The following is a 60,948-nucleotide window of genomic DNA, read 5'->3' as shown; positions in this document are numbered from 1 at the left end:
TTAAGTATGAAAACCCTTCTTAGATTTTATGTCAACATTGAATGTCATAAAGTCACAGGGCTTTCGGCCATGTTTAGAGGCCCTTTCAAATTCAAGGTTCCGGCTTTCGTCACGGAGAGTATGATACAACGTTCTACTCCAGTGATTCAGCGCGAGGTAAATGGAGAACCCCCGAAAGCTATCAATGCATTTCTTGAGAGTGAGTTTACAGGGAAACAATATATCCTCTTCCAACAAGAAGGAAAATTAGGGAACAGTAGCACCACCCAAGTAGTTTCTGGGCAAGGAGCGAGAGTCATTGTTAATACTGATGCACAATTTCATGGCAACGGTAATGGCTCTAAATACAAAAATTGCAGTATTGTTATGAATTACAAAGCTGCTAAAGGCACCAATTAAAACGTGCATGCATCATGCATGGAGACCTGCTGTGCTTTGCTAAGAATTAATAGTTCTATCTAGGTTGCACCGTAGATCGAATTATTGTTGTAACTCCTGTTCAAATTTGAAGGGAATGATAATCTGGGTGGGTGCATATTTGATAATGGAATGCTAATTAGGGTCAGACCTATTGTAATATTAATTTCACTTATAGTTTTTTTTAGAGGAACAAACATATATTATTTCCTTTAAAATCTTATCAATAACACAGGATGAGAAACTATCGAAGTGATGGAGACCAACATAAGAATTTAATTGCTCCTCTAGCTAAGTTATCAGCGATAGAGTTCGTTTGTCCCCTCACAAAACAAACGTTGAAGTTTGATAAATTATTATCTCTTTCGTATATATACTCCTTCCTATCCCCTTACAAGATTTGATTAATTAATTATAAAGATTAATAAAAAAAGTTAATTTAGTTAGTAATATTAAATTTATTTTAAATTTATATGTTTTAAAATTATTCTTAATATTAATTTCCAAAGTTTATTTGTTTATTTAAACAGCAAAGCTAAAATTAAAAAGAAGTATGGTACTATAACTAAGTCATCCCCACAGTTAAGCCAGCAGACTTTTACATCTAAGCAATTGCAATACAGGCAAAAAGATCAATACACCAATAAAAATAAATAACACAAAGCAGTCCCCTCATATTTCTTCCATAAACCAATGCCAACAAGAACAAACTTTATGTATTGCCAAGAAGAATATGTTATCGATCTGATATCTTAAACTAATGAAGAATCTGAATATTATTCTACACTTAAATATTTTATAACATTTTCTTTTTCGGATACTGATTTATTTAGGACTAGGCCAATATTCTTAAGATCACCACGAGATAAGACGAGCAATAGAATTGAAGGAGGAATTCTTTGTGACTTTTTCACTGACTATATCTTATTGTTTTTCTTTATTAATATATCAATTTTTTATTTTCAATAAATTTTAATTAACTAAGAAGAAATATATATATATATATATATATATATATATATATATATATATATATATATATTTATAAGGGTTGAGTGTGTCCCTAACATTTTTTATCCTTTATATCATTGACGATAAAAATTAAAAATAAAATTATCAATAATAGAGATTAAAAGATTAAAGTCATCGACGGTTGAAAATTTATAAAAAAAAATGAAATGATTACAAGTAGTTAAAATTTGTACTCTATAAATATTTAACTTGTATTTTATAATAAGGGTTGAAACTTCTAAACATTTACATATCTAAGTCTATGCTATGCTCTTGAATCGACCAATTAATACAATGTTTTCAATCATTTTTTTTTTGTCATATAAGAATCTTTCAATTACTTCTTGTTATTTTGATTACTCATTTTCCTTTCGATGACATCTTTTTCTTATAACACCTTCTTCTATGTCTCTTTCTTCTTTCTATAACATAATTTTTTATTTAATATATATTATTAGTTTGTTGGACTATACTTATAATTATATATTTTAGATCAAATTAAACATTAAAAATTTAACATATTGACCATGATAAAAAAAACCTATATATCAAGAAAATACAAGGCCTCCAAATAAATAATTCAAATTTCTATGAAATTATATTTATTGACGAAAATAAATATAAAATTTAGTCAACATCAACAGGATTTTATCACCCATCAATGTAGATACCAACATGGGTAATATATTTGAGCGGACGTGAAGAAAGGCTCAGGATTGAGCTTTACAAATGGTCAAAAGTGCATTATTTCCTCAGGAGTACGGTCTCATACACCCACCCCCACTGATAAATCCAAGTTTAGCGTTTTTCGTTTGAGCGTCAAAGCCAGAAATAGTGCTACTGAGACTTGCAGACACTACGTGCGAACATGTGTTGTACCTTAGAATGACTGTAGTACAAATCTCTAACTCCCAATTAAAGCTGAAGGGATTTGTAATTTGGGTGGGATGGCATATGGCTTTTATCTAGGTTGCAAAGTAGAATTATTGTAATATTAACTCCCGATGAAAGTTGAAGGGAATGATAATTTGGTGGCCGGGTTGTAGGATATTGTTTTATTAATTGTATAGACAAAAAGATCAATACATTAAAAGAAACAAAAAACAAAAAAATAGTCCCCTCATCATATAGTAGAAACTAAAAACTGAGTTGAAGGCGATACATCGTTTGAGTGAGCTAGATGGCATGGTTTTGCATATTTGCATAGTTAGTCGATGCAAGGGTGTAAGACCTCTCAATGTTAAATCTGTATTACAGCTAGCACTAGCAGTATATGTATCCAAGTTTCTTGCTTTAGTGGACAATTATCGGCAACCATGCCATGTAAAAGGTAATATTTGTGTTGCAATTCAAGCCGTACAAATTCAAGACGTACCATACATAATACATATTGTATATCAATGCATCAATAAAACTTTTAAAAAAATAAAATTATAGGTCGTAAACCAAGATTTAATAAATATATATGGATAAGAATATGTTGTATGGGAGCTAGCTGATTTCTCAAGCTAACAAAGAATACGATCATTGTAAGAAAATTCCATTCTTTTTCCCTCCATCCGTTTCTAAAGTAGTTATTCTTTTGTACCAAGACACTACAGAGAATTCGAGATGCCTTCTTGATATTAGTCAGGAAGAAATCACTTACAAATTCCCAGTAAGATGATGTTGGTTTCACTTTGTAATACTTTTCACAATGGATATCTTCACCCTTAATCCTTTCTTTCTGACTATCAAATTAAATCAACCTTATATCTCTTGATCGATTAGTAATAAATATTCTCTTACAACCAACAAGCTAGCTAGCTATATTTACACCCCTTTGTCCCTCTTATCATGTATCCGTGAGTGTAGCAATCGTACATACACACGAGCAACCAACATGAGCGGTACATACAGTGATCTTGTGATTGAGCTTTACAAATGGTCAAGTGCGGAATTTCCTGAAGAAACCGCTGTCATATGTACTTCCCTCACTGATAAATCAGAGTTCAGATTATAGAATAAGATTAAAGAAACTCACTTATATTCTATTTTCAATTTTTAGTTAAGATTATAAAATATAAGTAAAAAAATAAAGAATGCATTATAATTATAAAGTTTATAATGAGATACAGTTGTATAATGGAAGGTTAAACAATAATTTAAACACGGTCACAATTGTAATTTTAATTTTTTTTAAATATATTTATTTAATAAAATAGTGTATTTAACTATAAAAGTCTAACTCAGTTGGTTAATTAGAATGTAAGTTATTGTAAATCTTCTGTTTAATTCTTACAAATAAAAAATTAATAATAATGATGATATTTTAGCTAAAACAATATTATAATTAAATGAATCTCCTTTATTATAGTACAAATATATAATACAAATAAATTGAAACCTAAAACTGTGTCTTTGAGATACTTATTGTGTACAAATGATTTTTAAAAAAAATATTATATATATATATATATATATATATATATATATATAAATTTAGGTTCAAATGATTTTTTATCTCTAAAAGATATTTTTTATTTGTTTTCAAAGTCAAAACTTAAGTTTAATATTAGACCACAATAACATATGCAAAGAGATATTAGAGGAAAAAAGAATATAACGATTTTTATTTATCATGATTTGTAGTATATTATAACAATACTAAAATACATGTATTACTTTATTCTTCATTACCAAAATAAATAAAATACATACTCATATTACTACATTATTTGTTACTAAAAGTACTATCCTTTTTCCTAATTAATTATTAATTTATATTAATTATAAATAGCCTCATCAATATAACACAAACATGATTAAAGGTGAGATTAATTTTATTGGTATGTTATGTCGTCTTGATCTACTCTAAATTGGCTGAAAATATTACATAATTTTAATCCGTAAACATGAATATTTAGAGTCAACAAGGTTTGTCTCTCCTACTATAATACAAATATAAAAATATATGGTATCACTCAAGATGACACTCTGTGCATGACAAAAATTATTAAATTTGATAAATAGTTTCTTAACCAAACTTATTATGATAATTAGTTTTAATTTTAACCCATTATGGTAAATCACCCGAATTCTTTGTCTTCTTCGCTAACTATATCTTATTTTTTTTATTAATATATCAATTTGTTATAAAAATTATTGTTAAAAATATTTTCAGTAAAATTGATTAAAGGGGATCATAAATTATTATGACTCGAACCGTCTTTTTATTATATTCTAAAAACCATTTCCCTTACTAATTTCTGAAGAACTCTGGATGAGTATTCTCTTACAAGCAACAACAAGCTAGCTATATTTATACCCCCCTGATCGTACGTGCATATCCATGAGTGTAGCTAGCAACCGAGACACAAATACAAACGAGATCGAACTACCTACCAACATGGGTAATACTTACAGTGCAAATCTCAGAATTGAGCTTTACAAATGGTCAAGTGTGGAATTTCCCCAAGAGCATGCTCTCATATACACATCCCTCACTGATAAATCAAATTTTAGCATTTTTCGTCTGAGCGTGAAACCAGAAAAGGTGCTATTCAGATTCGCAGACTCTTTGTGCGATAATCATCCAGTGCGACTTCACACGGAGGTCACTGCTGAAAGAAATAACTACGGATCTTTCAACTTTCGGGTAGTTAGAATTGTTGAAGCTGGCACTAACAATCAAGCCAAAACACCCCTTTTCGACGAGGCATGTTTCGATTATCACTGTGAAAGGAAAGTTTGTAGTTTTCATGTGGGGCGTCGCACTGGAATGCTTGGTTCTTGGAAGGTTGATCACTGGTATAAGGTAGATTTTAAAACCTATTTTACATTTAAGGTGAACATAGTGTGTGATAAAGTGACGGGACTTTCCGCAAAGTTTAAAGGCCCTTTCAGAAGCGAGTTCGGCCAGTTTGATGAAGAATCTGGTTCACTGATTCAGTGCCAAGTAAATGGAGAGCCACCAAAACATATTAATTCAATTGTTCAGAGCATGTTTACAGGAAATCAATATATCCTCTTCAAGCAAGGGAAAGGGAACACTCTCATCGATGATGATGATGAGGAAAGTAAGATGGTTGTCATTAATAACTCAGGAACTTTTTATGGTAATCATAATGGTTGTTTCAATTAACACCAAATTACTGCAGTCTGTTTATAAAATTACCAAACTAGTCTAGTTTTTATAAAGAAAAAACTTTATCAGTACTGTGAAATTAAACTGATGATATTAATAACTCCCAGAGTTGAAGCTAATTAAGAGTGTGATTGTGACTTTGTTTTTTTTTATGGTCTTAGGTAATTGTATTTCAACTTTGGTTTCAAACTTAGTCAAATGGCATCGTTAATATATAGTATATTTGTTACAAGTGAATTTTATTATTTTAATCGTTGATTTATGATAGGACCACAGTAGAACACGTTTGGAGTGTCGTTCGTTATGCGACACTGTACGTTTTCATACGGATCCAACAGCCATTTGCAAAAAACATCTCCGAGGTCCTTTTCAAATCCCAATTTTGAGGACTCCAATGACAACTCAAGCATCCGCAAAATATATGTGATCATTACAAGTAATATATAATACTATTTTATGCGGTTAATATATACATAATTTTTTTTTCATAATTAAAATGGTAGGAAGGATACTTAATATCGTTTTCAAGCATCAATGATCAATATAATCAAATCACAAAGCCAGCAACTAACAGTAACCGACATATAGGGATATGGATTCGGCTGATGAATATATATATATGGCAATAATCTAAATAAAAAAAATATTTTGGGATTTATCAAACATCAAAGAAAAACATTAAGAACACAAAAAAAAAAAAAAAACGACATCAATTGATCAAAGCTTCAGGGTTAAATTAACTTCAGCATCGAGTTGGCACCCAGGTTAAATTTGGGTGCCAGACGATATATAACGGGTGCCCAATGCCTTGTTTGAGTGTTTGGCATGAAATCTTCATTTTATGAATCATCAATTTATGTCATAATATAAAATTTTATATAGTTTAAACATATGAAATATTAAGTTAAATGGAATGATTAGGTATCCATTAATTTATAAATTGTGTGAAATTTTGTAACCTTAGTCTTGTTAATGAAAACTTTAAATTCAAGAGTTGAATTAATACAAGTTTTTTTCGATAAAAAGTTATTAGATGTGTAGTTTTACTTAATTTTACACTTTATGTTTATATATAGACATACGGAGAGAGAGAACAACTCATTATAAAAATCTGTGAATTGTAAATCTAGGGGACTTAATAATTTATGAGTTGTCAACATTTAATCCTTAATCATATATATAACCACTTAAAAAATATCATGTACATTTATATTTTAATTTTAATCGTTAAAATATAACTTAACAGCAGTTTATATATATAATTTAAGTCAATGATTTTTATTTTTCAAGAAAATGGTATTTTAGTTGAATATCGAAGTGGAGATCGAACACATGATCAAGTTCCCCTTCATCCCCTGATCTAGAATCCATGAGCTAGTGTAGCAGCTACCAATCAAAAGCTTTATGAGAATTGTCAAAAATACTTAAATGAGACATGTGGATTTAGATAATTATCTCATATTTTTTCTTATTTAAGATTTTATTTATGTTTTTTTTATGTAAATTGTTAATATGTAATTTTGCTAGATTGTATATGCTTATTGATGGACTATTTGATAGTATATTGAATTGGATTGAATTGCATTGCATTTTTTAGAACAAGGTTTAATGAAAGCTTGAAGTGAAAATTTTAACTCAAATGTGCTTAAGTTGGGATTGAAGGGTCCAAATAGAAGTTCTTTTTTTTGGAGAAGATGAAAAACTAAGTTGTAACGGAGAGGAAAATTAGCTTCAACAAAACAAATTTTGGCTTAAGTTGAATTTGGATAGAGGTGCAGAACTACATAGTTGCAGTATCTGTTTAAGCTCAAAGTTTTTGGCTTGAGTAGACACTCACTTAACTGTAGACTTTTTAGGTCTGTATAAATAGATTCTCTAGTTTATTTTAGGAGGCACGCTTTCTCATTGTGTAAAAATACCTCATTTACTAAAGTTCTTATACTTCAACTCCCTCCTTTCATTGTTCTTGCTTTTGAATGCTATTCATGGAGATGGGTAGCTAAGTCCTCCGTTGTTGGGGTTAGATTAAATCTGAGTATTATGCTCTCATGTATTTCTTTTGAAATAGAGTTATATATTCATCTTGTTCTTTAATGTTAGCTTTTTACTTCTATGCTTCATGCTTGTTATGGATTGGCCACACATAGCTTGATTCTTAGATGAGATTGTTATTGGAAAATATTTTATTTATCTTGAACTATGGTAACACTTTGCAATTTAATTTCCAATGTACACTATTTTAGACTTTATGCTTTGATTCACACTCCTTTGCAAATGAACGTGGCTCTTTTTTTTTTTTAATTTAAAATATTATAAAATATAAATATTATATTATATAATTTTTTTAATTGGTTTTAAAATTACTTATTTATTAAATTAAATTTTATAATTTTGTTTTTTATTTTTTTTTAAAATCCATAGGATTTAGGGTTTACTTATTTTTTTAAAAATTACTTTTAAACTACTTTAGTCATTTTAAAAAGAGAATTAAAATTTTGCTTTTCAGACTTAAATTTAAAAATAAAATTTTGTAGATATGTTGAAGAGTTAAAATGGCCGTAAACCCTAAATCCTATGGATTTTAAATCAATTTTAAAACAACTTTAACCCATTTTTTAAAGCAAATAAAAAAAATCTTAATCCTAGTTTTATTAAATATTTAATACAAAGCAATATTGTTATGCTTTTGTATTTTCAATTTAATATATGTTCTATTTCTCAATGGAATTTTATTCTTTTAATAACTTAAAATCAATTTAACACTTAGTCTGAATGAAAAAGAAATAAAGAAAACTAAATAAATAAAAGAAAATAAGGAAGAAAAAAGTAAGGGAAAAATACAATACAAATATATTATTTTAATCAATAGAAAAAAAAATAAAAAAATCTATTTTTATTTGAATAAGTAGAAGAAATAGTGTATATTGATAACGTGTATAAATACAATATTTTTTTAATTATAATATGCTAAAATAAAAAGTAAAGGGGAGTGAGAGATGTATTTAAAATACCATATTTCTTTCCCTCATGGCTTCCGGCCGAGTCAGTAAAGGCTCAAAAGAAGTGATTTATTTTGGCAAGTTGTCTTTCTATTAAAAAATGATTTTGGTAAGTTATGTGTTTTTGTATTCACCCTAATTATAGTAAACTTTGCTATTTTTCTTTTAAATCATTATTTCTTATCTTGTTACTTACTTTAATTTTTTCTATTGGATGTAACTTACTTTAATAATTCACCCAAATTTATTCCTTGTAATATTTAATTTGTACTAATACGTCTGATATATTTATTGTTATAGGTCGTGGGAATGATGATAATGATGATTAATTTATTAAAAAAATCAAGACAATGACAAAGAAATTAATTATGAATTGGAATATAATTGACTCATTTTAAATCTTGTTCAATCTGATAAAATATTGATTCTAATATTAAAAAGATTGATCACAAAAAAAAATCCTAACATAGATTTTTGGTACTTTCCCAATAAAAATCCAAACAGGCTGTTTTTTTTAAGGCAAACAGGATGTTAATTAATCTTTTTTTATCCGTAAACAGGCTGTTAATCTCTCAAATTATTCTCTGTTTCTATATATTTTTATTTTTATTAAATTTCCCATCGATTAATTATTTCCATATGCCCTTCCACTTACAATCCGTATTTAACGCTAAAGATTGAAACGAAAAGAGCCGTGACAAATCTTGTTTTTTTGCGGTACGGGTCAAATTTTGCAGTACACGCGCTTTTTCCTCCAGTTCAGTTGGAACTAGCAACATCTTCCAGCACGAAAAATTATTGTTAAAGGTTAAGTTGCATGTATATATTTAATGAGAAATAATAAAAAGAATAATTAATGCTACTAACACTTTTTTTAATATATTTTTTATTGATTAAAATTTATTAAAAAAAAGTAGTGTAAAATGTGTTGAAAATAACAAAATTTTAATTTATAGGTGTCACATTATTTAATAATTATCTTTTAATTTTATAATTTTAATAAATTTTAACAAATTAAATAAATGAGAGTACATTGGAATAACTGTGCAAATAATATGTTTATACTAATTTTCATAAAAAAATTATATTACCCTCCAATTATTAATTAAGAAACTTAAATATATGATTTTTATAATTAATTATCTTAAAATAGTTGATTGAATCAAATACATGAAATTTTTAAAATATTTAATACACTTTCTTCTATTCTTAGGAATTAAAAATAATAATTTATTATTATTAATATATATATATATATATATATATTATTTAATCTAATGAATTTCGTTTTCAAAAAGGAAAATTCCAATAATTTTATAATATATTGCTTGGCACTAGTTTTAAAAGAATTTAAAAAAGAAAGAAAGTAGAATTGAGATGGAAGATAGATGTGAATGTGATATGATCATATGATGATGATGATTACTCCAATAGCAATAGTCCAACGTAGTACAAAGCCTGTCTCTCTCACGTGTGTGTAGTACAAAACAAACTTCCAAACCTTAACTTATCTGGCTTAGTACCAAACACAACAACGGTCCCCTCCCAAACCCTCTCCCCCAAAAGAGTCAAAGACAATACATATTCGCTCTTCCTTCTTAGTTCTCACATTACCATTCGCCATTCCAATGTCACCTTCTTTTCGCACATCCCTCTTCCTCTTCACACTCTCCCTTCTCTTCTTCCTATTCTTCTCCCTCTCCGTCTCCGCCCACAGCGGCCACCACGACGACGGAGACGCCGACTCCGACGCCACCCCCGACCTCCGTGCTCGGCCCTTGATTCTGGCGAAGGTGTGGTGCCTGATCGTGATCTTCATCGCCACCTTCGTCTCGGGCGTTTCCCCCTACATTCTGAAATGGAACGAGGGGTTCTTGGTTCTGGGGACCCAGTTTGCTGGGGGAGTGTTTCTGGGAACTGCCATGATGCATTTTCTCAGCGACGCTAATGAGACCTTCGGGGACTTGACTCAAAAGGAGTACCCTTTCGCCTTCATGCTGGCGTGTGCAGGCTACTTGATGACCCTCCTCGCTGATGCCGTCATTTCCTCGCTTTTCAACAATATGGGGCGTCATGCCCAGGATGTCCAAGGTCAAGGTTGGTTCTTGTATCTTTTTTCACTCATTGCTTGCAATGCATTTCAGTTAGTACTTAGTGCCTTTTTTTTTTTTTTTTTTTAACAAATCAGTGGCTTGTATATTGGTTAAAGAATTAAAAGAATAAATATTTTTATTGAGATGTGTAAAATTATGCTGTTGATTTTTTTTTTTTTATGTTTTATTATGATTTAAATATTATTTTTTTAATTCCTTAACCTATATATATAAGAACACCGGTAAACAAGCTTTTTTTTTTTTTTTACGGTGTGAATCATGACTTTTTCAAAGAGTAATGATAAAGCCTTCTAATACTTTATGAAAAAAAAAGAAAGAAAAGTAAATGCATCTTCGATGGAGAATCCATTCGTGGATTCTTAATTTACTTTTAGCTGATCCTATGTAGGATTCAAGAATTTCAACTAGTTTTTACTCCAAGACTAGAATCCTTAACTAGTTAAAATGAGTCTCTAATTATTTTATGGTTAGTACTAGCAAGCAAAATAGTTTTTTAATGTTAAGAACTCGGTTCTTATACATAAGAACTACCATTGGGGATGAGTTTAAGTAGAAGGATTAGTGCTTTAGTAGGAAGATTTTACGAGAGGATTTGGAATTTTCTTTTTTTTAAGACAAAACTTAGATGCAGTTTGGTGCTTTTGGTGGTAATTTGCGTAATAAAATTTTGTGTTAACGATCAGTATCTATGACCTGGCTGAAATTTCGATCATGATAAAAGAACGAAGTAATAAGGGCTAAAGGCGCATTCAAGTTTTGTCCTAAATTTTCGTCCCCTGTTTTTTGAGCTGTGTTTTTGCATTACAATTTTGGTGGTGAATGAATTATGATTCAGCTGACGGACTTGGAGTTTTATTTAAGACTGTATTTAAATGGTGATTTTTATAGGTTGATTAGTTGCTGGGAGCATTGCCATGTCTTCTGATGATGCAATTCAATTTGATTCTGAAAATCTCTCTCCTTGTCTAGTCCTTTGAACTGTGTTGTTTCGTTTGGCATAAGATAACATGATTTAAATTTTGGTGGTGCATGATTACCATTGCATTACATAGTATCTTCTAGGGAGTGTATCTGAATTTATATCATCATATTAAGTACTTAAGCTAAAAATATTTGATTAACTTTATGGAAGTAGCCTAGGATCCTCCTAGACTCTTTTTAAGTTATTTATCAACCTTTTGCTATGTAAAAGGGTTCTCATTGAGATGGTTGAATACCATGAAGAAATTAAAATTAAAAATTAAGTCATAGTGTTGTGATTACAGTATTGCAGGCTCACCTCATCTTAAAGAACCATTTTCTATCATTCCTTTTGGTTTACAGGGGCTGATGCGAACAAATTAAGTAGCAACGGCGTTACTTCTCAATCACAACACCGGGTTAGATATCCATGGTTTTATATCAGTTCAATGGATTCTTAAAAAAGTTTTTTTTTTTGGATAATTTCATTTTAGGCGTGCTATTACTTATTTGGTACTAATTCCATGTTATTCTGTGCTAACAGAGCCATGACGCTAATCACCATTTAGCAAGTCCTGCACTTGGATATGTCCATTCAGTTGGAGACACCGTTTTATTGATTGTTGCCCTTTGTGCACATTCTGTGTTTGAGGGCTTAGCAATTGGAGTTGCAGAGACCAAAGCAGATGCATGGAAAGCCTTGTGGACAATATGTCTGCACAAGATATTTGCAGCCATTGCCATGGGAATTGCTCTCCTAAGAATGATTCCTGACCGTCCCCTTGTGTCGTGTGCCGTCTATGCTTTCGCGTTTGCCATCTCCAGTCCAATTGGTGTGGCCATTGGAATCATATTGGATGCCACAACACAGGGTCATGTGGCGGATTGGATCTTTGCTATATCAATGGGTCTGGCTTGTGGAGTGTTTATCTATGTATCAGTAAACCATCTGTTGGCAAAAGGGTACATGCCCCACAGACCGACAAAGGTTGACTCGGCCTATTTCAAGTTTCTTGCTGTGTTCTTGGGTGTGGGAGTGATAGCGGTGGTAATGATTTGGGACACCTAAGTAGTTCCAAAAGTTGGAGGCATAGTGATAGCTTAGTTCCAAGATAACTTCTCTTTGCGGCATATGCAGAATCTTTTTTTACTTTTTTCTTTATCTTTGTGGTAATTCCTGTGGTAGAAAAGATGGCAGAAATTTGCCTCAAATGATAGAAAAGATGGGCATGTATTGAAAACTAAGAGGACGTATAGAAGTCTTGGTAAGAAGGGTAGTTCACACAGAGGGTAGCCAAAATCATTAGAGGCAAAGGGGAACGGAGAAGGAATATATACAAAGCTATATAGAAAGGATTTTATAGATCAATAATTTGTTTATAGACATGACTTATAATAGAAGTTATGCTGTTGTTTAATTCATATAGCCTATTGTGGGGAAAAAGGTAGGTTGTTGTTGGTGGTGTATACTTGATTGATTTAATAATTGTTATGAGTTTTGTAAGGCAGACAAATGGATTTGTTTATAAAAAAGAAAACAGGACAAAAAAAAAAAAAAAGTGGATATTGTCAACAGAAAAAGAAAACAGGACAAAAAAAAAAAAAAACTACAAAGTGTGCTCCATATTGCTGCTTTGTCTCTTCTCAATTTGAGCGATAACCAATTACCTGAATTTGGAAATAGAAATGAAGAGGTAGATGCAGAAGACAAGTTTTAATAATGCTTTTGCTTCTACATTATCATAATCTATGAGTTGCAACAAGCTTTTCTATCAAGTTTGGAAGTCCTTGCTCCACATTGTGTGCCATGTATGTTTTCTTCTATGTAACTGCATGATTTGGACTCTCGAAAAGTACATGACTAGCGGTTGGAAGTTTGAACTTGGAAAAGTGGAATTATAGTGAATGGCAGAATCACTATGGTAACTGTCTCTGTAATTAACAGATTTACACCCTTGAAGTACAGCTATTTTTCTTAGCATTTAAGGAATTTATACCTGTTGTATTATTACGAATGCAACTCATGCATAATGCATTCTTAAAAGTCAATTCGTAGTGTTTGCTCTTATCATGAGCTTGCCACTGCTGTCTGAGCATGTGAATGATCTTAACATGCCCCGAAGGACTTGAAACTTTGTTCTCAAGCAATATACCTAATACAAGCAAGAAAATACCCTTATCTAATAAAGTTAAATGGACTGCTATGTTTTTTTATGAATCTTTTTTCTTTAGTTGTTTGTTTGGCAATCCTGTGTCTATATGTTTTCTATACTAGTTTAGTTTGTCTTGTGGGGGCATCAATATGCTAGACAGGTTGCCATAGCCATCATAACTCCAAAACAGAACGCACTTCCCTAAAAGTCACAAGGTTGCGTATTTTTAACTTTTTTGTTTGTTTACATTATATGTAAACATTTATGTGTAGACTTGCTTGTCACAAACTTTTCCATCACTACATGTGAATCCAACAATGTGTAGAAAACATGCTCTATTAGTAATAGGTTGAGTTCTTGAGAAATTTCTTCAATTCATATACGTTATGACTTATTGAACTTTTAATTATTGAGGACACTATTAATTAGTTTCATTAAAAAAATTAAAGGAGTGAATTCTTAGGATTTCAAATGATTTTTAAATATTTTTTTTATAAAAAAACTTGAGATATTCAATTAAGATTTTTAAATAATAAAAATAAGTTTTGTAATATTTAATTAAGATTATTAGGATTTTTTAAGAAATTTAATAAAATTTATTCATATTTAATTAAGATTTTTTACAACTTTGATATTTAAAAGTATACTTTTGATGAATTTTGATGAATTCTTTTTTAGGATAAACTTTAATGGATTTTGAGACTTTTTAGAGAAAAAGATTTTTCTTTTTTAGGATAAACTTTAATGAATTCTTTTTGGTTATGGCTTCTCGCATGCTCTCATCATCTGTGCTCCGACCATTCCTCCGACGATCTCCACCGGAATTTCATGCTCTGACCCCTACCCGGCCATTCTCTGTCCCAAACTTTTCCATTCGCGTTTCTCCGATCGTCGAAAGCATTCATTCGCTTCATTCATTTCCTTACACTTTTTGGCACTCGATTTTGATCTTGTGTTGCTGCTAAATCATGTAACAAATAGAATCGCTGTGTTTATTTTTTCTTTCATTGATATTTTAGAGGAATTGTAGATTAAGATAGGCTTGGTTATCACATGTCAATCCCACGTGTCAATGTCTGAGTGGTTTCCTGTATCTCTTTTAAGCTTCTGAAACACTTAATCCGGTATGTAGAGTAGAATTATATTCCAGAAAAGACTATCTGGAATGCAAGAATTTATATTCCAAAAAGTCTTTGCGAAATATGATTTTACATTTTGAAACAGGTGAAGGAAGTAAATCTGGAGATGCAGGAATAATTTCCCCTATTTGAATACACTAGGCAAGGAGAAGTGGGCTGGAAGGCTTTCCTTTACTAGGCTGCATGTTTGCACTGAAGGGACCATTGCTTACTGCTTCTCTAAAATTACTACCTGCACCCCATATCATTTTAAAACAATTAAATTTCCAAAAGTACCCCGACGTGTCCTTCTACCTGCACCCATTCCCTGTCCCACGGATGCTGCTTGCCAAGACACTTGACAACAAATGCCAGTAGCATCCCAGCACATAGCAAATAGCACAAGGGATATTGCAAAACACAAAGTAAATACAAAAACAGTAAAAGACGGTAAATACTGCCTGTTCGTTATTTGGAATGATTGTTAAGTTTTTACCTATGAATGAGGCACAATAAATCTTTTGTTTTATAGGTGAATATTGAATCCAACCTTGTCAATTTGGTTTCATACTGTTGCAATTAAATGATATTTGGAATACAAAATGCTTTTTTCTTCATACAGAAAATCCAATCCGTAATAATAAAAAATCAAATATGAAATTCAAATTCCAGAAAAGATAAAACTGTCACCCAAATTTATTGAACAACAAATCTAAAAGTATGAAAATGTAATTCTGAAATAACTTTTGGGAAATGATGTTTTCGTACTTCTGGAATTGTTGTTCCATAATTCTGCAAATACAATTTCAGATTAAGTTTTATGGAAAGCAACATGAATTCTGGAAAACTTAATCCAGAATTATGTTTTCATATTTCTAGAACAGCAAATCTGGATGACCACAAAATTTTTGTTAATTACGAATTGTTCAGTCTTGAAGTCTAGGTAGAGCAAAAAATAAACCAAAAAATAAAAACCAGATATGAAGGTGCAACACATTGAAGGAGTAACTTGACTCGGAAAAAGAAGCCAGATATGGAGTGCAGGTATAAATGTGTAGAATACAGTAAGCAACGGCCCACTACCCACTCATCGACTGAAGAAATGTAATAAAACAAACGAGGTAAGAAGAAAAACAACAAAATCATTGAAGTAGATGAACAATATCTATTACAGGAAAAAAATTAAATGTAATAAATAAAATTTTTTAACCTTTCACTGAAATAAAACATACATTTTCGATAAAAAGAAATATTTGGATGAATTATATAGTTTCAAAAAATTAATAATTTTTCAAAAAAAAGGAATTAATAATTTAGGAATAAACCAAATAGCAATAATTGTATACAAATTTTCACAACAAACATACAACAAATATATAATATATACATAAATATACATGTGTTAATAACACAAACATACATGATCTAAATTCAGGTTGGGATCTAATTTTATACCGTGGTTTTTTTTCAAAAAAATTTGGAAAACCAAGTTAAGAATTCCTGTCCTTCCAACCCGAATTTTTAATTGTTTTTTTAAAAAGATAATAAAATAATTTAAGGAAATGGAATTAATTCAAAATAATAAAATCAGAGAATATAAATAATGACAAATTAATTCTAAGTAGTATTTTAACATGTGTATTTGCACATAATAATAAATAAATGTTTTATTTTTCTTTTATGCCATTTTAAAGATTTTTTATTAAAATGTATAATATAAAAAAAATTATAATTTAATATAAATTAATATTTATATTTGTTTAAGTTATCATACAATTCTTTGATTGTCAAAATGGCACTTAAATGACTTATAAAATTAATGCAAACTTTTATTTGTCCACACTTCCCGTCTCTCTCTCTCTCTCTCTGTTTTTTGTTTTTATTTTTTGTATAACTCAACACCTGCGGCTGCATTGGATGCACAATTCCTCAGCTCTGCAACTTCTTTCTCTCTCTTTCCATGTACATGGCAATTTCAAGGTACCTTTCTTCTTCTTCTACCGTTTCATCATCTCTGACCTCTCTCTCTTCTCTCCCACTTCGTTTCTTCCTCCGCAGTGTTCCCACCGACCCAACCTTTGCCCCAGTTCCTCTTTCTTGAATCACCCAGGATCAACATCAGCGTTTCTACTCATAATATGCTGTAAAGTTTCAATCTTTCTGTTGGAAACATCCTTTTCTTATCTCAACTGGGATACCATTTGACCTTTCGGCAGATTTTCACCTCTGGAGTAGTTAAAAGCCCAGTTTTTCTCTGCCTGTTGGATTTTCCAGCCTCTGGATCAGTTTTCCTGGAGAGTTTCTCTCTGATCTGTTTGGAGGCACAGATATTAGTTTGAGGTTTTTGTGGCTGTGGTCAACTTTGGAGGTTTTTCAGTTTCAGGAGATGATCATGCCTCTTTGGAGGCTTATGAGATTGAGAAAAAAGGGTCAATTTAGTGATCCTTAGATGATGTTTTTCCTCTGATTTCAAAGCCGTTCTTAATTTTGAAGGGATTTTGTCTGTTTTTGTTTGATGTAATTTTGAAGGGCATGGATGTTTAATTAGGGTTTCTGACTTTTTCCCCACATGAAAAAGTACTTGGCTTTTGAGGATTCTGGTTAGTTTTATGCAGTAGACATTTTTGTGTTAACCTGAGTAGGGTTCTTCTCAGGAGTGAGGAAACTGAGGTTGTTCAAAAGGGTTTTTGTTTGTTAGGATGATGATATGCTAGAAGGTTCTTGCTTTTATGACTATGGATTTGTCTGATTGTTCTTTTGGACTAGTGAATCCAAAGGGTCTGCACCCGTTGCCATTGCTTTGAAATCAAGTGCATATCTGCCGGTGTTCTGTTAACTCCTGTTGGTATTCTCTTTATGGCTGTAAACAATTGCTGTTTCGTGGAATGGAAAGAGCAGTTTGTTTCTCAGGAGCGCGGTAATCGTGTGGTTCACTATTACCTGAAGGATTCTGCTGGGGAATCCGTCCTTGCAGTTGTTGGCACTGAGAGGAGTGTTAGGCACATGTGCTATGTTGTTGCTGAGGAGTTTCTTGAAATTTGTGGGATGGAGGGTTCCATTCCAACCGGTTTCAAATGGAGATCTAGAAGAGAGGTGGTGGATTGGCTGACATCGACGCTATCAAAGCAGAACCTGCAGGGAGATAGAAGTGGTAAGTTGATACTTCTTCGTTCTAACTTGTTGTGCGGTCATTTATAATGTCTATGATTGTTTGTATGTTGAACAATAATGTGCAAAATAACTGTTATGAGGAAGGCAACTCAGCCACAAGACCACGACACCTGATGGATTTTGTGCAAATCCATTCTGTTACAAGAATGCTGAGCTGGCAGGGAGGGATTGGCTCATGAAGAATATTCCCCATCACGCAGAACCATGCGCAACACTGCATTGCACATTTCTTTTTTGTTTTATTTCATATCATGTTCTGTTATTATTGCATTCTAGCACCTTCTATTCTGTATTAGCATGGCTGGTCATGGCCCAATATAAAGGGATGCTTAGTTTGTAATAGAGAGCAGAGAAAAATATTAGAGTTTCCTTCTTCTCTTTCTTTTTTCTTGGGAGGGTCCTAGACCTCAAATGCTAGGAAACATTGAGCTGATTTTCAGATAACATTTGGTGCTTTCATTGAGAGCCCATGGCTGCCTTCCATGGCTGCCATACCCATTTCCACACACCTTCGTTGCCGCACACCCCTCCTCCCTTTGTACATCCAGCTCAATCCCTTGGGATTGATTTTGAGAGTACCCGCCAACGGTTGCTGAGCTTGTTCGATCCCGAGAGAACCCTTCCTTCATTTCAGCAACCACCAAACGAAGCTTCCATGGCTGCCACTCGCCGTACGGAGCTTCCACCTTCCACTACCACCACCCACACTACTCGTTGCCAAACGAAGCTTCAATGGCTACCGGGGACCGCCTTGAGGCCGTCTTGACCAAACTTGATGCCGCTACACGCCGCCTCGACTCCCAACTGGGCGCCCTTCTCCTCCGACTGCCTTGGCGACCCGGCCACCACTACCCTCCGCAGTCTCCATGCTTTGCACCCATACAACCAAGTCCCGCACCATCCCCACCTCTGTCGTGGACTCCGCCGCCACCTCCGCCATTTTCGGGGCCACCACCGCTGACTCCGCCGCCGCCTCCACCGTCGCCTCCGCTGCTGACTCCGCCTCCGCCACCGCCACCGCCACCTCCACCATTGCCTCAGCCGCTCAAGCCAACACCACCACCCCCCCGCACTCAGGCCGAACCACGTTGCACCCTTACCAGTTCCGTTTCCCATGTCTGTTCCTCACTTGCCGCCGACAACAAGCACCAAGTGGCCCACGCATCATCCTCCATCTTCAATCAGCTCAGCCACATCCATGCCGTGGTTTCCCTCCACAATCTCTTTAGTTTCGCGGTTCATTATGGTCGTGAAGCGGCTCTGCATGACAAGATTTTGGAACATCAAGTCATGGCATTGTTTGAGATGGGAATTGCGCCCTATGGGTCGGCCATGGTTGCACGCAAGCGTCAACCACCTGCTTTTGCCTTAAGGACGGCGGCTGACCCAAAGGAACCTTGCCGGTACAGACCTTGGGACCCCGGAGGGCCTCAGAGGACTCGTAACACCTTGAGGACAAGGTGTTTTTGATGGGCTAGGGAATGTTATGAGGAAGGCAACTCAGCCACAAGACCACGCCACGACACCTGATGGATTTTGTGCAAATCCATTCTGTTACAAGAATGCTGAGCTGGCAGGGAGGGATTGGCTCATGAAGAATATTCCCCATCATGCAGGACCATGTGCAACACTGCATTGCACATTTCTTTCTTGTTTTATTTCATATCATTTTCTGTTATTATTGCATTCTAGCACCTTCTATTCTGTATTAGCATGGCTGGTCATGGCCCAATATAAAGGGATGCTTAGTTTGTAATAGAGAGCAGAGAAAAATATTAGAGTTTCCTTCTTCTCTTTCTTTCTTCTTGGGAGGGTCCTAGACCTCGAATGCTAGGAAACATTGAGCTGATTTTCAGTTCATAACAATAACATAGGAAGCTATGGCTTTGTGAGCAACAAAGTGATGTAGAGTAATGAACAATGGTATGTGTGTTTGTGTAAGGCAATCATATGGATGTAGTTCAATCAATATTTTGTGCCATTATCTGTTACAGGAGTGCATGATACATACGTATATGTAAATGGTTCTTTTCGAAAACTTTTATTTTCCTTAATATCTGCAATTCTGTCCTATCATGATTCATAATGAGTCTTTATGCTATATGCATTTAGGGTTGGAGACTACTGCCTCCAGTCTCAAATATAAGGAAAAAAATGATTCATGCTAACTACGAAAGTTAGTTAACCACATTTAATTTCACCCATCTCAATTAAAAAATAAAATTTTCCCCAACTTACCCTTCGTTGGAACTTGGTATAAGGAATAAAAATGAGTCATTGGAACTAAAATCTCAATTAAATGAAGGGTATTTTAGAGATAGTAGCATTAAATGAGGTGAAGTTAGTTGAAATTTTCTTATATTTGAGACAAAAAAAGTGTTTTTTTCTTCTTATATTTAAGACCGGAGTAGTATTATACACTGACAATTTTCTTTAATGTTGTCTTATTCTTTCTTATTTTTGTTCTATAGAAATAATTTTTCTACCTCTCTTCTTGTATTTTCTGTTCTTTCTAATAAAATTCCTTCTTTTATCCTACCAATAGAATAACAGCAGATGTTTCCGAATAAAAAAAATAATGGATTCATTAAAATTTGATTATCATAAGTAATGATAGAAGTTTGGTGAAGATTTGGTGCTTTGAGATTCAGCACCTAGGTCCTGTTTTGGCTGAAAACAAGGATTTGTCAGGATGCCAAGCACCTAGTTGCTAACTGGTGGGAGAGCCTTTTCAAACATGCAAATTTTCACGCTGAAACCAGTTCCAATCACATTCAAAACACACAATACCATGGATCAACGACAAAAAAGACCAAATCACCATTTTTCAATTTTCGCTTACAAGCAAGCTAAGAATCAAACTTTTCCATGAATGAGTGTGAGAACCTAAAAACACTATTCATCATCCCTATCATTAACATGTTCATTTTCCTTACTAGTGTCTTTCAAGAACTGCCAATCTAGAGTAGTATAAACTCATTTTGATGATGAATATCTCCCAAACACATCAAACCATGCAATCCCTATATGCGATTTTTCAACTAGAAAAAGAAATAGATCAACAAAGCAAAAAGGATGGGTTTTAGATGCTTCATTTACTTAAAAATCCAAATATTTGAAGGTTTCTTTTCCCTTCTTCTCCCTCCCACCCTCCCTTTCATATCTTTTCTTCAGCTGAAAATACACTTTCTAAGACATAGACTAGCCTTTAATGTAGGGATAAGGATTAGGATTATATTAATTAATATTGTAGTAAAATAAATAAAACATGCACCGACAGACTGTGTAAAGATATTTTACACTATCATTTAATCACAAATCTTCTTGTATGGTAAGTTTGTGTTCTTTTATAGAAATGATACTTTTTTATTGGTTGACTGTGTAAAATCTTTTACACTGACATTGCATGCCTATTAAACTTTGTAACTTGTTACTTAATTCTTCATACTTTGAACTACACTTTTCTATTAATATGTATGATTAATGTAGATTAAATAAACTTTAAGTTCTGCCCCTGGTTCCATGCAAAGCAGTGCTAACAGTGGAATTAAGGATAAAGAAAGTGTAAGTTTATGATTACAGGAAAGTTGAAGGACTAACCTGCAATTAGTCAGCATTTTATCTCTAATGCAGCATATTCTTGGAAAACAACTTTAAGCTCCTCTTATCACCCTTTATCCATTTCTGCATTCCAAATAATATTGAAAATATTTAGCTTAGAAAATTAGGGGTATTACAGGAAGGAAGTCCGTCTATGATCTGGTTAATCTTTTTATCCCTTGTATTATTTATTTATTTATTTGTATTTTAAATCACAGTATCAGCTGGTCATAACTTGGTACCATCTCATGAGGCCACAAATGACAGTGTCAATGAAATTACTGGTCTGTCTGCTCAAATAACAGATGACAAGGTATATCCCTTTTTGTCCCCTGCCCTCCCTTCCAGTTTCTCTATTTTCCTTTATATTGTTTCTAGTTAATGTTTTTGACATCCACATGCTCCTCTTTCTCAGGACTTTCCAACGAGTAACTCCAAATTGTCCAATTCAGACATTGTTTGGTCAGGAGTTGCGTGGAGATGTGGCAAACAACTTAAGCATTATCCTGCTTTTTTCAGGAATGGCATCAAAATAGCGGTAAGAAGCCCTTGAACTAAATTTCTCTATCATCTTACTTCAAATTTACTTGTTGACTCCTCAGGTTAGGGCATCAACTTCTAATTAACTTCCTAACTTCCCATCATTAGTAATTAACTTCTAATTAATCGCTTTCAGTATTGACAAGTAAATTCCTTAATGATGTCTATATTTAGGTGTGCATTGCAGGCAAATTCCTTAATGATGAAATGCATATTTAGTTTTGTACATTACATTTTTTGTATTTGCTTAGTGCCATGCATTGTGACATGCATGAATATTCCCCCCCTTCCCCCTAAATTCAATTAGTTGAAAAGTCTGTTTTGTTTTTCATGAATATAATATCTAGATGATTTTACATCTAACATTTACATTCTTTCTGATTTCCAGATTCAATCCTTTGTTTTTGTTATGGGCAAGGGAGAGAACCATTATATTGCTTATGTAGAGGATATGTATGAAGACAGGAGGGGACAGAAAAAGATCAAAGTGAGGTGGTTTCACCATAATCAGGAAGTCAAGGGTGTAGTTCCTGTACGAAATCCTCACCCTCGGGAAGTTTTTATCACACCTTATTCCCAAGTCATTAGTTCAGAGTGCGTAGATGGTTCTGCCACAGTCTTAACTCGTGAAGACTTTGAAAAATGCATGCCTTTTTTTTCCCCCACTTCAAGGGACAGAATACATTTGTGCTTTAGGCAGTTTAGAAGCAACAAAATCAAGCCCTTTGACTTGAGTAAATTGCGTGGTTACTATGCTCAACCAATTCTTTCTTGCTTACACCTTGATTCAATCCAGCACCCTGAGTTCCTAGCAAGAGAAGATGAAGAGTTGAGTGCAGGTGATGATGTGAAAGTAGGAGTCAAGAGGAGGAGGGGTGATAAGGGGTCTCCTCAGTCTTGGATAAGTCGCCAGGGGGTTAGGAAGTTAAGTAGAAATAAGCAAATGATGGTATACAAAACCTTCCAGGTTGCAAATTATGCAAGATCAGAAAGGATATTGCTTTCTCGGAAGCAGGTTGGGAGTCAACCTTGGTCTAACCACAAATACAAGGTTGATGACAAGATAGAGTTGCTTTGTCAAGATAGTGGCATCAGAGGCTGCTGGTTCAGGTGTACAGTTGTTCAGGTAGCCCGGAAGCAGTTGAAAGTCCAATATGATGATGTCCAGGATGAAGATGGAAGTGGAAATCTTGAGGTATAATCAAGCTTAAGATATTCTTAATTCAATTTTCTGGTTAGTACTTAGTACTATTGTAAAATATGTGGATAAATAAAGGGGTTTCCTATATAAGGTTATGTAGTTTTAGGCTTTTAGCAACTAGTAAAATGAATAATGTTCTTTAATCCTTGCAGTTGAAGTTTAAGCAAAATCTTACCAAGTAATGAAATAATGGGTTTCTGTATAGAATTAGAAATCATTCTAGCTTAAGTTTAAAGTGAATTAATTAGTTATACTTATACTGAATTAATCAAGGATCCGGTATTCTACTGGAATAAACTATTCCCTGTTTCTAATAATCTGCTAAATTATAAGGATCTACTGTGTAAAAAAATTTCATTTAAAATTGAATCCCATGGGAATAACTAATTGTGCTTGAGATATTCTTTAACAATTTGTTTGATATCTCTGCTAAGTAATGGCTTTGTAAGAATGGCAGGAGATTATTTAGGCAGGTTTTATACATGGATGAGTTTTCTAGCGGAGTACTAGAAATTCATTTTTCTTGTTATATATTTAAAAATGTAGAGGGTAATGGGATGGCTAACAATGACTGGATTGGAATGACAGTCAAATATGATACAATTTGAGACTTCTGATGAGTTATCTACATAAATAAAGTTATAACACCAAATGGAAAGCAGAATGTTCCAAAGAAAAGATTTGTTGATTCACTTATCGCATACTTTTTCACCACTCACTTCTTGGTTCATAACTTTTATCTCAATATTTTCCATATTGTAGGAATGGATCCCTTCTTTCAAGTTAGCCAGGCCTGATAAACTTGGGATGAGGCATTCTGGCCGCCCCACCATCAGGCCAGCTCCAACTTATGAGGAACAAGAACTAGCTGTTGAGGTTGGAAGTGCAGTTGATGCATGGTGGAGTGATGGCTGGTGGGAGGGGGTTGTAACTAGAATTGACAACTGTGGGGATGATAGTGTTGAAGTCCACTTTCCTGGTATGCTGTGTTTTTTTTTCCCCCAAGTCCTTTCTGTAAATCATTTCATCCTTCATTTTTTAATGGAACTGATTTTGGTGGTGTTAGGTGAATGCTTGCTGATGAATGTGTGCAAGAAGGATTTAAGAATATCTAGAGATTGGTTAGGGGACAGTTGGATTAACATTAAGGCAAAACCTGAAATAACTAAATCTATATTCACAGCTAATAATAGCTTTAACACAAAGCTTTCTGTGTCCCCATCTATTGCTAAAGATGTGGACTCTGTTGGTTTTGCTAATTCATGTCATGGTGATCCTGTTAGTAAGAAGTCAAATGAACCAGTTGTTATCAAAGAAGAGAATTTTGTGTCTTGTGATGGCTCTGATAAAGAAGAGAATTTTGTGTCATGTGATGGCTCTGCTGAAGATGGGGACTGTGTCCAGGATAATAAACCCTCTTCAGAAAAAAGTACTCAAGCTGATAATATTGATACACATATCAATTGTGATAATGAAGAGAATTGTGGTGATAATGATAATGATAACAATAGCAATGATGGTGGTGGTAACAAGAATGATGATGATAATGGCAATAAAGATATGGGGGTATTTGGAACTTCTGGACCGGACCAAGAAACTGTAGAGCTCATGGAAGTGGCTGTATAAATAATTTTTTAGAACTCATGCATAAAGTTATGGTAGTTCTGATTGTAGAGCTTTGCCATCATCTCTTATTGTGTTGTAATCTTTGTCCTATGTTAGTCTGAGAATGTAAATAGTAGTTGCACGGTTATGTGAGAATCTAATTGATTGTTAACTTAGTTGTCTTTATAGATGTACAGTGTTGAGTGTAATGTGCTAGCATGTGTTGTCTTCCTTTCCATTGGTTGTATTAGAGAGTAGGTTTCTTTCATACTGAGACAAATATTGTTGAGTAATTTCTATTGTTATCTGATTAGTTTCATTTATTTGGGCCAGTAGTGTATTTTAAGATCTTGTCTACAGAATCTTTTTCCATGTCTTTGTTCCTTCATACTAGCTAAATGGTACTATGATAAATTTTAAGTTTCTTTTCTAAGTGTTGTGTCATGAACTGGTACAAGACTACTGTCAAGGAACTGAGAGTATTATAAAATGGGTTAGTGACTTTGATTGGTAAACCGTTGAGCAATTTGGGCACCCTAACCTAGTGATTCATGGGGGGTGATTCATTTTGCAAGGTAGTAGTAGTGATTTAACCTAGTCTCTTTATTGGCAAATGAGGGCAACCAAAATTTTCTTTTGATGTGTCCGATATGTAGATGTACAATAAAGAATCATGTATCATTTATCTAAAAAAGAAAAAGAATGATGTATTATTTGGTTCGGTTTAATGCTTATAGAGATGACCATAGGGTTAATACGTAACAGATGAGCACAAAAAATATTTTCAAAAAGGTAGGATTTTATTTATCAAAGTTTTAGACTTAGGTAATTAACTACTATAAGTAGGTATGAGTAGGAGTCTAACATTATTGTACCAAACCTTTACATATATAATCGTGTATTATTTTGTAGGCATGAGTACATTGCAGTTTTAATAATAGTTGAATAAATGAAAAGGTAGACCTGAGATGTGATGAATAAATGATCTGATTATGAAGGCCACATTCTAACATTATAATAACTAATTTTTAAAATTTTCGTTTACTAAAAAACTTAATTGTTGTTGCGTGTGAATTACAAACTAAAATAAGTTTGATTTCCAAATATGGCAATAGTACCTATAGGAATCAACGGTACTAGTTCTAAATACTTATCCCTTCCAAACAGTTAAACAAAAAAAACAACTGTAAACAGAATTTAAACAAGCAAAGCGAGGGGTAAGAAATCAGAATCGTGAACACACGAAGTTCAAATATGCGGAACCTAACATTTTGGCTTTACTTCTATTCTATTAAGAGATTCTTAATTTTTCTATAATTACAAAATATCAATAATTAGAGATAAAGTAAATAACATTGGCAATATCTGATGTTTATGAGATTGCACAATTTTTTTTTAAAACTTTTCAAGCAATCTTCCTTGTAGAAAAAGAAGGTACAATATTTTTCAAATAATTAAGAGGGTTAATGTAATGTATAAAAATATTTATTTAATGATTTTCAAATAATTAAGGAGGTTAATGAAAAGATAGTGAAAATAGAGAAGATTTCGTGCAATCTTACAAATCTTCAATTGAATTTCAATGTAAAAAGATATATTATATATCTAATACACAACACAATTTTATCACAATATAATTATTTAATTCCACTTAAAATTTTGATGAGTTATTTGAAATTTGAAATGTATGTGATAAAATCCTATATTTCGGGATTCCCTAATCAAATTTATTTTAACAGTTAGATTTAGATTTATATATGATAAAAACTCATTAAGATAAGTTAAAATTCATCCAACGGTTAGATTTAGATAAGAGATATTTATCAAGAAAAGATTTAGATAAGAGATAAAATTCACCCTATAAAAGTATGCAAGGCCGTTCAGTATCGGCATAAGATTTCTTATGAAATTTTAAATATGTTCCTAAGTTTTTTTTTTTTAATTAAGCCCCTGATTTCTTTTAATTAAGTTCCTAGAATTTCCAATACCGTCACAAATTGTCATTTTTGTGAAGATTTTTTAAGCTGTCAAAAAGTAATATAAAGATGTACTTTTTTGTTTAGAGACCAATTAAAAAGAAAAATAATTTAGGAATCTATTTAAAAATTCGAAATAAATAAATTCGATGACCTATTGAGGAATGCAACCTAATGATATGTATATATTAATTTATCAAATTGATAAGTAAGAAATTAATATTGGATAAAAGTCAATATAAAAGATACAATCACTAAAATTCACTTAATCTTTTCCGATACACATAAAGGATGAGGGTTTGTTATATATTATCAGTATTGATATAGTATCTATTTATTTTTATTTTTATTTTTTAATATTTGGTAAAACAAATATTAAAAAAATGATATTGTCATTTAAAACAGTGAACCACATATATTTAGGTAGCAATAGAATAGATCGAAAGAAAATATCAAATTTTGTATAAAAAAATTCATAACTTTCTATAAATGATCAGTTTATCATGTCAAGCCATGTCATATAATTTGGAGACTAATAGATAATATAGGTCGCACAATTTGAACACAGATTGATAATAATATCATATTGTTCGAAAATATTAACGATCAACATAGTATAATTTGATAGCGCTAATAGATAAGATATGGTTTCCTAATTTTTAGACCATTCATAGATACAAAAGATAAATTTACTTTCTTAAATCAACGGTGAGATACTAATAAATCGATCGTTAATTTCCACAATAATCTTTAAGAAATTTTTGGGAATTTATACTTCATGTCTCTTTTGTATAAATACACTACTCCTTTTTATTAGGGAATGAAACCTAAGTTTCTTTTTCTTTCTCTTTCTCTCATTTTAATTTCAAATACACGCCTTCCATCATGAGAAACTTTGGCAATGAAGATGATGGAAGAATGAGAACTCGTGTGATGAGAGAGAGTGAAGAAGAAGGCAATCATTGGGGCTACTCAACAAAGTTGATGCTTTATGATGACCCATGGAAGATCAAGAAATTGCTCACAAAGAGTGACCTTGGCAACTTGAGTAGACTCTTGCTCCCCAAGGAATTGATAGAGGACTTGGTGCTGCCTGTGTTGAGTGTTGAATCCCAAAGAGAAGCTAAGACTCAAAAGGGAACCAAAATTACTATTTGGGATGTGGACACCCAATCCATGCATTATCTTGTCTTCAAGTTTTGGGCTTCTTCAAGAAGTTATGTTTTCATTGACAACTGGAACAAAGATTTTGTTAATAGAAGGAACTTGCATATTAAAGATGAAATTGGACTTCACTGGGATCTGTACAAAAATCGGTTTAATTTTTCCGTTCTTGTCCGTGCCCCTCTAAATTAAAATCAAAACCCCACCACTTGCTTTAGAGATTTGAGTTTAATGTCATTAGGATCAACCACTTCAAATAGATTCTTGATCAACTTGTAATTCGTTTCATTTAAATAAAATCCTCCTTTTTCCACTTACATGTGTTTATTTCTCGTTTAAACTTTTAACACGCTTTAATACGTTTTATTATCCACACGCATAACACGAAGGTTTGTTGAAATCATTTAAAATGTGACTCGCAAATTCTCAAATTTGTATTGCTGTATGTGTGAGGCCTACACGTCATTGCTGAATTAGTATATTCTAGATCCTAAATGTTAAATTTTAAACCCTAAAAAAACTATGGTTTTCGTGCGTTGAATTCATATAACAAATTCGGACAATGAAGCATTTCCCGGTAGAATATGGTCATGCAACGCATTCGTGTACCGTTAACAAAATTTAGCACTTAAATTCAAAAGAAATAATAAGGCATTCATATAAGTTTCAAATTATAGCATAGTTTGTTCAAATTTATCTTTTAAATAAAATAAATAATTTTTTTATCTCTTAATGCGTGTTGAAATTACTTTTAATTAAAATAAATATTTTTTAAGAAAGAAATCTTATTTAAAAAAATATTTATATAATTTTTTAAAAGTTTATTATAAGATGTTATGTATTATTTTTCAATTTTTCTTTCTGTCACAATGGTGATGTCAAAGTTGTCTTGAATAGTTGTAACTTTGAACTTTCTTTTTCTTTTAATAATGAAGACACGTCTTTTGACTTAGATAGTTGTAACTTTCAACTTTGAATTATCATCTTCTTCATTTGTCTTTTTTCTTAAATGAGTTTGTGAGATTTCATAAACTTCTTCATCATATTATAAAAATGTACTTTTTGACTTGTTGGAAGAGACAAAGTTGTGTTATTACATTTGGACCTATTATTATTAGAATTTATGAAATTAAGGAGATGAAATGAAATTTCATGAAGCAACATATATAATAAGCATGCATATACATTAACAAATATAAAGATAAATAAATTAACAAAAATATATAACGATTTTATTTATTAAAATTAGCGTATTTTAAGTTTTTAAATGACACCGAATCGAGACTATTATCCTCTAACAGAAATATGAAATTATAGGTTTATTATTACATTAGCTAAGATTTCGTGCAATCTTACAAATCTTCAATTGAATGTCAATGTAAAAAGATATATTATATAACTAATACACAACACAATTTTATCACAATATTAATTATTTAATCCCACTTAAAATTTTGATGAGTTATTTGAAATTTGAAATGTATGTGATAAAATCCTATATTTCGGGATTCCCTAATCAAATTTATTCTAACAGTTAGATTCAGATATATATATGATAAAAACTCATTAAGATAAGTTAAAATTCATCCAACAGTTAAATTTAGATAAGAGATATTTATCAAGAAAAGTTTAGATAAGAGATAAAATTCACCCTATAAAAGTATGCAAGGCCGTTCAGTATCGGCATAAGTTTTCAACAGCATTAACATTATTGATTCTCTGATTTTTCTTCTCCTTTGATTGATTATGGCGGTTTCTTCCATTAGAAATCCATTCCTATTGTTGCTCTTGTTACTAACATTTTTCACAGCGATCATTGTTCCTGCCACCCCACAACCATGCAACTCATACAAATTTCCCAATAAAGTTAACTATGCGGCATGCAAGGACTTGCCGGTGCTTGAATCCTCACTGCACTGGAACTATCACCCATCTTCGGGTGCAATCGATGTTGCATTCAATAAGGCCAACGTGAATGATTCTAGTTGGGTTGCATGGGCCATAAATCCCACCTCAAAGGGCATGCTTGGTTCACAAGCATTCGTGGCTGTTTATAGATCTGATGGAAGTATCAAAGCCTATACGTCACCAATAACAAGTTATGCGACAATGTTGCAAGAGGGTAATCTCAGTTTTCCGGTTTATGGTGTTTCTGCATCCTACACAAACCGGCATGTCATCATCTTCGCCAGTTTTCAACTTCCCGGGAATACGACTTTGGTGAATCATGCTTGGCAAGAAGGCTTGGTTTCCGATGATGGCACTCTCAGACCACACTCTTTTTCACGCGCTAATCTTCAGTCTTTTGGAACCTTAGATTTCTTATCCGGGAAGGTTTCCCAAACAGGTGGGAATGTGGACTCAAGAATCACGTTGAGAAAGGTAAGAATCATGAACTTCATAATATTTCTTATCTCGTGTCATTATTTGATTGATCGATCGAATGATAAATAAAAATTAAATTAAAATATAAGAGGATTGATTTAGTGGGTTGGGATGAATAACAGAATTATTTTTATAATTAGGCATATTTTTTTTAGAAGTTATTATTATTATATTTTGAAAGTTTTGTTTTAGAATGCATGTCTAATCGACACCTTGTAATTTTTTCAGGTTCATGGAATTTTGAATACCATAAGTTGGGGAATTCTAATGCCGATTGGGGTAATATTGGCTCGCTACTTGAAGGTATTTGATGGTTTAGGACCCACTTGGTTTCACTTGCATCGAGCATGTCAATCACTGGCATTTTTTATTGGCATTGCTGGCTTTGGTACTGGTTTGTATATTGGAAATCATTATGGCGTTCATAACGCTCCTCACAGATGTGTTGGAATCACTCTGTTGTGTCTCGCAATTATACAAGTCTGTGTTGCTGTGTTTTTGAGGCCTAAGAAGGATCACAAGTATAGAATGTTTTGGAACATTTTTCATTATTTAGTTGGTTATTCAATTATTGCCTTGGCCATATGGAACGTCTGGAAAGGTTTTGAGATTCTCAACGCTCAGAATATCTGGAAAAAGACCTATGTGGGCTCAATCATTTCCTTGGCTATAATTGCTATGGTATTGGAGGTGATAACTTGGACCTGGGTGTGCATCAAGAAGAGGGTCAAGAATCCTGAGAATCATGTTGAAATCGTTATTAGTTAGTTAGTTATTGTGTATTATAGAGTTTTTGTTTGTTTCTTTTGCAAAGGCTTCAATTGTACTCTAAAACCTTCTGAACTTAGTTTATAAAATATTTATTTTTCTATACTAGTGCTTTACGTCTTAGACTAATTAAAGTTTAATTAAAATATATTGATACCCAAGCATTGATTATTATATACAATAAGATTGTTGATTTAGATAATAATTATATTTTTAAGTTTATATTTATATGGCGATTTTTAATTAGCTAAAAATGTAAAATCAAAATTTCTATGTACGTAATAAAAAGGGATAGGATTTGACTAGTTTAAAGAAAAAGGTGTATTTGATTTTTATAATTATTAATTAAAATTAGTTATCTTTTCAAATTTTATAATTAATAAATCACCCCAAAAAACCCCATAAAAAAAAAAACTCGCCTCAGATATCAAAGAAGAAACGAAGGATCACAGGGTGTGGAGATTAGGTCAAAACCCATAAACAAATTATCCAAATCTACACTAAGGAAGAGACATTTTATTCTTAAGAAAGTTATGTCTAACAAATTAAAAAGGGGATCGAATCCCACTAAATTAAGGAATCACATTATAAAGTTCCGAAATTAATCAATTTGTTCGCATAAAAGTTTCTTTCACTCTAGACAAATGCAAGAAAACCAAAATCACGAGTTCTGGACAAAGTCACAAAGCAGATTGAATTTGCTTTTTAAAAAACATATCTTTCACATCTTCTTTTTGTTTAATCCGGATATACTGGAATAAAAGTGATAAATGAACTGAAGCAAATTAAACACCCAAACGCATCTCATGTGACTCCTCACGTGACATCTAACTAACCTAACGATATTATTAAAATAAAATTAAGGCTAAATTTCTAAGTTGGATCCTATACTTATTTAATTGATTAAATTTAGTCTCTTCATTATTAAAAAAATTTCATTTGGTCCCTTATATAAAGATAGCTAAAATTTATTTATTATATATTGTAATTGTAATTACCTTTATATAAATAAATGTTTTGAATATATAAATTAGATTATAATTAAAAATTATGATATAATGTTATTTTCACTATTGACAATTTCTTAAGAAATATTAAAATTTAAATTTAAAGATAAAAGAGTTGATTAAAAGTGTGGTACTCAATTAAAGTGATTATGTGTGTGTCTGTGTTTAGCTAGTTGTAGGAATAGTGCGTGAAATGCATATTCAAAAAAGATAAGAGAAAATGAGAGTATTTGAAAATGAGAGCATTTGAAAATGGAGTAGATTTATAAAGAATAATATTTATCGAGTTTGGTTCATTTTTTCAGGAAGAAAACTATATATTGGAGTAGGAAGATAATGGAATGTTTATTAAAAAGCTAAATTTAATAAAATATACTGTAAAAAATTTTCACGAATTATGCGAATATTATGAAATTTTGAAACAAAATAAAGATTGAAATTGATAGTATTATCAAACAATGAAAAAGCTTACGTTTTATGGAAAATAAAATATAATATATGTGTGTTGGTCTCGGGAATGAAGATTTTACATATATTTTTTGAAGGAAAAGATTCTACATATATAAGAAATTTAAATAAATATTGAAATTATTTTATTAGAATTAGAATTAAAGGCTTTCGAGTCTAGCATAAATCGTTAGCAAAATTGAACCAGTGTCTAAGAATGCCCAAGAAAAAAAAATGTTCAAGATAAGGATAAATTAGTTAAGACTACAATATTTAAAAAAAGCCATATTAAATCATTTATTTGATATTAGAAATATAAGATGATATATCATATGAATGTTAGGAATGTATTTGAGTTTTGAATAAAAAATATATATTCGAAATTGGTTTATGATATTTAGATAAATTTTGTTAAAAAAAATTAATTGTTATTAAAAGTGTAAAAGGATATTTTTTTAAAAAAAAGCATAAGAGGATAAATTAGATGAGAGTGAAGTTCAACATTCAAGAGAAAAATATATTAAAATGAGAGTGAATGCCTATAAAAGCAGATAAATTTACACGTTTATATAATAAGGGGATATCTTCACCAAACTTTTCTAGCATCTTTATCGTATTCTTTTTAAAATATATAGGTTAAATTACTTAGTATTTCCTTGAACTATTTATGAAATTTTAAATATGTTCCTAAGTTTTTTTTTTTTTTTAATTAAGTTCCTAGAATTTCTAATACCATCACAAATTGTCATTTTGTGAAGATTTTTTAAGCTGTCAAAAAGTAATATAAAGATATACTTTTTTGTTTAGAGACCAATTAAAAAGAAAAATAATTTAGAAATCTATTTGAAAATTCGAAATAAATAAATTCAATGACCTATTGAGGAATGCAACCTAATGATATGTATATCTTAATTTATCAAATTGATAAGTAAGAAATTAATATTGGATAAAAGTCAATATAAAAGATACAATCACTAAAATTCACTTAATCTTTCCCGATACACATAAAGGATGAGGGTTTGTCATGTATTATTAGTATTGATATAATATCTATTTATTTTTATTTTTATTTTTTAATATTTGGCAAAACAAATATTAAAAAAATGATATTGTCATTTAAAACGGCGAAGCACGTATATTTAGTTAACAATAAAATAGATCGAAAGAAAATGTCAGATTTTGTATAAAAAAAATCCATAACTTCCTATCTATAAATGATTGACAGTTTATTATGTCAAGCCATATAATATAATTTGGAGATATAATTTGGAGACTAACAGATAATATAGGTCGCACAATTTGAACACAGATTGATAATAATATTATATTGTTCGAAAAAATTAACGATCAAAATAGTATAATTTGACCGTGCTAATAGATAAGATATGGTTTCCTAATTCTTAGACCATACATAGATACAAAATATAAATTTACTTTCTTAAATCAACCGTGAGATACTAATAAATCGATCGTTAAATTCCAAAATAATCTTTAAGAAATTTATGGGAATTTATGTTTCATGTCTCCTTTGTATAAATACACTACTCCTTTCTATTAGGGAATGGAACTAAAGATAAATTTACAAAAGATAAATTTACTTTCTTAAATCGATGGTGAGATACTAATAAATCGATCGTTAATTTCCTAAATAATCTTTAAGAAATTTTTGAAAATTTATGCTTCATGTCTCTTTTATATAAATACACTACTCCTTTCTATTAGGGAATGAAACCTAAGTTTCTTTTTCTTTTTCTTTCTCTCATTCCAATTTCAAATACACGTCTTCCATCATGAGAAACTCTGTCAATAAAGATGATGGAAGAATGAGAACTAATGTGATGAGAGAGAGGGAAGAAGAAGACAATCATTGGGACTACTCAACAAAGTTGATGCTTTATGATGACCCATGGAAGATAAAGAAATTGCTCACAAAGAGTGACCTTGGCAACTTGAGTAGACTCTTGCTCCCCAAGGAATTGATAGAGGACTTGGTGCTGCCTGTGTTGAGTGTTGAATCCCAAAGAGAAGCTAAGACTCAAAAGGGAACCAAAATTACTATTTGGGATGTGGACACCCAATCCATGCATTATCTTGTCTTCAAGTTTTGGGCTTCTTCAAGAAGTTATGTTTTCATTGACAACTGGAACAAAGATTTTGTTAATAGAAGGAGCTTGCATATTAAAGATGAAATTGGACTTCACTGGGATCTGTACAAAAATCGGTTTAATTTTTCCGTTCTTGTTCGTGCCCCTCTAAATTAAAATCAAAACCTCGATCACCACTTGCTTTAGAGATTTGAGTTTAATGTCATTAGGATCAACCACTTCAAATAGATTCTTGATCAACTTGTAATTCGTTTCATTTAAATAAAATCCTCCTTTTTCCACTTACATGTGTTTATTTCTCGTTTAAACTTTTAACACGCTTTAATATGTTTTATTATCCACACGCATAACACGAAGGTTTCTTGAAATCATTTAAAATGTGACTCGCAAATTCTCAAATTTGTATTGCTGTATGTGTGAGGCCTACACGTCATTGCTGAATTAGTATATTCTAGATCCTAAATGTTAAATTTTAAACCCTAAAAAAACTATGGTTTTTGTGCGTTGAATTCATATAACAAATTCGGACAATGAAGCATTTCCCGGTAGAATATGGTCATGCAACGCATTCGTGTACCGTTAACAAAATTTAGCACTTAAATTCAAAAGAAATAATAAGGCATTCATATAAGTTTCAAATTATGGTATAGTTTGTTCAAATCTATCTTTTAAATAAAACAAATAATTGTTTATCTCTTAATGCGTTTGTTTACATTACTTTTAATTAAAATAAATATTTTTTTAAGAAAGAAATCTTATTTTAAAAAATATTTATATAATTTTTTTAAATTTTATTATAAGATGTTATGTCATAAGAAGGTTTATTATTTTTCACTTTTTCTTTCTGCCACAATGGTGATGCCAATTTCTTCCATTAAATGTTAATTTAAATATTTTGAAAGTTCAAAAATATAATTGGGTCAGGTTCGGAAAATAGTGATTTTGAAAGCCCATTTTCTAACGGGCTTTTGGGTTGTGATCAATAAAGAAAAAATCAGAAAAGAAAATAAAATTATGGATAATTCTCTGCAAAGTGTATCATATCATAGCACACCATTCTATCGCTTCACACAGAGTGAGATATAGAATCACTGAAGAGCTTCCTTCAATGGCGGTTTCTTCTCTCTCTGTTACTCCTCTTTCGCTCTCAAATTCTTCCCCCTCTCTATCTTCCAAGCCAAAGTTTCCATCTTTGTGTTTTCTCTCTGGCAACAACACCACATTGAGGGTAACATGCCCAAAACCTCTGCACTCATCCACTGTTGTTCATGTTGCTACCGAAGCGTTGGATTCATCCCCTGATCCCTTGGACCCACCTCCAGAAACCCTTGATGATGACTCTGACGCCACCACCTTTGAGGTTCGTGTGTTGGTGTGTGTGTTTTAATATTTCTTCATTGGATGGTTAATTGTGCTTGTAGAATGTACTAATTCAGCATGTGTGTCTTATTATGTGTGAAATAATGTCTTTGGGTTTGTACATAATGTGGAGATTTGTGGAGATAAGGTAAAGTGAATAATGGGAATTATGACAATGGTATTTTTTTCTACCTTTTGCTATGTCATATCTTGTTAGTTAGGAGGTTTAGGAAGTATAATGGCACTGGATTCAATGTGGTTAAGGTTTTAGCTTGACTTGTGTTTTCGGTTTTCCTAACTTTTTGTTATGTAGAGTGGAGAGAAAACGAGGGAGGAGAGAAAAGTTTGAAATTTTAAATTGAAGAGAAAAATAAAAGGAGATAAAATTTTGAATTTTTGTTTCTAGAAGTCATTTTTATTTTCCACTTTCCCTGTAAGTGTTACCGAACAAAAGAAACTACATTGTTATCTGTGTTTTCTTTCCTCTGTATTGTCTTTTTTCCTCTCCTCCAACATACCATTAATGTTTTGAACTCAATAACGACAGGGTTTAGATGTCAGGTGGCATGATGCAACTACCAATTAATATCCTTGTTAATGCAATATTTTGGTGTTTTAGGTTGGTGACTTGGGGACTCCTAGCACTTCAGCAATTAGCATTGGTGGCGATGCAGATACAGTATGTTGATTAGTTCCCTATTTCCAGTTGCAGTTTGATATTTGTTTTGTTTTAGGGTTTTACATTAAGCATAAATTTTGAATGTGCATTATATTTGATAAAAATTGTTTTAAGAATTATAATAGGAATTGATTGAATGTTTCAATCTGTGAATTGTGTTGAGTAAATCAGGTAGGAGGTTAAATAAGTTGTACTGCTGCTATTGCTAACCAGTTAGTCAGCATTGGAACGTATGACTCCTTGTCAAAAGTATGACATAGTTCCTTGACAAGGTGACATTGGACCTCAATAATGACCCATTATGTGTGTAATTGACAATTTTGTTGTGATAATTTTTGTGAAATCTATTTCAGGACTAAGTTTGAAAGGTTATTGAAATTGCATTGCATGGTTCACAAGTTGAATAGCATAATTTGATATAGTTCAGCAAACCAGTGATTTGTATTGTGTGATGAATCACACATGGCTTTGGGTCATGTGATATGCATGAATTGGTGTGGTTCTGTATCATGTGATATGAATCATGATTTAGCAATTTGTTGATATTTTTTTATTTGTTGGTCTGTTTTTTTGCCAATTCTCATCAGATAAACTGATGAGAATCTTAAATTGTTAAACACCTATTTGATTATTCCATTGTTCTGTTGTCATTCTTCTGAAACAGTGGTTTGGCTTCATAAAATCACTCACTTGCTCTAAATCCCTATTTGGCTATTCAGCCTATTTCACTGCTCCATGTTCTTCTTTTAGAAACAGAGGCTTCGTACAGTCTCTCTCTCTCTATATACATATGCAACTTATTTGGCTACTTTATTGCTCTCTTTTCATTCTTTTGAAGCATAACACTTTATGTGGTTCCTAAGGCTAAGAAAATGGGAAAGAAGGATATTTCCTGAATCCTGAGAACATTTTACTATTCTTGACAATGAATTACACATTAAATATAATTATCATTCAATATCCACAAGCAATGTGAGGTAGTTCACTACTTCACTTGGAATGAACTATCAGAAACTTGTAAAGTGTTATTATGAGGCTTATGATTGATTGTGTTATAGTATTATTGGAGTTTACTATTCTGTAGTGGTATGTGAAATTTAAATATTATGTCTTTTTTGTCATTTTGCTCAGTGATATATGTGATTTTTGAGCATTTTATTAATCTTTAAAGTGTTGGTGAATCATGTATATGTGTTCTGAATTGAGCAATACATGACAATTCACATTCTAAAAGCCAAACCATTCTCAATATAGTTCATGATTTGACAGCCATGGTGAATACATGTATTGTTTCATGTTGCTTGAAGGGCTATTAGTGTTGGATCCTCCCCCTCCTTACACTCATAAAAAAAATGGCCTGACTAGGATAGAGTAACACTGCAGGGTATAGAGGACCCGACAATATCAGTTTGTAAAAAGGTAATCGAGTTCAAAGAATGGCCTGGTAACATCCGTAAAGCCATAGTCCTAGGATGTGCTCCAATTGATGCAAATCAGGAAATTTTTTCTTCCTGAAGAGTGTGGCTAAACTCGACCTCCCATACCTTTTTCGTCAGATACGTGATGCACTCCACCAATTTGTTGTAGTTGACTAGTTTCTTTTGCTGGATATTTAGTTGTTGAAAAAGTAAAGGCAACATTAGAATCTGTTAGGCACTTCTATATAAAGGCAACAGAGGGATTTACTTAGGCTATAGCAAACTTGCACATGTGGCAACAAGTGAGGGATGACTTGTGGTAAAGTTAAAAGCTGTATGGGATATAGGGAAAGAGGGAGGGAAGGACTGAAAGAGGTAGGCTATCATTTGGGTAGTTTTGGGATTGCTGTCAGCCTGGGCAGAGAACTTTTCCTTCTCTGATTGGTTTTCTTCCATTCTTAATTTCTATACTTAATGTGTATTCCCTTGTAATCCAAGTACTGTTTTTCTGAGTATTTTGTCTATTTGTACACAGTAAATTTAGTTCCTATCAAAATCACTCTGAACACTATACGCTTTGGACTGCTTTAGTGGTCAAAATTAGGTATTATTATTTATTATTTCATGAGATTGTAATCATTAGATATATTAATAAAAAAAAATTAAGCTCTTACTCAAAATGTTTGATTGCGTCAGTGCTTCTGTGACAGTAAGGTGAGCATTTTAACATTGTAAAATATTCATGTGATTCTTATTTTGTCATGCTTCACTTTGATAATATTAGTAGTTGAGCTTTATGGAATCAGATGGTTGGTGCTGTTCATTAGAGAATAATACTCTTGTAATCACTATTCTCAAGGATGTGCTTAGCAATCTTCCATAGTTTATAAATATATTTTTTTCTGGATTATACATTTTATGGAGTAAAATTTACTATTTTGACCAAAATTGTTTCTACTTCTCATGGTAGGTAGTGTAGCTTAGGTTTCTCATAACTGTTGGATTAGTGTTATTTCCCATGATATTTCTAGTTATTCATCGATGAGCAGGGGATGTATACATGGCAGTTCTATTATTTTGTGCATTCAATTAATGTGGACTCACTGATTCAGTATGCTGTTAGCTTATTTTTCATGAGTTTCTTTGTGATATTATCTGTAAGTACAGTTGAAAGGTCCAAAAGCAACTTAATGGTCTTTAAATATTAATTTTAAGCATTGATTTGACCAGAAATTAGAATAACAATTTTTGACATTCCTTTATTTTTTTTTTTTTTGTGTATTCCCATAAATTAAATCATCTGATGATATTGCTTGTTCCTATTCTCAGATGGCACCAAAGCAGAAGATTAGAATCAAGCTTAGGTCTTACTGGGTGCCCTTGATAGAGGATTCCTGCAAGCAGATATTAGATGCTGCAAGGACTACCAACGCGAAAACAATGGGACCCGTGCCATTACCAACCAAGAAGCGAATCTACTGTGTTCTTAAATCCCCGCACGTACATAAGGATGCCCGGTTCCATTTCGAGATCAGAACTCACCAGCGTCTCATTGATATTCTATATCCTACAGCTCAAACAATAGATTCTCTGATGCAACTTGATCTTCCTGCTGGTGTTGATGTGGAGGTCAAGCTGTAGAGATATTTGCTTTTCAGGTTGCTAACTGTCTTGAATTTGAGTGAGGTTCAACTTGTTATCAATAGCCAAAATATATTGGCAGATATCATGTGTTTCACTGCCTAAACTTGATTTCTAAGAACAATGCTAAAAGTCCTTTTGTTTGCTTTCCCTTTCTGTCTTCATTAAATTAGTTTATCCCTGATTTCCTGTTATTGCTTAGATATTTGTATATCATATACAATGTTATGTAATTCAGGTATGCCACAAAATTTTATTTTATTTTCCTGGTAAATTATGCTTATGAATTTCTTTTGATTGATTTCAAAGTTACGAACAATGTCATTCTTGTAGCTTTTAATTAAGGGACTGAATAATGGAGGGTCTGTTTGAGTTGAGAGTATTGCTTTCTATTTTAATTCACTATTTTGATAATTATAAAAATGTTTTCATTTTATTTCATGTTTACTAACTGTCATCATTTCCTTTACAAATCATTGAAAAGGGTAAATAAAGTGAAGTTAACTGCAGGCTTTTTATTTCTTGGGTCTATTTGACTTCACTTCGGGGACAATTATTTAATGCATTTCATTTTTCCTGGGTACACTCCATGTTTTCTAATATTTCTTTTTTACCCTTGTTCTATCAAGCAATTCCTCTTTCCCAACCCTCCATGACCACCGCTGCCTAACCTACATCCAGCACGACCACACAGTGACCAACGCCTCACCTTCACTTCACAGCACGATGACTCACCAAACTTTCACCATTGATGTGACCATACCACAAATATGTTACAGATTGTTCAATATGTAATATATTTTTTGTATTGCAGATTGTTTAACTGTCATGTAAAAGTTAATTTACATTACGGATTGAGTCATCCATAACATATTTGTGTTATGGATTGTTCAATCCGTAACACCCAACCCCTTCGATATCACACTCTTCTCCCTCTTTCCTCTCGGAATCGTGCAGGACACCAAATTAGAATCTTTTGCACACCACACACCCATATACAATCGCGCAAGCTCCTTTCCCATACTATTCATCGCCAATCAGGCTCCTCCAACATTGCAGCAACAACAGACACGCGTGCAAGGGCAGCATCTGCTGGCACGATGTGGCGGTGCGATCGTTGATGTCAGGTTTGCTCCCAATCACTTACACTCTGTGAATTTGATCCCAAATACCAGATCCACCTTCTCTCTCCGAGTGTGGCAAAGGTGCTTCGGTGTTTGGTAGGGAAGATGAGGTGCTGGAGTTCAGGGGTATTATTGGTTGTTTGATGTTATTTGTAGGTGCACCAAGCAAAACATGAGATGTGTTAAATAATTGTCCACTTTGCTCTCCTGTTTTACACATGCCAAAATATAAAATTAATAAGATTATTCTATCATCTTAAATTGAACAACTAAGAATTTCTTACAATACTTTAGTGAAGTTGCATCTTTTACTTTTAAGTTGGATTCTCTTAAAAAAATTAAGTTGGATTTATAATATATTTTGGTTCCAAAACCTTTTTGGATTTTTTCTTTAGTATTAGCAATGTCGACAGTTTAGTAACTTATTATAAGTGTTTGGGAAGTTAATTAGTATCTAACGTCAACGAAGTTTCATATGAAAGTTACAACATAGTTGTTTTGACATTTTTGCTTTAGAAAAGTGTAATCTTCCCGTTCAACGTGGTTCCATCGGGTATTCTAACAAATCCTACGTCATTAAGGAATTTGATGAAGAAAAAAATTAGAAACTATCACCAATTTGAATTTAGACTAGAGAATAAAAACAAAATTCCGAATATGTTTAGGGAAAGAGCATAGTAAACCCTTTAAGTTGATATTTATCGCAACATTCGGAAGTGTTTTAACCTTTACGCAGCTCCGGAATAGATGTGTACTGGTGTATGTTTCTTTAATTTTGATAAAAAAGTTAAGCTAGTGACAATTTATTCATACCCTTAATACCAACTTATCGACGCGTTCGCTTTGGGGCATTATAAATGGTCGTTTCCATTTTTACTATTTTAAAAATGACTTTTTCATTTTTTGGGAGCATTTGTCTCATGGAGGAAACTTGCAAATTGTTGTTATGAAAGCCTTCTAATGAGAAAATTGGCTTATATGTCACCATCTATATTCATGTTGAGTCCTTCCTTGGTGGACCATTCATTGTTAAATAATGGGGAACTGGTCCACATCCACGTGAAATGGAGTAGCTAACGAAAGTGCTTTGGGGTATTTGTTCGTAATATAATATTGATTGTTGTTACGTGCTTCCAGCATAATTGTGCATATATTTAGTAATTATATTATAAAATAATTAATATCGATATATATAATATTAAAATTTTTAATGTATATTTAATACATATGTAAATTTAGATAATAAATTTTGTGATAATTAATTTTGATATAATAATTAATATGTTTATATATATGAATTTTTATGAAATCTATAATTTTATTTAAAATTTATATATGTAAAAAAATATATTATTAGATCAAAATTAATTATAATAAGATAAAAAATACATTAATAGATTTATGTTAATAAACATATAATTTTTATTTATAATTTATATATACAAATAAATTAATTATTAGATCAAAATTAATTATCATAAAATTTATTATTTAAATTTAAATGCATATTAAATATAAAACAGAAATTTTAGTGTCGACATTAATTATTTTATAATGTAATTGATTTATTAATTTAGTTGATTAGAGTATTATATTAATAACACAAAAGTCTCAAGTTTGATTTTTTACTTGAGCCAATAACTTTAAATTAATTCACAAAATATTTTTAAAAAAATTTAAAAAAAATATTTGGGTCACTTAGGGATTGGGAAAACCGTAAGTTCAATTAGTATGAGGCTTAGGGATGTCCAATTCGTATCAAGCTTATGGATATTTATTTATTTATTTAAATTGTTTTTATCCTCTAGGTTTTTTTTTTCTTATATTTTCATTTATTTTACGTTGCTTGTGGAAGTGTGGAACTAATGTCAACCGTATCAATCATATCTCTTTTTACGTCTCTTATTTTGTCTTTTTGATACACGCGCACTGGAACATGGATCTTGATTAAGAACATCATTTTTAAAGGAAATTGGTGATTGACAAAGTCAACTAGTCAAGCATCGAGTTCATAAATCATATTATATATATATATATATATATATATATATATATATATATATATATATATATAATTTATTTCTTAACTTTTTACCAACATTCATAACAAAATTCAGTATTTCCTTTTATACTTTTATATGTCGGCTTACTAATTGTATTTTTTTTTACAATAGGCATAATTGGTGAGAAATCACCATAATTGACTTAATTGTGGTTGTAATTTAAATTTAAATTATAAAGGGTGTGTTGTGCGTGGTTCATATTTATGGTTCACACAAATGTTGAAATAGAGCGTAAAGATCATTTGTTGTTGGGTTTTGAAGTGGTTTGGGATGTAGGTAAAATCTGCAGTAATATTATATATTGTGGTGTAACTTATTATTTATGAATAAAAAATAGAAACAATCGCTCTACTTTCGAGGTTGTAGGCACACTTGTTGAGCCTAGTTAAATATCTTGTATTCATGTATGTGCGTGTGATTTTTCTCATTCCCTTTAGAATTTTGGTTTCGATTGTTATTGTTAACAATTGATATTAGATGACACTTAACTCTGTGGCCAAATAAGTAGGGAAGTTCGATGAAACTAGGAATTTGGGATTGTAACAGAGGTGAGTTAAGGATTTGTTGGCACAACAAGGTCTTCTGAAGGCGTTGTGTGAATCAAAGCCTAATAATATGGAGGCTTTGGATTGGGAGGAGTTGCAATAAAGGGTTGCGGCAATCACACGCTTGTGTTTGGCAGACAAGATTCTCTATCACATGATGAAGTTGAAGTCTCTAGGGAGGTATGGAAGAAATTGGAAAGTCAATACATGTCAAAATCTTTGATGAACAAATTGTATCTAAAGCAGAAATTGTATGGGTTGAAGATGCAAGAGGGTTCAAATCTCAAACAACACGTGAATGCCTTCGATTAGATTATCAACGATCGGACAAGGATGGATGTAAAGATTGAGGACGAGGATAACATATGTATTATGTTGTGTTCTTTGCCTTCTTCTTATGAACATTTGGTGACAACCTTAACGTACGGGAAAGACTCAATCAGTTTGAAGGCAATACAGGCTGCTCTTATTCTCACTCTCAACAGAGATAGAATGTAGTGGGAGTTCACAAGGCAATGATCTATATCTGAGGGGAAAACAAGAATGTGGAAGGACACAAGGCAAGGATTCTAGTGGTTGGCAGAGAAAGAAGTCCAAGTCTAGAGAACACGAGAAAAAAATGGAGTGCTACAAATGCACCCATAAGGGGCATTTCAAGAGGGATTGCCCAGAGTTAAAGAAATATGGTGAAAGGACATGTTGCTTAGCAAATGTGGTATAGACTAACGATTCAAACTAATACACTGAGGGAGATGTCTACTATAGTGAGCAAGACGTCAAACAATTTTGGTAGTGTCTATATGGGTAACGACAAAGCGTGTGTTGTTATTGGAATGAGACATGTGCAGATTGCTATGGATAATGGTGGAGTAGGAACGTTGTGTGATGTCTAACATATCCCTGAGTTAAGGAAGAATTTGATCTCACTTGGTACCTTACAGGCCAATGGTTTTAGTTATAGGACTGATGAAGATTGGGATACCCTCAAGCGTTGATTGTGATGAAGGAACAATGAATTGTAGGAAACATTTATAGGCTGTTGAGGAGCACAGAGTTAGGCCGAGTTACATCTGTTGAGTTTGACAATGATGCTATCAAATTGTGAGACCTGCGTTTAGGTAATATCGGTTAGCATAGGATGGAGAAGCTTCATAAGCGAGGACTCTTAAACAAAGTTCAAAGTTGTAAGTTGTTAACTCATTGACAAGTGCACTAAATTGTCCTAAGTAGTAAAGTAAAATGGAAGTCCGAGTGTCAAGTCCACAAGGACTTTGTTTGTACTTCGATTGGTGTATATCCAATTTTCAAGCAATTAATGAATTGATTTAAAGATTTATGAAAAGAACAATAAAATAAATTAACATAAATTAAACTAATTATTTAAAGTATGCAAGGAAAGAAAAACAAACTCTTGAAGCGTAGGTTGATTCAGAATGTGGATATGTTGGGACCTAGCCTACCAAAACTACTTTATGTAATGTTAATGATTTTTCTCTATTTAATATTATTCTAACTGTCACCTACATCTATTCATATACTCTAACAATGATCCTTCAAGTGAAAGAGCCTAATTTACCTAATCCATTTCTTAATCCCTTAATAGAATGAACTAGTTAAATTGCATTATGAACATAGATGCATAAAATAGGCTAAACAATATCATTTTATCCCTAGATATGAATCATTTAGATGTCATTTCCCAGTTCTTAGAAGATAAACATTTCTCAATGCCTAAATCCTAAAACACATACATGAATATAGGTGATCAAACCATAACCAGTGAAATTAAGCACATTAAAGAGACAATAAAAATTAAAATAACATTAAATAGATAGTAGGAAAGAAATTACATCGCGAGCATTTGGTTGCTAGGCTCCCAACAATGGAGGGTTTAGCCTCTCATCGTTATGAGATGCTTTACAATTGTAAGGGGTTCATGGGGAGAGAAGAAGAATGAAAATAGGGGGAGGAATGACTCCTAATGGTTGATTCCCCCTATTCCTACAAATTCTAACCTTTGCTCTCTATGGGAAGCTCCAATTTCGTGGATATTCAGTGTGTAGTTGTGTGTCTTTTTCCTTTGCTTACTCTTCTTTTTATAGGTGAAGAATGCTTAAAATTTACGCAACCTTACACTAAGCGCAACCGCCATGCTTAGCGAGTGAGTCAGTGGTCACGCGCTTAATGCGCGACGCGCGTTAAGCGCGCCTTCACGTGATATCTGACTTCTCCATGTGATTTCTTTGCGCTAAGCGAGTACTACGTGCTAAACAAGAGTCTTTAGATCTTCAACTTCTCTTCCAAGCTTTACTTTGTGTTTCTGCAGCAAATATAACATCAAAGTACTAAAAATTTACCAATTTAAACACCTACTGGACAAGAATTTGAATGATGTTAAAATTCTAATTATTCACCTAAAAATAAGCAATAAATGAGAGAAAATCTAACATTTTTTATATGACTTAATCATAAAATATACCTATGCACAACAATTATCATAAGTTAGACTTGTATGAGTACTGTGTGCTTGGTAAATAGACCAGAATGGGGTTTAAAGCTACAAAACATACCACTAAGAGGATTCTAAATTATGTGCATACTGATGTGTGGGGTCCTACTAGAGATTCATCCTTGGGTGATTCTCACTATTTTGTGACATTCATTGATGATTTTTCTCGTAAGGTTTGGGTGCACTTCATAAAATAGAAATCTAAAGTTTTTGAAAAGTTCAAGTTGTAGAAGACTTCAAGTACTTGAGATTTGGTAATGGTACAAAATACACAGACTCACGGTTCTAGAAATTCTATGAGGAACACGACATTTAGAGATATTTCTCGGTGCAAAAAACACCACAATAGAATGGTGTTGCAAAGAATCCTTATTGAAAGGGTTAGATGTATAAGGTTGGAATTTGACCTTTCTAAAAGCTTTTGGATAGAAGCAATGAATATGGCATGTTACCTACTCAACTGATCACCATAAGCACCATTGGATGAGAAAGTTGCAAAGAAATTTTGGACAAGTAACCCTGTTGATTTTAATATTTTGAGAATATTTGGGTGTCCTGCTTTTGTACATATACCCAGTGATGAGAGATCTAAACTTGATCCAAAGTCAAAAAAGTGTGTTTTTATAGGTTATTCCAAAGGCGTGAAAGGGTTTTTGGGATCCAATTTATAAGAAGATGGTGATTAGAAGGGATGCAGTGTTTGATGAGCACTTGCCAGAGATAGTTAATACAACTATGACAATGTCTGATAGAGCTTCCCCTGGCTCCATGGAGGTTCAAGTGGACCTAGAGTAGTTGTTGGTGATTCCTAAAAGGGAAGAACCATGCAATCCAAGACTTAAGGCGACACCCATACCTGAGTCTAGATCTGTGAGTCTAGGTCGATTGCATCAGGAGTACTCTTGTCAAAGATAGAGATCGTCGCACCATTAAACCCATTGTTTGATATGGGTTTGAAGAACTGGCTAAATTGACTACTTTTACGTTTCTCACTAGTGTTGGAGATCCTTCTACCTTTCAAGAGGCTATGAACAACCAAGAGAAAGATAGATGGATGGGTGTTATGGTGGAGGAGATTAAGTCTTTACAAAAGAATTAATCATGGGAGCTAGTTGAGCTTCTTGTGGGTAAGAGTAATAAGGTGGAAATGGGTATAGAAGAAGAAACCTTCAATATCAGAAAAAAAAGGGAAAAGTTCAAAGCTCGCCTAGTAGCAAAAGGATATGCAAATAGAAAGGAGGTTGATTATGATGAGATTTTCTCTCCAGTCATAAGACACACTTCTATCAGGGTGATGTTAGCCTTGGTAGCTAGTCATGACATGCACTTGGAACAAATGGATGTGAAGACAATCTTTCTTCATAGTGATCTTTAGAGCAAATTTACATGGAGCAGCCAAAGGGGTTTAGTAAAGGTGGACCGGATCAATTTGTTTGTAAGTTGAAGAGGTTTCTATATGGATTGAAGCAGTCTCCAAGGAAATGATACAAACGGTTTGATTCCTACAAGTTTCGGATTGGTTACAAGTGATGTAAGTATGACTATTGTGTTTATGTGAGAAGCCTTGATGATGACTCTTTTATTTTTCTGCTACTATATGTTAATGATATGCTGATTACTAGTAACCATTTGTGTGATGTGAATGAGTTGAAATCACTATTGAGCAAGGAGTTTGACATGAAGGACTTGGGTCCTACCAAAATGATTCTTGGGATGGAGATTCACAGGAATAGGAAATCCAGATGATTATGGCTCTCACAACAGGGTTATGTTGAGAAGGTGCTAGACAAGTTCAACATGAGCAATGCGAAGCTTGTGAGTACTCCATTGGAAAAACACTTTAAGCTTTCTGTAAATCAATGTCTGAAGACAAATGCTGAGGTGGAGTGCATGTCAAATGTTCCCTATGCCAATGCAGTTGGGTATTTGATGTATGTTATGGTGTGCACTATATCAAATTTGGCACATGCTATAAGCACAGTCTGCAAGTTTATGTCTAACTCAGGCAAGCGACATTGGGAAGCAGTGAAGTGAATCTTGAGGTACCTAAAGGTTACAATAGGTCATGGTATTATGTTTGGTGATCATCAAGGTGATCCTTCTTCAGTTGCGAGATATGTGAATTTTGGCTATGCAGGTGATTTTGATGACAAAAGGTCTACAACAGGGCATGCCTTTACTCTTGTAAGTGGGCTTGTTTGTTGGAATTCCATTATTCAATCTCTTGTGACAATGTGAACAATTGAAACAGAGTATATGGCGGTAGCAGGGGTTAACAAGGAAGCTGTGTGGTTAGTAGGGCTAGTGAAGTAGCTAGGCATTGAGCAAGGTGGAGTTCAGTTGCATTGTGATAGTCAGAGTGCTACTGACTTGGCAAAGAATCAGGTGTGTCATGCTAAAACCAAACATATTAATGTGAGGTTCCATGAGATTAGGGAGTTGATGACATCTGGTTAGATTTTGCTCAGGAAGATTCACACTTCAAAGAATGCAACTAATATGTTAACCAAGGCGGTCACAACTAACAAGTTTAAGCATTGCTTGAACTTGTTGAATGTTTTTTAGTGTTAGATGTGACATGACCCCCAACCCAGGAAACCAAGGTGGATTTATTATTTATCTTCCACGGGTCTAAATATTCGTCAAGGTGGAGATTGTTGTGCATGAATCATATTTTATAGGCCAGGCAAATGTTGGAACAAAGTGTAAAGGCTACCTATTGTTGGGTTATGAAGCGGGTAAAGCCCGCGGTACACGTAATATTATATATTGTGATGTAATTCTATTGTTTATGAATAGGAAATAGAAATAGTCGCTCTGCTCCCGAGGACGTAGACACACTTGTCGAACCTAATTAAATGTCTCGTGTTTGCGTATGTACGTGTAATTTCTCTCATCCCGTTTAGAATTTCGGTTGCTATTACTAATAGGGTGTGTTTGGTTTAGAGGAAAAAAATAAAATATTTTTTTGAATTAAAGTAGAGTGTAAGAAATGAGTTCCATGGAATAAAGTATAAAATTTCTTTGGTATATTATTTCTCTCATTCAAACAAAACATAACCTAAATTATGATGTGTGGAAATCAAGTGATTGAGTATTAGTGCTAATATATTGAAGTTAAAATTGAATCATTAAGATACTACTCGAATTCAATCCCTAACAAAAATAATTAATGGTCAGACTTATCTACCAACCGAACTTCAAATTAATTAAGCATCTTTTCTCTCATGAACCAAAGTTTCATGAAAAAAAAAAAAAAAACTCTGATGTAATGCATTGAATACTTTGTCAAACTGTACAAGTAAATGAATTGTTTAGTTATTAAATAGCCAAGCCACTAATAAGAGATTCCATAGAATGTAAGGAACCATAATGGAGCTAGTATGAAGCATTTTATCAGTCAATACACGTATAAATTTGCATATGTATGTTACGTCTGGTTCTAAGGTATTGCCTCATAAATTAGAACAAAAATTAAGATACTATGTACTTTTTTAGAGAAATTCAAGTAGATCAAGCTAATGAAGTGATATCTCAAATCACAATTAAATGAATTTTGGAAGAGATTGCTGAATTGGGATATATAGTATCTCATATTAGCAAGACTTCGAAGGCTAGCTAGCTAGAGTTTTATTCCAGAATAGCTAAGGAGTTGCCAAATCCTAAAAATTCAATTGTCTGGCAACCAAATTGCTATGCTTTGTTGAGTATGCAACTTGCTGGATTAGCATCTTCAATAATGCAGAGAGGATTTCATGGTGAGAGATATGGTCATAAAGAAGTGTCAATTTGTCCTATCTTTTGCTAGGCCTGTCTCATAAAGCCCTCTGTCCTTTTGCCTAACCTTACCGAAACAGCCAAATTGAGTCTAAAATAATAACCAAGACCCAAGAAGTTGACCAAAGAAAAGAAAGAGAGAAAGAATACTTGGATAATCTGAAAGCTTCTAGGGATTAATAAGCTCATTGACTAATAAGAAACATATAAATATAAATTGGATTAAAGTAGAAGACTCTGATTTGGCTATTTCTCTTAGAGCACCCACATGGCTAGCTTGGGAAGCAATTGAAACCTTGGAAGCAATGTGCTTGAAAGGCAATTGGCGTCGCAAGCAACGTACGGATTTATCAGTATGCATGGGTTGATTGAAGAAGCAACGCTAGTTCTGCTAATTGAAAAAAAAAAGGCAAATTAATATTATTGTTTTAACAAATAGCCATTGGATGAGAAAGAAAGAATAGTCGTTGCTGCCTATGTTGGATGAGAAAGAAAAAAAAAATCGTTGGCTGAAAGCATTTAAAAAAATTTAACCATTAAAATTTTTAATAATTGTATTTTTTTTTACCATTGTATATAAATAAGGGTACACTTCATTTTTTTTTACACGACTGAAACTTCTCAAATTTTTCTCATGCTCACTCTCAAAATTTCTCAACTTCTTCCATTTTTTATTGTGCAGAAAAATATTTTAAATAATAATAGACTAAAAATTGTAATTAAAAAATAAATAAGATAATTATAAATTAATAAATAAGTTAATAATAAAATATAATGGATGTAAAAAAAAAATTGGACCTTGGAAGCACACAAAAAGAGTTGTTTCATTGTAAAAATTTAGTGCTTAGAGATATTGGTATTGGGAAAAATAAAAAAAAATGACTGACGTATAGAAATAAATATCTTTGGAAGCACCTTAATTTGGAGAGTTTATCCATTATTGATGCTCTAGATAAAAAAAATGTAAAGGTGAAATGGGAGACACCCAGAAAGGACTGGAATTGAAGTATATTAAAATAAAGATGTTTTTGTCTTCACTTGCAGTTTCAAAGTTTCATGGTAAAATGGTATAATATACAAAAGTAAAAATTTGCTTGGTATAGTGCAAGTACAATGCTCCTCAATAATATTTCACATTTTTTAAACAAGCAAGCTTAGTAAGAAATATTTATCGTTTTAAATTGTTTACTTTTCCTCCTTTGTTTCTTCGTGCAAAAATATTCTTACACTACCCATGGTTGAAATGTGACCATAACATTGAATTCATATTTTTTTGTTGTTGAGAAATTTAATCTAATTATTGGAGATATATAAAATTTTGTTCTAAAATATTATAATACTTTTCCTTTAATATGATTTGATTAGAAATGTTATTGTAAATTAATTATTTATTTTGGTTCTCAATCTTAAAGTATATAATGTGAGAAGTCTAACTCAATTTCAAAGGCTAACAAAAGTAGACTTGATGAGGACTAACGGAAGCGTGATCCCATGATTAGAACGGGCTTTGATATCATTTTAAAGTGTATAATGTAAGAGACCTAATTCAATCCCAAAAGCTCGCTTGATTATATTAAAAAAAAGTTGATACATCTCTATCCTTTAATAATGCGTTTTAAAGAGCTCTTCATTGTCGTCCACTTTTAATTTTTGTTGAGAACTTGAGATGTTCAACACTTAGCATACTTCACGAGAATATACCATTGCACTGGCCCATTATAAGCAAAAAACAAAAGACATAGAATCTAAAAAATTATTTCATTTCTCTGTTGTAAGGCAATCCCAAAGGCTTTAGAAGAAAGGATCGATGATGATTAGATGGGGGCATATAAACATATAGATATTGTTTACAATTCCAAACAATACGCAGCTATTCGTTTTAAATTTTTATGCATAGTTTGCCCCATAAACAAGACAAAGATGCTCCCTGGCAAAGCTTAAACCAAAATAAACTTTTTAATGGAAGGTACTTTTTCTTACTTACAATTGCAATTTTCTCGAGAAGCATCAAATAAGCACTTTACTAAAATTGAAGACCAGGAGATAACACCCATCAAAATCAAATATATAAAAGATTCTCCGCTTTAATTAACTACTACTAATAATCTATAGCATGCGATGCAATGATGGTAAACTATTTTGGAATGAGTCTTGAGAGACTCGATTATGACTTGTGAGTTTTCAAGTGTTCAATTAGTACTTATTAATTTTTTGGTCCGAATTTAACAATATTTGTGATAAATAAAATAATGATAATGAAGAAAATTGTCTTATAAACATATTTTATTATTATAAAATAAATTTATATACATATTTGTTGACAAATTAAATTGTCTTCTATTTAATGCCCGTCAATTAAAACATTAAATTTCACTCAAAGTGAAATAAAAAACTTAAAACTTTTTCCTCCTCAACTTAATCTCACATCTTATAAGATTCATCAAATTATAACTTTTTTTAATAAATTTATTATTTCTAAACTTTTAAAATTATTTAAAATTACAATTGCATCATAAATTATATAAATAAAAAACAATAACTTAAGTTTTCAATAGAAGAAAATATCAGAACATAATATTACTATACTTAAAAATAAAAAAGTCTGATTAATTTTAAAAAAAAAATTGCGCATAACTTAAACTAGAGAGATAAAAATATAATTAAGAAAAGAACGTAGTCGACAAGATGAGGGGAGTGAGTCAGATCAGTTGGAATCTTTTGGGTGACGTAATGGATTACATAATGAAGTCAAAGAGTCATTGAATTTGAACGGCGGCTATTATTTACTCTTTACCTTATAATAGTCCACTTTTTATTTTATTTGTTAATTATTATATTATTTTATTTTATATCAAGCATCATTGCAAATATAAAGTCTTAGCAAGATTAAAGAGTTTTTAAATTTCAGTTCTCAATAAATATATATATATATATATATATATATTAAATATTTAAATGAAGAGTTTTATCGTTTATATTAATTTTATTCGACTCAAATATTTTCCTAATATATAATACACGTTATTTAGGAAAAATATAAAATGTTAGTTGTAATATTCGTGTTTGTCAACTTTTCGACGATTCATATACTATGACATTTCACACGGTGACATTTCATTCAACATTCTTATTGGTCATAATCTTTCATCGATTAGAATTCTTTGTAGTTAGCTTTTTTCAAGATCTTGACAATTAGCTATATTTGCTTCCAAAAAAAATCATTGTCTCCACAAATCAACAGGAGACTTTTTAGCGTGTTTTGTTTTTACTCACACGTTTTACGAAAAACTTTTTAGAAAGACATTCATCTCATAATTATTCTAAGTCAAATACGCTTAATTGTAGAATTCTTAAGTGATAAGCTATCGAAAAATATGTATTTTGTTAGTATAGGCAATATCAATTAATTCTTTTATATTATCATCAATTGTATAATTTCATATCTGCACAACCTCTTGATCCCTTTCGTTTTGATATGATTCGTCAGGGTGTTACATGTCAACCAACTTCCACTTAATTTGTCCTTAGACCACACCACACTTGGATAGAGATTTTGAATGAGTTCTAAATAGACACTTGGGTTAGATACTTAAAGGATGAGTTTTACCGCTTATAATAATTTTACCCGACTCAGAATATTTTTTTAATGAAAGAAATATGTAATTTAGGAAAAAATGTAAAATCTTAGTGGATGTCAATTATGTTTTTTTTTTTTGTTAATAAAAAAGTTATGTTAGATTAGAGTTAGAATCAAACTTTTTAAGTAAGATGTTATGTTGAAGTTTTATAGGTAAACAAATATAATTAGAAGAAAAAATCTTATTAAAAATGTTTAAACGTGTTTTTAGTAGGTATAAAAAATAGATTTTTTCTTTAGTAAAAATGAATTATTAAAAGTTAGTGAATATTTGATAACAATAACATAATTATAAAAATAATGTTAGTGAGTGTTCGATCACACCGACCCGATCAAATTAAAAAGACTTTTAATGGGTTTAAGTTTAACAAATTAAACCTAATATATATTTTAAAGACAAGTGAAAATTATATATAGATCATCTCAACATAGTTTAATGTTGTATATTTTCTTAAAAAATATTATTTCTAAAAAAATTATACGTTAATCATAAAATTTCTTAACTTAATAAATAATGTTTGTGTAAATATAATTATATTTATATTAGTATCATTTATCTTAACATATATTATAAAATATATTTAATTGTAGTTATCCTTCTTCAATTCTACTACATTAATTATATATAATGTAAAGGTTATTACCAAAACATCTTTTTGACAGATTATCAAACCATATATATAATGTTAATGTTAATATGTTGTACAATAAGTTGACTTGATCCATTTTTTTATATTGCTAATCAATTATTAAAGCTAAAGTATATAGAAGCTCTTTTAATTTAGCTTTTCCAAAAGTTGTAGAGTATTGATTGATTTTAGACTTTTGGTTTTTGGAGAAACTCTACGTATTATCTTTTTATTTATTCTTTATAAGTATTTATGGACAAATTTATTCAAACATGTCCATCATTTATACAATAAATTTATTAAATTTTATAATAAATATTTTAAATGTCAGTTAGAATAATTTTTTATATTTTTGTAACATAAAATTAAAGCACTTCAGTAAAAATTACTTAAAATGTATTTATAGTATATTATATTGACATTCAATTGAATTCATAAACAAATAAAAAGGGAAAATTTAAATATTAAAAAATTTAAGATGTAAAGTTCATTTTATAAAAATTCCCCAAGCATACAATACCATGATATTGATATCCTTTTATTATCAAGTGTGAAGCTGCACATCGAACACGTAACCGCAATCCTTCACGCGTGACATTGCTAAGGAGTAAGGACCCTATCCTATCACTTTTTTATCATTACGATATTGGTATAAATTATAAAGTACCTATTAATTCTAATTATATTTTTTAATTCACCAGATTTAAAACAGATACCTTGGATCTGTCCACTCGAGGGAAAAAAGAGTAAAAAAGAATAAAAAAATTAAATGAAACGATATTCATATTTTTATACTTTATTTTAATTTAAATTTTTTATTTCAATTCATTTTATTTTCATCCTATCTAATCTAATGAACTTTAAGACTATGTTTTTTTTTTTCATTTGGAGAATCTTCAATACAAAAACAAACAATTACATTGATTTTTTGTTGACTTATACATTCATTATGTTTCTAAAATAATAATTTAGGAGTGGGTAAGCGGGCTGATCCATCTTGCATAAGATTCATCCATATACGTTTGCATTGGCAACGGACTGGATTCGTCTTTCCTGCATTCTTACACGGATTAAATAAATTGGTTCGCTCCAACAACAAAAGAAAATTTAAACAATAAATTTAAAATATGAAATTTAAACATGTCTAACAACAAATAATTTTACATTTAAAGCAATAAAATCGTAATTGGACAACCCACATACCCCATAATCATTTGACCTTTTAAAAAAATTAATCTATTTAATGTGTTTACTCACCCTGATAATAATCCTACTGTTGTCTTCCGTATCGGAGACTAAAATTTGTGGCGCAGACAGAAATACATCACTTTTGTTTATAACAACATATTCAAAAATGAATTAAGTTTAACTTAGGTGGGTCCAGATCATCAAAATTTCTATTTTATTCATACTAAACAACTTTATAGTATTTTTTCTCACACATTTATCTTAAAACAAACAAAATAACATATCATTTTATTTCTATTCTATTTTTTTCTTTCAAATTATATCTCTTTATTTTTTATTTATTCTATTTTGCTCTTCTAAACAAAACCCAATCTAAGAAGTTGTAATGTCTTCAATAAAATAAAGTTGCACTCTCTTCTCTTCTTACGGTTTCAGATGTGGCCTAAACCTCCTTAAGACCAGGACCAGGACCAGCCCTTCCTTTCCGAACACGAATCCCATTCATTCACTAACTCATCAATCAAATTCAATCATCCATCAACACATATAAAAATCATTTTTCCCTTTCTCCAATTTCTAATCTATTACTATTATTTTTCCCGGAAAATTTTCCTATTTTCCATGAATGTTCTGGCTCTAGGGCGCTTCCTCACTTCCCCCTTATATAAGTCTTCCCCTCTCACTCCCTCCCCAATCCAATTCACACCCATTTTTCTTCATCCCCCAAAGTTTCAATCTTTGTATTCAATTCACCCTTTCTCTCTCTCCATGGCCACTTGTGTTGATGCCTCAACCCCTCTTTCTCGGAAACCTAACGGGTCCCAATCCGATGATCATTCCTTTAATTACATGAAATTCTGCCGACCCTCTTTCTCTGATCGCGTTCCCTGCATGCCCATTTGCAAGAATCGCGACACCGCCTTCACACGTGTGGAGGAGTTTGACACACGTGTGGAGAATCATGTTGAGGTTGACGTTGTAGAGGGTGTTGATCTTTGGTTGAAGATTCAAGAGGAAGCAAGGTTAGATGTTGATCAAGAACCAATCTTATCCAGCTACTATTTCAGTTCCATTTTGTCTCACAAATCCTTGGAGAGTGCCTTGGCCAACCACCTCTCCACAAATTTGAGCAGCTTGAGCCTTCCAAGCAGCACCCTTTATGACCTTTTCATGGGTGTTTTTGCCGATGATAATGACATCATAGGTGCTGTCAAAGATGATTTGATAGCTGTTAAGGAGAGGGACCCTGCTTGCATAAGTTATGTGCATTGCTTGTTGAATTTCAAGGGTTTCTTGGCATGCCAGGCTCATAGGATTGCTCACAAATTGTGGCTCCAAGGGAGGAAGGTCTTGGCACTGTTGATTCAGAATAGGGTTTCTGATGTTTTTGCTGTGGATATTCACCCTGGTGCGAAAATTGGACGTGGGATTTTGCTGGATCATGCAACAGGACTTGTTGTGGGGGAGACTGCAGTTATTGGGAATAATGTGTCAATTTTGCATAATGTGACATTGGGAGGGACTGGTAAGGCTAGTGGGGATAGACACCCTAAGATTGGTGATGGGGTGTTGATAGGTGCAGGGACTTGTATTTTGGGGAACATTAAGATTGGTGATGGAGCTAAGATTGGTGCATGTTCTGTTGTGTTGAAGGAAGTGCCACCAAGAACTACTGCTGTTGGGAACCCTGCTAGGTTGGTTGGAGGGAAGGATAACCCTATTAAATTGGATAAGATGCCTAGTTTTACCATGGACCATACTTCATGGTCTGATTATGTTATCTAGAGGCTAATTAATTTGTCTAACATGTTTTTAGAGTTTTTGTGTTTAAGTGGAATTGTTTTGGTTGAGGGGGGGCTTGGTGGTTGTTGTGTAAGAGAGAATCTAAGTTCTCCTGCTGACAACAGGGTGTCCTTCGAATCATGGTGTTAGATTTTTAAAAGAATAGTTACATGTAGTAGTTCTTTGTTGTTGTAAGGTGCCATGCCATGATGACAACCCTTTGTGTAAAATTTATGATATGGATATTTCAGCTTGCTTAGGTTACATTCCTGGTCTCATTGTCTATCGCTTATCCTTGCTGAGGATTCAATTTAGTACTAATCTAAAATTGTTGTAGACTTGTAGTGATATGGATGGCTTGCTTCTCTGATTCTTCCTTTGAAAAGTGTGAATGTCTGTTTTGAGTGTTTAAAATGATAATTTCTTCTACTTTGAAAATTTGTTAGGATGGTACCTTAAGTCTCTGTTCAGCAATAATATGATGGATTTGTGGGTAGTCTAAAGTTCAGCAAGTGATATATTGAATTATTTATAACTAAATTAGGATGTATTTTGGAAGAGAATCTAGATCAGAGACCACGAGTATTCTAACTTACTGGAACATAGATTAATCGTAGTTGGTGATAATTGTTGTCTCAAGGAAATTTTGCACATGAAAGAAATTGAATGCGAATTATCCGATTAAATCAATAGTTTTTTCACATGTGAACGTAACGAGATCTTATATCATTACGTCAATCCTTGAGTTTTGTTAGAAGAGTGTCTTAAGCAACTTATGAAGATAGTTTATTATATATTGACATAATTAAGTTTTTTTATATCTAAAATATAAGTCGTTTTCAGATTACGGTCTAACATTAATTTTTTTTAAAACAAAGTGCTTGAAAATTTTTTTAATTTTATTTTATTACCTGTCGTTATTCGACTTCTGGTAAGTGATGATGTGTCAGACAAATGAAAAGTAAAGATAGTACAATGAAATTGAAAAAGTTTTAGATTGGTATTTGACAAAATGAATTTTTAGGTAGTAATATGAAAATGACCTATTTTTTTTAGGTATAAAATTTTTATTTAAGTTAATTTAAAAAATAATTTTTTAGTTAACAAATGATAAAGAAGAGTTTTATCAAAATAAATAATTTAATTTTAGATAAAATGATAAATGATAGATTTTATTAGTTTATTGAAAATAAAAATAAAATGGTAATTGTAAATTTAAGTTATGATTAAAAGCAAATATTATATGTTAATAAGAAAAAATTATTTCTCAAACACTTTTACTTGATCAAATATTTGTAAACTTGTCAAAAAACTAAAAATTAATTAAAATAACTTGATGGACATATATATAATTTACTTTTATATAGACTTAAGAAACTTTATCCTATTTATTTTTTTAAGATAATTCTTCATTCAAAATAAAAAATATATTAAATTATAAGATTTTTTTATTGGTAGGAATAAAAAAATACTATTTAAAATTTACAATAACTCACGTATCAATTTATTATGTTTAATAAACTGAACTAGATTAATAAGATAATATTAAAGGTGAAATTAAAGAATTAAGATGCTTACACTTAATATTTGGACAAAGCTAAAAGAGAATTCAATAACATAAATGATGAGATATATATTTTGGATCCGGAGAATAGTGGGGAGGAAGAGTGACCGAAGACATAACATATTGATTACATGTATACATTGATCATAGACCGTAAAATACCAATTATATGTGGTTTAAATAAGATTTTCATGTTATGTATTAAATAAGTTTTTCATACATAAGGAATCATCGTTTTCTCGTTATTACCTAAAAATTCATTTTTCGTCAAATACGTATATGAATAAATTTTTCGTTTTATTTTACTACCTGCCTTTAATTGTCTTTTATTAAGCGATGACGTAACAAATGAAGTGTCACATCATCACGTTCAATCAATGACACATATGTGCCACCTCATTAAAGATAATGACGTGACAATGAGATATTAGTAATAAGTTAGGTAACATTTGTCATGTCATCACTTAACAGAAAGTTACTAATGATAGTTAGTACAATAAAATTGATTTTTTTTTCAAATACTTGATTGAAAAAAAAATATTAAGTAATAATATGAAAATGCCCTACATTACATATATGAAAAAATTAATTAAGTTTTATATATTTATAAATTATTTTTCAACTTATTTTAATAATTTCTTCTACGTGTTTATATGAAAAACACACTTATTCAATGAGTTGCATAATTAAGTTGTTTTACCTAAACCTGTCCTAAGTGGCTCTATGTCTATTTTCTGGTTATACTGTTTATGTTGAGCTGATAACAAATTAGCACTATTAAAGAAGAAAATATTGAAGATCTAAAAGTGGCTTTATTTTTGGTTTGTAACATCAAAATCATAATTTATTATAAGAGTCAAGATTTTGTTCAATTTATGATTTGCACTTTGCATACAGAAAATCAATCACTACCGGAATCGGGAATAAAGAAAGTCTACTTAGTTGCCATCTTTTAAAGTTATGTGAAACCAATAGCCAACAAAATCAATAACGGAAAGGAGAATAAAATCATAATTAATTTATTAGCATAAGTTGCGTTGCACCTTTAACCTTGTAACTCTTTAAGGCTAATTATGACCTTTCCTTTTCTTAGTGGTTAATAAATTTTGTAAAGATTCCACGATGCACTGATTTTTATCGAACTTTAGTGAGTAGTGGCTGCGCTTAACAGCGTGACGAACAAGTTGGCCCAGAGCATAAGTACCTTCTCCATTTCATTTTATAGGACGTTTCAATTAATTTATACCCCTTAAAAAAATCGTTAGTTAAAATAAAAATATATTTTTCATCTTTATAAAATTAAATATTTAAATTTTTTTTATAATTTTTTTATATTTTTCGTCTTATAAAATTAAAATATGAAATTTTTTAATTTGGAACTACATTCATGTAAATATAATATTTTTAAAGGAAAATAGTTATTTTCATTCTTAAATGTGTAAAACATTGATAAATTTATCTCCGAAAGATGAAAATTCAAAAAAAAATACGACAACCGTTCGTTATCATTAATGAAAAGAGGGTACGTGACACATACACATGAACGAATTTGTCAACGTTTTACACATTCAAGGACAAAAATAACTATTTAACCAAAATATAATTTAATCTTCATCTTTCTCCCCTTTTTTAATTGTTGTAAGCATAACATCACAATAAACACTTAAAAAAATAAGAAAACAAACATAAGTTAGAACAAACATAATAATAAGCATAATATTGATTAATAAGTATAATTTATTTATTGCTCATTCAAAATCAAGTTGAGTCTCATTTTTTTTAAGGATTAATTTAATAGTTATGTATTTTTATTATTAATCAATATTATGCTTATTATTATGTTTGTTCTAATTTATATTTGTTGTTCTATTTTTTAAATGTTGATTGTAATATTATATTTGTAACTATTAAAGAAGAGAGAAAGATGAAGATTAAATTATATTTTGGATAAATAGTCATTTTCATCCCCGAATGTGTAAAACGTTAACAAATTAGTTCATAAATATGTCATGTGGACTCTTTCATTAATAATAACAGACATAAGTTAACAGATGAATCGTATATTTTTTCATTTTTGAAAATTAAAATTAAAATTTTCATATTTTAGGGACAAATTTGTCAGTGTTTTATACATCCAAGGACAAAAATAAATATTTATTCCTTTTT

At 31.7% G+C, this 60,948-nt stretch overlaps 7 protein-coding genes across 7 annotated transcripts; all 7 read left to right on the top strand.

Moving 5' to 3' along the window:
* The first annotated feature begins 10,068 nt into the window (after positions 1-10,068).
* LOC114423512 (zinc transporter 11-like) lies at positions 10,069-13,132 on the top strand. Its single transcript, XM_028390299.1, has 3 exons — positions 10,069-10,650; positions 11,991-12,046; positions 12,172-13,132. Exons 1-3 carry the CDS (start codon positions 10,182-10,184, stop codon positions 12,694-12,696), a joined length of 1,050 nt encoding a protein of 349 aa, XP_028246100.1. The 5' UTR covers positions 10,069-10,181; the 3' UTR covers positions 12,697-13,132.
* A 3,596-nt stretch (positions 13,133-16,728) lies between these two features.
* Positions 16,729-25,361, top strand: LOC114423511. Its single transcript, XM_028390298.1, has 7 exons — positions 16,729-16,878; positions 17,665-18,049; positions 21,888-21,982; positions 22,085-22,207; positions 22,598-23,404; positions 24,173-24,389; positions 24,477-25,361. The coding sequence occupies exons 2-7, from the start codon at positions 17,755-17,757 to the stop codon at positions 25,034-25,036; spliced, it is 2,097 nt and encodes a 698-aa protein (XP_028246099.1). The 5' UTR covers positions 16,729-16,878; positions 17,665-17,754; the 3' UTR covers positions 25,037-25,361.
* A 2,515-nt stretch (positions 25,362-27,876) lies between these two features.
* Positions 27,877-28,347, top strand: LOC114424223 (B3 domain-containing protein At2g33720-like). Its single transcript, XM_028391074.1, has one exon. It carries the CDS (start codon positions 27,877-27,879, stop codon positions 28,345-28,347), a length of 471 nt encoding a protein of 156 aa, XP_028246875.1.
* A 1,554-nt stretch (positions 28,348-29,901) lies between these two features.
* On the top strand, positions 29,902-31,308 carry LOC114424221 (cytochrome b561 and DOMON domain-containing protein At5g47530-like). The gene is made up of 2 exons (XM_028391073.1): positions 29,902-30,537; positions 30,769-31,308. The coding sequence occupies exons 1-2, from the start codon at positions 29,902-29,904 to the stop codon at positions 31,306-31,308; spliced, it is 1,176 nt and encodes a 391-aa protein (XP_028246874.1).
* A 3,244-nt stretch (positions 31,309-34,552) lies between these two features.
* Positions 34,553-35,023, top strand: LOC114424220 (B3 domain-containing protein At2g33720-like). The gene has a single exon (XM_028391072.1). It carries the CDS (start codon positions 34,553-34,555, stop codon positions 35,021-35,023), a length of 471 nt encoding a protein of 156 aa, XP_028246873.1.
* An 873-nt stretch (positions 35,024-35,896) lies between these two features.
* On the top strand, positions 35,897-40,242 carry LOC114423508 (30S ribosomal protein S10, chloroplastic-like). The gene is made up of 3 exons (XM_028390296.1): positions 35,897-36,227; positions 36,846-36,905; positions 39,653-40,242. Exons 1-3 carry the CDS (start codon positions 35,976-35,978, stop codon positions 39,962-39,964), a joined length of 624 nt encoding a protein of 207 aa, XP_028246097.1. The 5' UTR covers positions 35,897-35,975; the 3' UTR covers positions 39,965-40,242.
* A 15,610-nt stretch (positions 40,243-55,852) lies between these two features.
* On the top strand, positions 55,853-57,566 carry LOC114423507 (serine acetyltransferase 1, chloroplastic-like). Its single transcript, XM_028390295.1, has one exon. It carries the CDS (start codon positions 56,058-56,060, stop codon positions 57,219-57,221), a length of 1,164 nt encoding a protein of 387 aa, XP_028246096.1. The 5' UTR covers positions 55,853-56,057; the 3' UTR covers positions 57,222-57,566.
* The last annotated feature ends 3,382 nt before the right edge of the window (positions 57,567-60,948 follow it).

The sequence above is a fragment of the Glycine soja genome, chromosome 8, assembly GCF_004193775.1.
Source record: "Glycine soja cultivar W05 chromosome 8, ASM419377v2, whole genome shotgun sequence".
Classification (NCBI taxonomy): Eukaryota; Viridiplantae; Streptophyta; class Magnoliopsida; order Fabales; family Fabaceae; genus Glycine; species Glycine soja.
Note: the sequence above shows the minus strand (reverse complement) of the source record. Positions and strands in the feature narration are given on the sequence as shown.

Excerpts from the sequence above, each read along its gene's own strand:
- LOC114423512 (XM_028390299.1), top strand. The coding sequence starts at position 10,182 with ATGTCACCTTCTTTTCGCACATCCCTCTTCCTCTTCACACTCTCCCTT. Across the intron at positions 10,651-11,990 it reads CCAGGATGTCCAAGGTCAAG|GGGCTGATGCGAACAAATTA; the intron begins GTTGGTTCTTGT and ends TTTGGTTTACAG. Across the intron at positions 12,047-12,171 it reads CTTCTCAATCACAACACCGG|AGCCATGACGCTAATCACCA; the intron begins GTTAGATATCCA and ends CTGTGCTAACAG.
- LOC114423511 (XM_028390298.1), top strand. The coding sequence starts at position 17,755 with ATGGCTGTAAACAATTGCTGTTTCGTGGAATGGAAAGAGCAGTTTGTT. Across the intron at positions 22,208-22,597 it reads GGAATGGCATCAAAATAGCG|ATTCAATCCTTTGTTTTTGT; the intron begins GTAAGAAGCCCT and ends TCTGATTTCCAG. Across the intron at positions 24,390-24,476 it reads TGTTGAAGTCCACTTTCCTG|GTGAATGCTTGCTGATGAAT; the intron begins GTATGCTGTGTT and ends TGGTGGTGTTAG.
- LOC114424223 (XM_028391074.1), top strand. The coding sequence starts at position 27,877 with ATGAGAAACTTTGGCAATGAAGATGATGGAAGAATGAGAACTCGTGTG.
- LOC114424221 (XM_028391073.1), top strand. The coding sequence starts at position 29,902 with ATGGCGGTTTCTTCCATTAGAAATCCATTCCTATTGTTGCTCTTGTTA. Across the intron at positions 30,538-30,768 it reads CAAGAATCACGTTGAGAAAG|GTTCATGGAATTTTGAATAC; the intron begins GTAAGAATCATG and ends TAATTTTTTCAG.
- LOC114424220 (XM_028391072.1), top strand. The coding sequence starts at position 34,553 with ATGAGAAACTCTGTCAATAAAGATGATGGAAGAATGAGAACTAATGTG.
- LOC114423508 (XM_028390296.1), top strand. The coding sequence starts at position 35,976 with ATGGCGGTTTCTTCTCTCTCTGTTACTCCTCTTTCGCTCTCAAATTCT. Across the intron at positions 36,228-36,845 it reads CTGACGCCACCACCTTTGAG|GTTGGTGACTTGGGGACTCC; the intron begins GTTCGTGTGTTG and ends TTGGTGTTTTAG. Across the intron at positions 36,906-39,652 it reads TTGGTGGCGATGCAGATACA|ATGGCACCAAAGCAGAAGAT; the intron begins GTATGTTGATTA and ends TCCTATTCTCAG.
- LOC114423507 (XM_028390295.1), top strand. The coding sequence starts at position 56,058 with ATGAATGTTCTGGCTCTAGGGCGCTTCCTCACTTCCCCCTTATATAAG.